The following is a 69,482-nucleotide window of genomic DNA, read 5'->3' on the forward strand; positions in this document are numbered from 1 at the left end:
TTATAGTAAAATTAAAACTATAAATAAGGAGGATGACATATGCTGGATTCAACTGTTTTAAGTAGTTTTTTAACGTTTAGTGTTTAATACACCTCTTGGCTACAGAAGGAATGGCCGCTTCCTAGCTTATTGGTTCATCCATCAGGTGAATACGTGTTGTCTCATTGGTTGGTTTTGCCACAGGTATCTAATAGGTTTTCTGATTGGACTATTGTTAGCTAAGGAGGACCTCTTATCTCAGGTATAAAAGGTGTCGGTTTTGTTAATCTCTCTCTTGCCTCTATCTCTCTCTTGCTTATCTTACTCCCTTGCTCTCTTCTGCTTCCCCCCCCTCCCAACCCACCACCCCTTCCCCCCACCCTCGGCCCTAACTCATCTTTAGTTCCTTTTGTCTCAGCTCATCTCCCAGTAGTAAAGCTAGTGCCATGTGCTCCATGACTGTTTCCTCGTTTTAAACTTTTCCAATAAAACTTTGTGAAGCACCAAGTTGTTTTCAACTCATTCTTGGACTCCTGAAAGAACCTGCGGATTCGAAAATAACCGGTTCCGATTATTTTATTCCGAAATTTAACTCAACCAACAATATGGATATTGTAGATACATGAGCAGATCAGAAGCCAGTTTTCAGCAATGTCTGACCACTTCCTAATTTCCCAAGGTCATTCCACCACCTATAAGACGCAAATCAGGAATGTGATCAATCCTTCTCCACCAACCTGGAGGGTTGCATCTCCAAGCAGCTAATAACCATCCAGAACATAACTGATCACTTGACTGACACACACTGCATCACCTTCACATCATGCCTGGAATGTGTTGCCTGAAGGGTGGCGGAGACAAATTCACTGGGGGCTTTCAAGAAGGTCTTGGATGGGCACATGAGAGGAAAATAGAGGGATATGGGCATTCTGTAGGCAGGAGGGAATAGTTATGTCGGCACAACATTGTGGGCCGAAGGGCCTGTTCTGTGCTGTATTGTTCTATCTACCGCTGGCATAATGTATCTGCTATGTGTACATCATTTAAAAGAAAATGCAAGGCATCAACACACCAATGCTTCTCTGACAGCATCTCCCAAACCTGTGATTTCTGTCATCTGGGACAATGGTGGTAGAGGCATTGGATGTTCTATCAACTCCAAGGACTTTTCCAAGTCACAGCCCATTTTCACTTTGGATGAGTCTTGTTTATTGTTACTGAATCAAAATCTTGCAACTCTCTAATCAAAGTACATTGCATCATTACATGGATTGTAGCAGCTCACCCTCAAGGGAATCTGGGGTGGGTTATTATTCGATGCTTTGTCAATGATGTCCACTTCCAGTGAATGCATTAGTTGTTTTCACAGAGATGCAATGCTGTACGTTTGGAGAGTGGATGTCACTACATAGCTGGGCTGAGTAGAGGTAATGTTGGTACTATGTCCGGCTACAATATCAAGTCTTTTCCATGTCTTCTCACGTGCCAGGAGGACAATCAGGCTTGGCGGTAATAGAGAATGTACCAAAGTTTGGCGGATATCACTGCATTTATGGTCGGTGTCCTGCTTGAACAACATAAGCAGCCACCTCTTCAATCTATCTGCAAACAACAAGTTTCACGTCGTATGTCAGTGATAATAAATCTGATTCAGAGATAAAAGAGATGAATGGGAATGGGGCTTTCCAGAAGCACTTAATCCTTCCACCACCAGATGCAGATAAATGGTAATTTCCTTATGTCAACCCAGATAATGCTGATGCAAATTTCTACAGATGTACAGTGGAGAGCATTCTGACTGGCTGCATCACTGCCTGGTGTGGAGGCTCCAATGAGCAAGATCGCAAGAGGCTGCAGAGGGTTGTAGACTCAGCCAGCTCCATCACGGGCACAACCCTAATCGCCACTGAGGACATCTTCAAGAGGCAGTGCCTCAAGGGGGCAGTATCTATCATTAAGGACCCTCACCATCGGGGACATGCCCTCTTCTTGTTACTACCAGCGGGGAGGAGGTACAGGAGCCTGAAGACCCACACTCAACGACTCAGGAACAGCTTCTTCCCCTCTGCCATCAGATTTCTGAACGGTCCATGAACCCATAAACACTACCTCGTTATTCCTTTTTTATGCACTATTTATTTATTTTTGTAATTTATAGATTTTTATGCCTTTGTACTGCCACTGCAGAACAAATTTCACGTCATATGTCAGTGATAATAAATCTGATTCTGATACCATGGCTCTTGGCTCAACCCCTGTTTTCAGTCTCTCCATGATTCCTCTGTTCCAACCCCCTATATCCTGCCCTCCCCTTGTCCATTTCGTCCTTTCCTGCAGTTATTGAAATAATCACAATATTAGCTCAATTGCCATAATTAACACAGAAGGTGTATTTAACCTCATAGGTCTAAATGATTGTGTCAGAATAATTAGTATCAATTCCTGGATCATTTAACATTAAATGCACAGCAAACTTGATTTCTGCTGTCAACAATAACATAGAACATAGAACATTACAGCACAGTAGAGGCCCTTCAGCCCACGATGTTGTGCTGACATTTTATCCTGCTCCAAGATCTATCTAACCCTTCCCTCCCACACAGCCCTCCATTTCTTTATCATTCATGTGTCTATCTAAGTCTCTTAAATGTCCCTAATGTATCTGCCCCCACAACCTCTGCAGGCAGTGCGTTCCACACACCCACCACTCTCTGTGTAAAAAAAACTTACCCCTGACATCCCCCTGATACCTTCCTCCAATCACCTTAAAATTATGTCCCCTCCTGTTAGCCATTTTCGCCCTGAGGGAAAATCTCTGACTGTCCACTCGATCTATGCCTCTTATCACCTTGTACACCTCCATCAAGTCACCTCTCATACTCCTTCTCTCCAAAGAGAAAAGCCCCAGCTCACCCAACCTACCCTTATACATTCCAACTATTCTTCCCTGGATACCACAAACAACTCACACATCGCTGTTACTTAAATTCTGAAATTACTGCAACATTACTCCTTCACAAGTGAAGCTAGTGAGATAGCAATACGACCTTACAAGCGGCAGCAAGGACAACTTGTGTTTGCCTTTCTCCTAAAAACCACTTGGCAGCAGGCTCAATGACTGAATTCTCAGACAACTGTTATTGTTTTTACCTGTACTACATCAATGCACTCTGTACTAACTAAATGTAACTGCACTGTATAATGAATTGACCTGTAGGATGGGTGTGCAAGACAAGTTTTTCACCGTACCTCGGTATAATAAACCAATACAACACATTTAATTGGAGTGACGCCTTGGGTGTGTTTTGCAACTCCCAAGAGGCGTGATTATTGCACTTTATTGCTGCCAATATAAAAAAGACATTATAGTACAACGAGGTAGTGGAGCGGCCGTCCCGGGGCTCCCCACAGGTTGTCCAGCAGGCGCGGCGCTCCCTCCCTCCCCCCCTGGGGAGTGGCAGCACCTGGCCGGGCCCGGGTCACGTGACGCCGCCAGGTCTCCCAGGGCTCTCACCTGCACCATGTCGGCGGCTCCCGCAGCCAACCCCAACACCGTGTCTTTCCCGGCTCCGCGGCTGACCCTACCCGTCGGGACGGCGGTTCTGCAAACCTACTCGGGTGCATTCATCTGCCTGGAGCTAGTGAGTGGGGCCGTAGAGTTGGTTGGGAGGGAGGGAGGGCGGTGGCGCCTGTTGACTGGCGGTGTAACAATCTCTCTCTCTCCCTCTCCCTTCTCTCTCCGCCACTAAAGTTGTTCGGAGGCTTGGTGTGGATCCTGGTCGCCTCGTCCAACGTGCCGGTGCCTCTGATGCAAGGCTGGGTGATGTTTGTGTCGGTCACCATGTTCGTGTGCTCTTGCCTCTACCTGTCGGTGTATCTGTGCGGGCTGGCTGACCGGCTGGACACAGACTGGAACATGGTGGTGAGTGAATGTTTGTCACTGGAGCCCCCACGGTATCCCCCGAGAGCCCCGTCCCCTGCCATGGACGCTTGCGAAATCTCAGCGTAGCCGCGCTACTGGAAGGGGTAGGGCGGAGTCAGTCTCTGGTTGTCTGGCTGCGAGCCCATCCCGCCCGCTTCTCCCTGCTCCCCGAACACCCGGAAGCTTGCAGACTAACCTGCCTCCCAGTCGCTTGTTTTAATAGTAGTTGGCAGCATATGGAGAGATCGTAGGAGACCAGAACCTCTCTTCCCACCCCAACACTTGGGTTTCCAGGACCTGGGATTTTTTTTCAAAGAAGTACAAATTGCTGAGAGAACTTGATAATTTTGGATATATTCTTTGCGGCACGACAGGAATGTCAGAGAGAAGAAATGGGGGGTGGTTTGGCTCCAAGTCTGCATTAGTATTTTCTCAGTCTAATGTTGGAGGAATCCTAACTAGTTAGGGACCTGATTCTATCCATGGATGCTGCAGATTAGATTATCTCCGAAATATTGTATTTGCATGGTGTATTTTAAAGTAGTAAAATTTCACAAGTGTATTTGTATAAAAGTTAATAGAGGAATTTTGGGAAACATCTTTATTCGTCATATGTACATCAAAACACATAGTGAAATGCATCTTTTGCATAGTGTTCTGGGAGCAGCCTGCAAGTGTCACCATGCTTCTGGTGCCAACATAGCATGCCTAGAACTTCCTAACCCATACGTCTTTGGAATGTGGGAGGAAACCAGAGCACTCTGAGGAAACCCACACAGACATGGGGAGAACATACAAACTCCTTACAGACAGCAGCTGGAATTGAACCTGGGTTGCTGGCACTGTAATAGCATTGTGCTAACTGCTACAGTACTGTGCCTGCCCTAATAACTAGGTTTGATAGTAAGACACTGATTGGAAATGAGCTGTTTGGCCCATTGAGTCTGTGTGGACCATCAACTGCCCATTTGCACTAATCCTACACTCTCATCTGTTTCTTCCCCCCCCCCCCCCCCCACCTGAGATTTCTACCACTCAGCAACAATATGAACTATATGGATTTTACTAAGGCGTTTGATAAGGTTCCTCATGATAGGCTTCTTCAGAAGGTCAGAGGCCAAGGGATCCAGGGAAGCTTGGCTGTGTGGATTAGGAATTGGCTTGCCTGTAGAAAGCAGAGGGTTGTGGTGGAAGGAGTGCCCTCGGATTGGAGGGCAGTGACTAGTGGTGTCCCGCAGGGATCGGTTCTGGGACCTCTATTTTTTGTGATATTTATAGATGACTTAGATGAGGGGGTGGAAGGTTGGGTTAGTAAGTTTGTGGACGACACTAAGATCGACAGTGTTGTGGATAGTGTGGAGGGCTGTCAGAGCTTACAGAGGGATATTGATAGGATGCAGAGCTGGGCTGACAAGTGGCAGATGGAGTTCAATCCGGAGAAGTGTGAGGTGGTACACTTTGGAAGGACAAACTCCAGGGCAGAGTACAGGGTAAATGGCAAGGTACTTGGCAGTGTAGAGGAGTGGAGGGATCTGGGGGTTCATATTCACAGGTCACTGAAAGTTGCCTCACAAATGGATAGAGCAGTTAAGAAGGCCTATGGGATGTTAGCTTTCATAAATCGTGGGATTGAGTTTAAGAGCCGCGAAGTGATGATGCAGCTTTACAAAACTCTAGTTAGACCATACTTAGAGTACTGTGTTCAGTTCTGGTCGCCACATTATAGGAAGGATGTGGAGGTGTTGGAGAGGGTGCGGAGGAGATTTACCAGGATGCTGCCTGGATTAGAGCGTATGGAATATGAGGAAAGGTTTAAGGTGCTAGGGCTTTATTCACTGGAAAGGAGGAGGATGAGAGGGGACATGATAGAGGTATATAAAATATTGAGAGGAATAGATAGAGTAGACAGCCAGTGCCTCCTTTCCAGGGCACCAATGCTTAAGACAACAGGGCATGGCTTTAAGGTTATGGGTGGAAGGTTCAGGGGAGATGTCAGAGGGAGGTTTTTCACCCAGAGAGTGGTTGGTGCATGGAATGCACTGCCTGGGGTGGTGGTGGAGGCAGATACATTGGACAGGTTCAAGAGTTTATTGGATAGGCACATGGAGGAATGTGAGAGAGGGATATGCAGGAGGAAAGGGTTAGATAGTGTGAGGGTGGTTTGATGGACGGCACAGCATGGTGGGCCGAAGGGTCTGTTTTGTGCTGTATGGTTCTATGGTTAATGCACTGAGGTTAGTTGACCACGATAAATTGTCCTATCAACCCACACATCCTGGGGATGCACACAGTCATGGGCAGAACGTACAAACTCCACGCAGACAGCACCCAAGGTCAGGATTGAAATCTGGCCTGTGGGGCAGCAGTTCTACTAGCTGAGCCACTGCTGCCTGTATCGGCAAAGGAAAGTTTGAGGGAAGGTATTCTAGACCTAGGGCTAATGCTCTACATGGCTACAGAGCAGAGTTAAATAGTGGGGAGGAATTTTCATAACTAATTGGTGGAAGGCAGAGTTCCTGGAGTGTTATTGGGTTGAAAGATTTGCAGAGCTGAAGAAATATTGTAGACCAGCAAACACTGGGTATTGATGAACAAGGCATGCATTAGGTTAGGATATGGTTAGCAAAGTTTAACATAGATTTGTGGTGATGCTAGCTGGAAATATTGGGTATTGAATAGTTGCCTGGAGGTAACAAGGCAGGGTGAACTGTGCTGCAGCAAATGAGCAGGGTAATAGTATTTGCAGTAGATTTTTCTGTTGGGGTGGATTTGGGTTCCATTGCCTGGAGTGGTGACAGAAAAGCCAAGATTTTCCGAACAGTTCTGTTTAGCCTGAGATGGTGTTCAGGAAAGGTAGAGTTGTAGTAGTAAGGGAATGGAGTCTGTGCCACTTTGAGATGCTGCCATTTGGTCTTCCAGTGTTTAACAGGAGGGACATGAAGCTAAAAAAAATGCTGGAAATTCTTGTAGGTCAGGCAGTATCTACAAGGAGAGAAACAGTTGATACTTCAGGTTGATGACCTTTCTCTCAGAAGATTCCAATGAAATACTTGCTATGTGGTCGCTGCCTGGCCTATGGCAAATTTCTACCACTTTCTATTTTTATTTTGAATTTTCAGCATTGCAGTTTTTTCCTCTTTCCTCGTGTGAGAAGTTTTGACTGTCATATTGTTATGAAGTGTCAATGTTACTTCAGGTAAAACGTAGTGGGCAGCATGATAACAGCTTTGTCCTTCAGCCCAACATGTCTATGCTGGCCCAGTTGCCTGAAGAGCTAGCCTCATTTGACCCATAATCCCTCTAAACTTTTCCTATCATATATTTATCCAAATGTCATAATTGTAGCTGACTCTAGTACTTCCTTTGGCAGCTCATTCAATATACACATCACCCTCAGTGAGTGGAGTGGGAGAGGAGAGCTACCCCGTGGGTCTCTTTTAAATCTTTCCCCTCTCACTTTAAACCTATGCCTTCTAGTTTTGGACTCCACCATCCTGGGGAAAAGACTGTAGCTATTAACCTTGTCTATGCCCCTCATGATTTTGTAAACGTCTAAGGTCGCCTTCCGCCCCTACACTCGAGGAAAGAAAGTTCTTGCCTTTCCAGTGTCTCAAACCCTTCCATTCTGGTAACATCCTCACTAGTCTTTTACATTCTTCCCAGTTTAATGGCATCCTTCCTATAGCAGGGTGACCAGAACTGTATGCAGTATTCCAAATGTTGCTTTAACAACATCTTGTACAACTGTAACGCGACTTCACAACTGCCGTACTCTTAACCTGACCAATAAAGGCAAGCGTGCCAAACACATTGTCTTCCTGTGTCCCCACTTTCAAGAAACTATGAACTTGCACGCCTGGGGGTCTGTATTCTACCACGCTCCCCAGAGACTACCATTTACTCTGTAAAGTTGACCCTACTCATTTTCCAGTAGAAAATCAGTTCTTCTCCCATCCCCAAACCTAGAAATTGAAAGCATTTTGCTGATGTTAATTTATGCCAAAGTACTTCCTTGATTTCATTAGAATGCTTTGAATTTAAATGGGCCACAAATCAGCTAAGTCTATCAGAGGCTTGGGGAATGACCAGCAAAAAAAATTAAGTTTTGAATAATTTAAACATTATCTTTCCATACCAACTACATTAAGATAGCTTTTCAGTTTTTGTCTTGTGTATGCCACAAAAATGCATTTTAAAAGCAAAAGTGGACATTGGGTCCCAAAAGGTTGAATTTTTTTCTTTTTAAAAATGCTTACATGCAGACTTAAAGAAAAGGCTGACTTGTTTTCTGGGCCTGACAATTTAACTTTAATTTTTTTTCTCTCCCACCCAACATAAAATGCAATCAAGAATGTACTCACTGAGCACTTAAAAATCTACCTACACACCTGATTTTTTTTTGGACCCGGGAATATAAAGGAAGTCCACAAAGATGAAAACATTTGAGCAAATTGCTGCACTGTGCATAATCATGTAAACCTCAAATTCCTCATTATTAAGCCAAAATTTCTTTCTGATCCATGAATAAATTGTTCATGTGCACTTTATTTTTTGCAAACTATTCTATTCCAATACATCCACACCTGCTCTGAATCCTATTAATGTCTGATGGCTCTTTGTGCTCACTTTACCATGGAGGTCAATAGAAAGTGGTCAGCAACACAGACCTGGCTGATTTTGTTCCTTGGGTAGAAGCAAACAGACTAATTGCCTCAATTCAATTGTAATTGAAGCACTGATCAGCATATGCCTTGTCCTCTTTAGTTTGGTGAATTGGTTTATTATTGTCACTTGTACCAAGGAACAGCAGAAAAACTTGTCTTGCATACCATTCATACAGAGCAATTCATTACAACAGTGCATTTAGGTAGTACAAGGTAAAATAATAACAGAATGAAGTGTTACAGTTAGAGAAAGTGCAGGTAGACAATAAGGAGCGAGGTCATAACGAGGCAGATTGTGGGGTCAAGAGTCCAGTATTGTGTTCAGTTCTGGTCACCTCGTTATAGGAAGAATGTGGAAGCTTCAGAGAGGGTGCAGAGGAGATTTACCAGGATGCTGCCTGGATTGGAGAGCATGTTTTATGAGGATAGGTTGAGTGAGCTAGGGCCTTTCTCTTTGGAGAGGAGGAGGATGAGAGGTGACTTGATAGAGGTGTACAAGATTGTAAGAGGCATAGATCGAGTGGACAGTCAGGGATTTTTTTCCCAGGGCGATAATCTCTAACATGAGGACATAATTTTAAGATGATTGGAGGAAGATATAAGGGGGATGTCAGGGGTAAGTTTCTTTTTACAGTGATGGGTGCATGGAACACACTGCCGGCAGAGGTTGTGGGGGAAGATACATTAGGGAAATTTAAGAGACTCTTTAGACAAATGAATGATAGAGAAATGGGGGGCTATGTGGGAGAGAAGGGTTTGGATAGATCTTGGAGTAGGATAAAATGTCAGCACAACATTGTGGGTCGAAGGGCCTGTACTATGTTGTTATGTTTATTGTACTAGGGAACTTTTCGATGGTCTTGTAACAGCAGGATAGAAGCTCTCCTTGAGCCTGGTGGTATGTGTTTTCAGGCTTTTGTATCTTCTGCCCGATGGGGGGGAGAGAAGAGAGAATGTCTGGGGTGGGTGGGGTCTTTGATCTTGCTGGCTCCTCTCCTGAGCCTGGAGGGAGACTGAATGTTTACTTCATCACTTTTACTTGGTTTTTCCTTAACCATTGCCCTTGTTGCTAGGATGTATAAATAATGGGAGTAGGATTTTTAAAAGTATCTTTTTGAGTACTTTCAAGCAGTGTTTAAATTTGTGGCTGATATTCAAGCTTGGCCTGAACATTCCATCTTTTGATTCCATTTGGTATAAATCTGGTCTCATTCTTGAGCATCCATGGACCCTGGAGTGGAAAATTCCAAAGATTCTCAGCTCTTGGTGAAGAAATATTTTTCTGTCCCTCAGTTGCTGACCCCTCTTCCCAATCCTGTGACTCCTAGTTCTAGAGATAGAGAAGACCTAGATTCAAGCAAGTAGGAATGCTAAGGCACTCTTTGTGGACTGTTGTACTGTAACTGGGGAAATCTTGTGATCAATGAACATCTGCACAAATTCATGCAGAGGGTCAACTGGGCAATGCTTGTACTGGCTCATTTTAAAATTCCATAAATTTTATCCCATTTTCCTTTTCCAGTAACTTGGTATTGATTATTGTGACTTGTACCAAGGTACAGTGGAAAAACTTGTCTTGCATACTGTTCATACAGATCAATTCATTACACAATGCATTGAGCTAGTACAAGGTAAAACAATAAAGTGTCACAGCTACAGAGGAAATGCAGTGCAGGTAGACAATACGGTGCAAGGTCGTAACTAGGTAGATTGAGGTCAAGAGTCCATCTCGTATAAGGGAGTTGTTCAATAGTCTTATTAGTAATACAGTGATTTAGAATTTAAATCTAAGAGTAGAACAATTATAGAAGTAATAAGTAGATTTGCAGAGCAGCTTGCAATGAGTCATCACGCTCTGTCACCATCTTGGACAATATGGGGTGGGGAGAAGAAACCCTGTAACTTTGAAATTGTGTATTTTAGAACAAATTAGAACTCTAGGAATTATGGCCAATATTTTGCAATTGTATATTGTGCATTTAATTTTATTCCTAATATGCTTTTGATCTTGGCTTCTGTATTGCTTTCAAGGCTCTAAAGCTTTAATTGATGTCATGCAGATTTTTTAAATCCAGAATAGTGTATTCTGGCCCATTTGGAAGCATTGGTTGTATACTGTGAGAAATTATTGCAATTTTAGTTGTAATCTCAATGTGTTGAATAACTTTTCTAGCACTCTTGGACCTTTGATTATACAGGAACTAGTTTGGTCTTGATTATGGGTGTGGGGGGGGGGGGGGGGTTTGTCCCTCTTAGTGAGGCACTGGTGGATTTGATCAAATGTTGGTGCTGTATGAGACAGCACAAAATGTACTATGGAGATTATTAGTTGCCCGATTTGGCATACATTTAAACACCTAGGCTTTTCAAGTTCGCAAGTAACGATGAGAAATGAAGTGAATGCTGCTGGTTGGCATAAAATTTTAAACTGGGTGTAAAATGTGCATTGTGCAATTCTGAGCAAGTTGTATATGGAACATTACAATTTGTTACACTTAATGTATTTTCCACAACTCTAGTCCAAATATTGGGACTGAAGCTATCATTCTTTTTTCAGATTTAACAACCTGTGTATTATTAACAGGATCAATTTAATGAAGTCCTGAAATTATTTACTAATTTTATTTTGGTTACTGTGATAAATAATCATACTTGATTAATTCACTCATTCCACCATGAAGAATTTAGGTGGGGTGTTTTCTTCTGGGGTTTTGGAAGGGCATCTTGAGTAAGAAATATGGTAAACTCCTGTTCCCTAAACTTTTATTTGAAGAGTGTTTATCTGTTGTCCTTTTTGATCCTAATTTTCACTCCTGTACACAACCTTGCATTGAATTAAATATTCTCCTCGTACTTGTATCAGAGAGGATTCTCCAGTTTGGTTGGCCAGAGCTTGGTTGTCAATGACATAAAAGGGAAGCACAAAATTCTTTTCCTGGTTTTATTTTTTACCTTTTATTTTTGTTGGTCACCCCCTTCCTTTCTCCTCCTGCCCCCCCATCCCAAACTATGTGATGTAATGTTGTTGAGTGGATGAGTCAGAACAAGTTCAGCCCAAGAAGCGGTTGTGGAAAAAGTCTGACAGCTGGTGAGCCATGCCCTCAGTTTGCCAGCTGTTGAACCAAGGACTTTGAATGTCAGGTAGTCAGGATTATTCCAACACATTAATGAAAACAATTAAATGTTGTTAAATATTTAACTTTAACTGTATTCAGTAGGCTTGTGAACAATTACTTGTCATTCTCCTTCAAGACTGTTGCCCCGCTGAGATGGAGTTGACAGTCCTGTGTCAGATTCCTGAATGCAACTGTTGCAGAACTGTAACAAATTCACTCTAAAACTCCCAAGAAGCGACTGACATCCCATTGAAGCAAGTAATTAAAAACAGAAAATGCTGGAAAAGTATCAGTGGAAAGACATCCACAACAATGAGTGTTGTGGATAGTTTGGAGGGCTGTCAGAGGGACATAGATAGGATGCAGAGTTGGGCTGAGAAGTGGCAGATGCAGTTCAACCCAGATAAGTGTGAAGTGGTTCATTTTGGTAGGTCAAATATGTTGGCGGAATATAGAATTAATGGTAGGACTCTTGGCAGTTTGGAGGATCAGAGGGATCTTGGGGTCCAAGTCCATAGGATGCTCAAAGTGTCTGCGCAGGTTGACTTTGTGGTTAAGAAGGCATATGGTGTATTGTCCTTCATCAATCGTGGAATTGAATTTAGGAGCCGTGAGGTATTGTTGCAGCTATATAGGTCCCTGGTCAGACCCTGCTTGAAGTATTGTGCTCAGTTCTGGTCACCTCACTACAGGAAAGATGTGGAAGCCATAGAGAGGGTGCAGAGGAAATTTACAAGGATGCTGCCTGGAATGCAGAGCATGCCTTGTGAAAGCAGGTTGAGGGAACTTCTCCTTTTCTCCTTGGAGAGATGGAGGATGAGGGGGGAACCTGATAGAGGTGTATAAGATGATGAGAGGTATTGCTAGGATAGATAGTCAGAGGCTTTTCCCCAGGGCTAATTGGTGGCCACAAGAGGACATAGGTTTAAGGTGCTGGGGAGTAGATATAGAGGAGATGTCAGGGGTAAGGTGTTTTTTTTACTCAGTGGTGAGTGCGTGGAATGGGCTGCCGGAAACAGTGGTGGAGGTGGATACAATAGGGTCTTTCAAGAGACTGTTAGATAGGTACATGGAGCTGAGTGAAATAGAGGGTTATGGGTAAGCCTAGTAACTTCTAGGGTAGGGACATGTTCGGCACAGCTTTGTGGGCTGAAGGGCCTGAATTGTGCTGTGGTTTTTCTACGTTCTAATGGTTAGCATTTCATGTTAGGGACCCCAGTTTGATGCAGGACCTGGAACAATAAGTTTCTTTCTCTGGATGCTACCTGACTTGCTAGGTGTTTCTTGCATCTTCTATTTTGTTTTGAATTTTTAGCATCTGCAAGTCTTGTTTTCATTCCCAGTGGCCAGCAAGTTCATGGTTTCATCTGAGAGTTCTAAACTCCCTGACACTTGTGGAGAATTACCAGCAATTCAGCATGGAATTTCTGATATTTTTCCAGCAAACTCCTATATCAACACTTGCATCACAGGAAGAAGTAGGGATGGAAGGAGACAGGGAAGAACCTTTATTAGTAATAAGTTGCTATTATGAACCATAAGAAGTATCTTTGGATAAGTGTAATAACATCAGGCACCATAATTTGCTGCTGATTGCAATATTTGGCGCTAGCTTTTCCACTGTAGAATGAATTCTAGAGTATTGTACCTGTTCCTAAACTGAAATTGATTCCTGCTGCCTCTTGCAGTTATCAGGAGGAGAAATTGGCTGTACTCCAAGTAAGATAGAATGTGCTGCATTGATAGCTATACCTATTAAAATATCTAGCCCAGGAAAGTTTGCTTTAAAAAGCAATATAAAAACAAATGGGGGGGAAAAATATGTAACCACAAAAATTGCACACTTATTGTTTTCTCTCTAAGCAATTTTCTGCATTTGCAATCTTCACCTTGCTTCCTGAAGAATAAATCTATAGAATTGAACACCCTCCTCGTGCTGCTCACTATTCATGTGTGAATTTTAATGGGACTGGTATTTGAATTGCAACCCACTCAAATGCGCTTTCCTAAATTGCATGTGCATGCACATGTCTACAATTGACTATGAATAGCTTTTAATTTCTCTTTGCTAATTCTCTGAGTCAGAAGGTTGAGCGGACATTTGGTGGAGGAATAGTCCTAACTGGTTTAGGTGTGATAACTGGAAAGAGACTGTTCCCACTAGCAGAGAGCAAAAGATTTGAGCATTAAGGAAAAGCTTTTTTAAAAGCACAGTAAGTAAGTGGGATCCAGAATGCACTGCCTGAAAGTGTGGACGTAGACTCTGTGGGTTTAAAAAGCAATCCAGCTGGGAGTTAATGTGCCAAATAACTACAAATCTCCATAGTAACAATTCTGATTCTAATCTGGGATATTGAAGGTAATTGAATTATGTTCAAAATGAAATTGGGCAATTGCACAGAGCTGGACAACACCTTGACTTTATTTGCCCAGTAATATTCAGTCACTTGTCTAATAAGCTTGTAGTCATCCAAGGGATGAACCTTGGTCACTTAGTCATTCCCAAGTATGGGAATTCAGTGCCAAGTGATTAGATAGAATTGGCCATGTTGATGGATGTAATTATAACTTCCAAGCAAGTATCAGTTGGTTTTGATGTGGATCTTGCTCACAAGCCACAATAATGGGACCAGATCATTTGAGTAGAAGATATTATGAAACTTGGTTTTGATTTGCCTTGTGTGAGAGACAGTGAGAAGATTAAATGAAATTCATCCCAGAGGAACTCTTGCATCAGACACTTGCATCAGTGCTAAGATGTTTCCCTACTATTCTTTGAGCAGTATGATCTGGGTCACTATCTAGTACAACTAAGTTGTACTTCCTGCTGGGTTCTGTTTATTGCTGCAGTTCAATGTGTTCTTTTTCCGATTCTTTCCTGCTACAATCTAATTTCATGGATACTGCTTGACTAGTGGCATCTTGCACAACTGGTTAGGCTAAGGACAAGTGAGACTCTTCTATTCCATTTTCCCTCCTGTCCATCAGCACTCATGTTGAAGCTAGTCACCCCATGATCTGAATCTGCAGCATTAAGCTCCATGCATATTTGCATTGGGGGATGAGTTTTCCCTTTTCGCGCCTCTTCCCACTGAGCTACCATGCCATTCCACCAAGATTGGGATTTCCCTCCCTGGTGGGGAGGGGGAGAGAGACAAAGCTTTAGAGCTATACAGCACATAAATGGGCCCTTCGGCCCAACTCATCCATGCTGACCAAGCTGCCTACCTGAGCTAGTACCATCTCCCGTCATTTGGCTCATATCCTACTAACCTTGTATTTGTTTAATACCTTTTTAAATGTCGTAATTGTACTTGCCTCTACAACTTTCTTTAGCAGTTAATTCCACATACCCACCACCCTCTGTTTGGGTGGGGGGGGGGAAGGTGTGGGGAGTTGTCCCCCTTTAAACTTTCCCCTATCACTTTAAACCTATAGCTTTAGACTCCCCTACCCTGGGAAAACAACTGACCATTCACCCTATCTATGCCCCTAATGATTTTATATATCTCCTAAGGTCACCTACCAGCCTGTTCATGCTCTAGGGAAGGGGGGGGAAAAAAAATCCCCTAGCCTATCCTGTCTCATAACTGAAGCCCTCAGTCATGGTAACATCGTTGAATCTTTTCTGCACATTTCCCAGCTTAACGACAACCATCCTATCACTTGGCAACCAGAACTGCACATAATACTCCAAATGTGGTCTCACCAATATCTTGTACAGCTGTAACATGTCCCAACCTGTGTACTCAGTGCCCTGACTAAAGGAAAGTGTGCTGTAGATAGGATGGTGAAGGTGGTGTACTTGTGTCTCCACTTTTGGGGAAGTATCTACCTGTACCCCCCAAGGTCTCTTCACAGGTTATACCTGTTATTTAAGCTTTTGAACTCCCTGCATTTCCAGCCGCAAGGTTCCTCTAGATGCTAACCACTTTAATTTGCATTCAGTAATGTTGGGTTCATAAATAGGTGCTCTGTTTGTGGCGGGGGGGGGGTGGCGGCAAAGAGAATGCCCCCGGCCTCAACTTGCTCATTGGCTCTGATGTTAACTGGGTGGTGGGAAGCACAAGTGTCGAATGCATCAAACCAGGAGCAATCTGGAAGGTTGAGATTCCAACCTCTGCATTGCAAAGGGGTTGAAATTTAAAAATGGGGAGGTACAGTGTGTTGGTGAGGCCTTGTCTGGAATACTGTGTACAGTTTGGTCCCCTTACCTATTAAAAGATGTAATAATATTGGAGGCAGTACATGGGAGATTCACGAGGCCAATTATTAGGATGAAAGGGTTGTCCTCCCAAGAAAGACTAATAATCTGGGACTGTTTCCTTAGAGTTTAGAAGAAATGAGGGGTGACCTGATTCAGACATGATCCTGAGGGTGCTTCCCAGTAGATGTTGGGATGCCTTCATTAGTTGAAGGGTCTTGGACATAATTTCAGTACTAGGGGCTGGTTATTTAAAACTGAGGCATGTAGAAATTTTCAGCAGAATGTGTTGAATCTCTGGAATTCTCTACCCTGGTGGGTGGTGGAAATGTTTAAAGTGGAGGTTGTATTGGTTGATTGTCACTTGTACCAAGGTACAGTGGAAAAACTTGTCTTGCATACCGATCGTACAGACCAGTTCATTACACAGTGCATTGAGGTAGTACAGGGTAAAACAGAATACAGAGTAAAGTGTCACCACTACAGAGGAGTGCATTACAGGTAGACAATAAGGTGCAAGGTCATAAGGTAGATTGTGAGGTCAGAGTCCATCTCATCATATAAGGGAACTGTTCAATAGTCTATCACCATGGGATGGAAATGGTCCTTGTGCCTGGTGGTATGTGCCCTCTGGATCTAGATTTGATCGATTGTGGAATGGGTATGGAGAAATGGCAGAGAATTGAGACCATGATCATATTAAATGATGGGACAGGCTTGAGGCCTGACAGCCTACTCCTGCTCCTATTCTCTTATGTTCTCAGAACAGATGGGAAACTGCCTATAACTACAATTGGGGAAGCTTGTGGACAGTTCCTGGCATTCTGGTAATAGAAGTAGAAGGCTAGAGACCGGGGCTTGGAAGGAGCAGGGAGAAGATGATGGCAGATTGTAGGCTGAACTTCCTGGAGGCAGCAGGTAGTACATCTGGCTGACAAGGAGCACTGTTTTAAAAAGCAGATTTCACCTTGTAGTAGTTCTTGCCTCTTCATTTTTAGGTTTCCCCAGGGGTCAGGAGCTTGTAAGAACTATAGAACTTGAACTAAGTTTCAGTGTGGCTACTTCATGAAACCTGCATTGTCCACACATTGTGTTGGGAGGCATTCAGTATTTAATTCTTTTAAACTCTTCCTCAATGAACCACATCCTGCTGATTAAAATTGGGCTGGATCTACTGATGACTGGCAAATTGCCTGAACTCGCTGGTCACACACCCTGCGGGCCAGTTATTTCTATCAGTGTGACCCAGGCACGTTCTTCTGTTTGCAAGCCCTTTTGTCAGTGTCTCTTCCAACTGCAAGAGACCCTCCCTACCCCCGAATCTTGATGTTTTTGCCAGAGAAGACTGAATAGATGTGTAAAATTTGCAAAAGAAGATGGGATTGAGGTTGCAGCAAGATTGAACCTCTTAAGGGGACTTTGCCAGAACATCTGAGCCATGGGTTTGGTATTGCATTAGTTTGTCCTGGAACTTGACCTACTGGCAATGACTTTGCCAAGATTAAATGCTGGAACCAGGTCTCAGTGATTAGTAACTTGGAGTTCCTGGACACCACTTCCTCAGTGAGTGCTGCCTGACATCTTATTGGACTTGAATGTGTTTGTGGCTCTTCCAAAGCAGGTGTGCTGATTTGGATTGCTACTGCTGTGATTAACTCTAGGACATCAGATGCAAAGTGCAGAAAATTATTTTGGTTATTGTGCTTTATGGAGAGCTTGAAGTCACAGCAGAGCCCCTTTGGTGGTAGGCAACTGACTGGAAAAGATTCTCAGACAGAATTTATGGGCATTTGGAGAAGCATAGGCTGATCAAGGATAGTCAGCATGGCTTTGAGGGGCAGGTTGTGCCTCATGAGCTTAATTGAATTCTTTGAGGATGTGACAAAGCACATTGAAGGTAGAGCAGTGGATGTGGAGCTTCAGAGAGGGTACCGAGGAGATTTACCAGGTTGCTGCCTGGATTGGAGCATGTCTTATGAGGATAGGTTAGGTGAGCTAGGGCTTTTCTCTTTGGAAAGCAAGATGAGAGGTGACTTGATAGAGGTGTACAAGATAAGAGGCATTGATCGAGTGGACAGCCAGAGACCTCTTCCCAGGGTGAAAATGGCTAACACGAGGGGGCATAATGTTAAGGTGATTGGAGGAAGATATAAGGGGGATGTCAGAGGTAAGTTTTTTTTTTAAAGAGTGGTGGGTGTGTGGAATGCACTGCTGGCAGAGGTTGTGGGGGCAGATGCATTGGTGGCATTTAAGAAACTCTTAGACACATGAATGATATAGAATTGGAGGGCTATGTGGGAGGGAAGGGTTAGATATTAGAGCAGGATAAAATGTTGGCACAACATTGTGGGCCAAAGGGCCTGTACTATGTTGTAATGTTCTATGTTCAGTCTCTTTCCAATCCATTTCCATCTAGAAACTTTATTTGTAATGTGATTGGAAACTAATTAAATGTGGAGTTTAATTTCATTTATGGCTTCATGGATGCAACTGCTTGGCCATGATATCATGCTTGTAAGAGAAGTAGATTAATTGATGACGTGGATGTACCTAGTGAACTTCTGTACGCTGAATTTTGCATTTGGACATATCAGTTGGATTTTCAATTGACGAAAAGCAAGTCCTTTTGAATCATTAGTAAATCCATTATTAATTGAAAACATGAAACAACTTCTTTGCTCAATTTTATTCAAAAACAACTATTTCTTAATGGAACACTTATTAACATTTGTCAGGGTCTGCCAACTGAACTTTGGAAAGTATACACAACTGTGACCTTTAGTTTCACATTTATCATTGCTGGAAGATGACACACATACAGCCACATGATTGGCCTTGACCCACTTGCTTCTGGGGAAATAAAACATTGGACAGATGTGCAAAATCTGGTGTTCAGATTTTCCTCTTTGCATCACGTCACAGAATTGATAAAGGCAGAGGAAGGTCCTGATTAATTCTGTATCTGCCACCCTGAAACATCGAGATCAGCCATTCTCTCCACTTATGTCTAAACAATTTTAGTAACACTTGAGCCTCAACATTGCTTGCCTTGTAATAAGCTTCCCCTACACCACTTTCCATAATGGCTTTGAACCTAGAACACAAGCTCTCATTTGTCAATCAAAAGACTTGCACCTTTTTGACCCTTTTTACATAACATTTCAAAGTTGCTTTAAATCTATTGAAGTACTTTGAAGTATACTTGAAATGTAATCTATGAAATATGGTCGACAATTGGCTCACAGGAAGTTTCCACAAATAGAAGCCAATAACGACCAGATGATCCACTTCTGTAATGTTGGTTGAGGAAGTATCTGCCAGGATATCAGCAATAATTGTCCACCTCTTGTCATGGCTATTTTGAATTCATTTGGATCAATGGACTCTATAACATCTGAAAGATGGTGTTCAAAAACTTGGCCATGAGAAGCACTCTCTTTGGAGTTGTTCTGGTCCTTGTTTTCCGCCCCACAAACCTCCATGTTCAACAAGTCATCTTTTACAATTTCTGTCTGCTCCAACAAGATTCCATCACCAAGCAAGTTTCCCCCCCCCCCCCCCACCCTCCCTATTCAGCATTTTGAAGAGATTATTCACTTTGTGACTCCCTGGTCCACCCTTCCATCCACGCCTACTTCCATTGTATGGCACTTCCCTAGGCAACCACAAAGGGTGCATTATCTATCCTTAATGCCTCTTCCCTTCCCCACCATCCAGGGACCCAATCACACTTTCCAAATAAGGTAGCGATTTACTTGCACTTCCAGTTTAGTGTACTGCATTCGATGTTCACCCTGTAGCCTCCTCTACATTGGAGAAACTGAACACTAGGTGATCGCTTGATGAAGGACCTGTGCTTGGGCTGCAGGAGTGACCCTGACCTTCCAGTTGCCTGGAACTTCAATTTGCCGTCCTACTCCCACTCTGACCTGTCATCCTGCACTTAGAAGTCCAACATAAGCTCAAGGAACATCTCATTTTTCATCTGGGCATGTTACAGCCTGCAGGACTCCATACTGAATTCTCCAACTTCAGATAACACTTGCTCTTTTGTTTGTATCAGAACTAGACTCTGCTTGCCATTCCTTTCTTTGTTCTTTCATTTGTATATTCTGGCCGGCTAGCATGTTCTCATATGCTAGAGAACACAACATCATCCACTCTTCAAACATCAGCAACACATTAATGGACAGTCGGGCTCCTTTGTCTATATAATGCTGACATCATTTCGCCCTATTGCACACTCCCTTTGTGCCACCCGTTGCCGTCTCCCATCTCTGGCCAATCAACTGAACGAATATCATTGAGAAACAAAGGACTGCAGATTCTGGAATCTAGATGGAAAGCACTATGATGCTGGAGGAACTCAGCAGGCCAGGTAAGCATCCGTGGAGAAAAACAGGCCATGGATCAAAGCTGTTTCTAATGTACAGTAACTCTTGTAATTAAACCATGAGAAGGGCCCAGAATGTTGTCATTTTCTGTTGAATGTTGGCATCCTAGCCACACATGGACTCTGGACTATCAAATAATATGCTGCGTATGTTTTGTTTTACTTTTGCAGAATCTTTTAATCAGCGCCTTAAGACTTTGGTAAAATTTGTAATTGCTGGATGTGATACAGAAGGATATCAATAGCAATGCCATTGTATTCCTAATGGACTTTTTTTTTCCCATGCAGGATTCTGTCTATCATTTCATTGCCTTTGTATTCTACTTTGGAGCATCACTGCTTGAAGCTGCAACAACAGCTGCAGCTGTAGAACCTGGAAGGTTCAATACAACTACAACTAAATTTGCAACTATTCTAACCTTTCGCCAATACAGTATCAATGTTGTTGCTACGGTAAGTTTTTTTTAATCTCTACAGTTCAAACCAAGCCAATACAAGTTTTAGAAGTTACTTCTGATTGGAAACTGCAGCCTTAATGACCAATGAACTTCAGTAGTGTGGGAGAAATTAGTTAACATGATGCAGTTGTTCTTGTACTGGAGCTGCCTTTTAAAAGCCCTTCCAAGTTTGGGTAGGTAATCAAATTACACAAGTAACTATTTGAAAGCTACTGAGATCTTTGCTGCTGGCCAAAAATCCCATTGTGTACAATTTCCATGAATTGAAGATATTTCAGATGGGTAAAAGTAACCTCAAATTACTTTAAAGTCATATTTCATGTTACTTTCTATTTCCTGTTTTGAAACAGGAGGTCATTCAGCTCAGAGTCTATGCCAGTTGGGAGCAATCCCATACTGTTATTTTCCTGTACCTTGTCACAGACATGGCATCAGCTACTTTCCTATTGGTGTACCATCCTGGCTTGCTTTTACCTCTTCTGTGGGGTGCCATTGCAAAATACTCACTAAAATCCATGCTCCTCCCCCACCTCTAAGTGCAAAGCTCTATCTTCAAGGTTATGAAATTGACCTTGCTTTCCTACCAAAAATGATCCATGGTGTTGCTCTGTGGACAGTTAACAAGTTAAGGAAGAAACAATAGCCAGAAGGGCATAACATTGAAATTTTGAGGGACTGTGGTGGGTGGTTGAAAAATGTCCAAGAAACCCAAGCTAAGCCTTCGTGTTCATTCCAGTTTTGGCTGTTAGCACACTTCATTGCTCCACCATTAGTGGCCATCAGCTGCCTGGGCACGAGTCATGAATTCCTACTCCCAAGACTCTCCTGTCAAGATGCCCCTTTTAATTAAACACCTACATCCTTGACCAAACACTTGGTCACAATGGCAATACTTCCTGGAAGCTGAACAGTGAGTTTGGGTGCGAGGAGTGAGAGATTGGCTAATTGGTCCATGATAGAGTTCACTAGCAGTGCAGCAGAGGCTTCCACTAAATGATTACAGCTTAATGCTCCTTAATGTGAACCACTTGACAGTTCTGTTACATCAACAATTCCTGCACGAAAGGTGAAATGAATTAAAACAAGAGAAATCGACTGTAGTCAGATTTGTCATGAAGATGATATCAGGGGTGTTTATAACCAAGGTGAAAATGGGTTACTATGATGGGTGAGAGTCTTCTTGTGAAGGAGGGGTGTGTGATGATGCAGAATCAGGTTTATTATCACTGACATATGTTGTGAAATTTGTTTTGTGGTAGCAGTACAGTGCAAGACAAAATTTACTATAAGATACAAAAAAAGTGCAAAAGAAAAATAATTCTGTAGTGTTCATGCATCTGAATGGGGGGATTGTAGAAGTGAATGGAAATGGGATATGGTGGTAATCATCTTAAAATGTTTGCCTGAAACTCTAATTGAACTATTAAATAGTTTTGTGACTACCTTTTGGGGGGGGGGGGGGAGAATAGTTTTCTCACTTTAATACTTTGATTAACCAAAGTGGTCAACTTGGTCTGATCTTTATCTAACTAAAGAAGCTACCATTTATTCTGCTTTGCTATTAAGTGGGCAATGGCCTACACATGTGTTCACTGCCAGTGTGGGTGTGGAACAGTCCAACTTGCCAAGACTTTCAGCTGTCCTGGCAGCCCATTTCCCGGTTTAATTCCTGTTTGGGTGGTTTGAGCAGCAGCTAAATTGTATCGTGGCTTCAAAATGTCTCCAGGCATTTAACAAAACAATCTACCAGGGGGCAACCTACCAAGTGAAAGCCAAAGTGGCCAGGTCTCTGGCACAGTCTGACTCTGGGACAGAAGGGAAGGGGAGAAAAGGGGGACTGTGGTAGTGACAGGATACACAGGTTAAGGGAACAGGAGATTCTGTGGACAAGAACAAGACTCCCAAATGGTATGTTGCCTCCCAGGTGCCAGGGTCAAAGATGTCTCTGATCAAGCCCACAGTATTATTAAGGGGGAGGGTGAGCAGCCAGAATTTGTGGTACACATTGGTACCAACGACATAGATAGGAAAAGGGGTGAGGTCCTGAAGAGGGAACGCAGGTAGTTAAGAAAAACTAAAAAGCAGGACCTCAAGGCCAGTAATCTCAGCATTGCTGCTTGTGCCACATGCCAGGGAGGGGAAGAATAGGAAGATATGGTAGATGAATGCATGGCTGAAGAGTTGAGGCAGGGTGTCAGATTTGTGGATCACTGGGATCTCTTCTGGGGAAGGTTTGACCTGTACAAAAGGGGTGGGTTACACTTGAACTCGAGAGGGACCAACATCCTTGCAGGTAGGTTTGCTAGAGCTGTTTGCAGGGGGTGGGGTGGTTTAAACTAGGTTGACAGGGGGATGGGAACCAGATGATGGAACAGTTGGTGTAAAGGTAGATACATTATGCCGAAAGACTGAGGAAGGATAGACAGTGGATTAAAAGCAGTCAGTTAGATGGGTTGAAATGTCTTTACTTTAATGCATGAAGTATTATGAATAAGGGTGGTGAACTCAGCATGGATCAATACTTGGAATTACGATGTTGTGGCCATTACAGAGATTTGGCTGTTGCAAGGGCTGGCTGGCTGCCTGATGTACTGCGGTTTAGATGTTTCAAAAGCAATCGGGAAGGAGGTAAGGGGGGGAGTGGCGTTGCTAATCAGGGACAGTATCACACCTGCTGAAAGGGAGGATGGCCTGGAGGGATCGTCTACTGAGTCAGTGTGGGTGGAAGTTAGAAATGGGAAGGGAGTGATCACCCTGTTGGGAGTATTCTATAGGCCCCCCAAAAGCCACCAGGACACTGAGGAGTAGATAAGTAGGTAGATGTTGGGAAGTGCAAAAATAACAGGGTTGTTGTCATGGGTGACTTCAGCTTCCCTAATGTTGATTGGCACTGCCTTCATGCAAAAGGTTTAGAAGGGGCAGAATTTGTTAGGTGTGTTCAGGAAGGATTCCTGACATAGTATGTGGACAGGCTGACTAGAGAAGAGGCCATACTGGATCTAGTACTAGCCGATGAACCTGGTTGAGTGACAGATCTCTCAGTGGGCAACCATTTTGGAGATAGTGACCACAACTCCTTGACCATTTGCATAGCCAGGGACAGGACCAGATAATACGGGAAAGTTTTTAATTGGAGGGTTAATTGCAACAGTGTTAAGCAGGATCTTGAGCATAAATTGGGAGCAGATGTTCCTGGGGGGAATGCACAGAAGAAATGTGGAGGCTGTTTGGGAACACTTGCATGGGGTTCTGGATAGGTTTGTTCCACTGAGACAGGGAAAGGATGAAGGAACTATAGTTGACAAGAGGAAATATTTAGTCAAGAGGAAGAAGAAAGCATAGTTAAGGTTTAGGAAGCAAAAATCAGGCAGGGTTCTTGAGAATTATAAGGTAGCCAGGAAGGTGTGTAAGAAGGGACTTGGAGCTAGAAGGGGACATGAGAAGGCCTTGGCGAGTAGAATTAAGGAAAACCCCATGGTGTTCTACATGTACGTGAGGAACAGGAGGATGACTAGAGTGAGGGTAGGACTACTTGGATAAGGGGGACATGCCTGGAGGAGGTAGGGGAGGTCCTTGAATACTTTGCTTCAGCATTCACTAGGGAGAGGGACTTTGACAAATGTGAGGTCAGTGTAGAACAGGCTAATGTGCTGGAGCATCTTAAGGTTAAGAAAGAGGTAGTGTTGGAGCTTCTGAAAAACATTAGGATGGATAACTCCCTGGGACCAGACAGGATATACCCCAGGTTACTATGGGAGGTGACGGAAGAGATTGTGGGGGTGTCTATATTTGCATCCTTCCTGGCCACAGGAGTGGTACCAGAGGATTGGAGGATAGTAAATGTTGTTCCCTTGTTCAAGAAAGGTAATGGGGATAATCCTGGGAATTATAGACCAGTGAGTCTTGTGTCGGTGGTAGGCAAGCTATTGGAGAAGATTCTTAGGGATAGGATTTGAGGAGGTGACAAAACAAATGAAGGTAGAGCAGTGGATGTGGTGTATATGGACTTTATTAAGGCATTTGACAAGGTTCCCCATGGTAGGTTCATCCAGAAAGCCATGAGGCATGGGATCCATGAAGACTTGGCTATGTGGATTTGGAATTGGCTTACCCACAAGGCAGGGTGGTAGCAGACGGAGAATATTCTGCCTGGAGGTCAGGGACTAGTGGTATTCTGCGGGGATCTGTTCTGGGACCCCTGCTCTGAGTTTTGTAAATGACTTTGAGTAAGTGGGGGGGGTGGAATGGTTTATTAAGTTTGTGGATGACCAAGGTTGGAGGGGTTGTAGATAGCATAGAAGGCTAGGTAGAAGGTTGTTGTAGGTTACAACAGGATGTAGAGTTGAGCAGAGAAGTGGCAGATGGCATTCAATCTGGAGAAGTGTGAAGTGATGCACTTTGGAAGAATGAACATGAAGGTAGAGTACACGGTTAATGGCAGGGTTCTGAGCAGTGTGCCAAAACAGTGGGATCTTGGGGTCCAGGTCTATAGATCCATCAAAGTTGCCATGCAAGTTGATAGGGTGGTTAGGAAGGTGTATGGTGTGTTGGCCTTCATTAGTTGGGAGATTGAATTCAAGCTATGAGGTAATGTTGCAGCTCTATAGAACTCTGGTTAGACCACTTGTTCAGTTCTGGTCACTTCATTATAGGAAGGATGTGGAAGCTTTAGAGGGTGCAGAGAAGATTTCCTAGGATGCTGCCTGGATTGGAGAATGTGTCTTATGAGGAAAGGTTGATTGAGCTAGAGCTTTTCTCTTTGGAGTGACGCAGGATGAGAGGCGACTTGATAGATGTATAAGATTATGGGAGCATAGATAATGGACAGCCAGTACCTCTTCCTCAGGGTGTTAATAGCAAATACCAGAGCACATCAGTTTAAGGTCCGAGGAGGAAAGTCCAGGGGAGATGTCAGAGGTAGGTTCTTTACATAGTGTGGTGGGTGTCTGGAATGCACTGCTAGGGTGGTTCCAGAAGCTGATTAAAATAGGGGCATTTAAAGGCTCTTAGACACATGGATGTAAGAAAAATGGAGGGATATAGGCTGTGCAGGAGGGAAGGGTTAGATTAATTATGGAGTAGGTATTCATATTTCAGCACAACATTGCCCATAGAAGGGCCTGTACTGTGCTGTTCTATGTTCTAAAACTTGATTCCAAGCCATGGAAGAAGATAATTAGGACTGTGACCAAAGGATTGTTCAAAGAAGCAGATTTTGGAGTATTTTGAAAGAGCATTAGGAAGGAAATTTCAGAGCTTGGGATTGGGTGACTGATCAATGGCAGACTATGGTGGAATAATTTTAAAATAAGTTTGAGGCCAGTATGAAAGGAACCCAGAGCAGAGTTGTGGGACTGAAGGTGGAGGGGTGAGAACTATGCATGATGCTTGTGAACAACCCATCTAACTAGTCTGGTTCTTAAATGTCTGTTTAAGTGATGTGATTTACTGCATTTTAAAAGTGCAACTGCAAACAAAGGTTATCAAATGAAGTGCAACACAAAAGCCAAACAAGAGCACCAGCAGTATTTTTTATTTAATTTCAATATTTTTGTCTTTGTTTCAGATATTTTCTTTTGTTGTTACCCTGTGTTATGCCTGCAGTTTGGTTCTTGCTTTGAGAAGATGGAAACTGTAAATTGCAACACATGACCCATATGGAATGATGTAGCTGGCTGGGTTTACTTCATTGCCACACCACTTGCATTGCTGAAAGACTTCACAAGACCAGGGTGATCCTTTCATGGGCCAATTCTGTTTTCTACTGAAATGTTTTTCCAGTAGTGGCTTTTGTTGATAACTTTTTTTGTGATAATTTTCAGTGTTAAGATCTAAAACTTGTGAAAGAATAAAAGTTTCCAATATATCTGAATGTTTGGTGTTCAGTGTGTTAGTCCAAACAGTTATAGATTTAACAAAATATTTAAATGCAGTATCAGTTAATGTACAGTAAAAAAAATTTTGGAAAATAATCCTAAGGACACAAATTGGCATTTTTCTACTTCTGTAAACACTCCCCTTCAGATCATTTTCATTTGTGCTTGTGAATTTTCATATTGCATAATCTGTTTATTTACATTTTTAACTGTTACACGTTAGTACATGGGTAAATACAAAGTATTGCAAAACGAATTCAAGTTTTGTCTTCATTAAGTCCTTGTTATTTTATAGTTTCCTCATGGTTGAAATGTAAAGAACTTTTTTGCTATTTAACTGTTTCAGAAATAGCCTTGTTGAATGTGTTAGTCAAAATGAAGATTATTCCGTGAGGTCAGTGATTTTTGGATAATTGTATACTCTATGATCAGTAATAATGCTTTAAGGGTTCATTGTTAATCTGTTGAATTGATTCAAGCTAATCAACTGAAGTCCTTTTACGGAATAAGTTAGTGTACAATTAACATTTGATAATAGCTTCTGTTTGCCACATAAGCTGCATTGTTTTGCATGTTAAACCTAAGTTTCCTTAAATTTTTAGAGCTCCTGCTGCAGATTGCAGGGATAACTTTTCAGTCCATTCCTAGTTTTAAAAAGCCACTCCCCATTGTCCATGGTTTTATGAAGTACCTGAAATTTTCAATTAAACCACTGTGGCATAAGCCTTCCTCTACACCTGAGATTTGAGTCTAACCAGTGGCAGAGCAGATTAATAACATTTCTTTCTGGACAAAAATGATTTCATAATTGTCAATTCTTTTGGGCTGCAGTCCATTTGTTCCACCAGAAAATTGGTTATTTGATATTGTTGAGGTTTGCTGATTGATTCAAGAGATGGCTGTGGCTATCAATGTTTACCAAGTAATTCATCTCACATCAACTTCAGTTTGTTCAGTTTCCCCAACTGAATTATGTGTAGCTGAATGGAAGTCATCTATGCAAGCCAAATATTCCCAAATATGTTGCCTTAATTTCCAATTGTATTCAATTGTTTTCTTATTTTTTCCTAATGTTTTCCTAGTCTTTTTTTAAAAAAATACTTGCACTGAATAAAGGTAGTAATCTGAAATTTTCTGTTATTTGGATTGTTTCTTGTTGTTCTTAACAAGAGGAATGTGTTTTGTAGACTTTCTTATAAACTACATTCTGGTTCCTAGTGAAATTTTGTTTGGGGTCAAAAGCTGGCTATGAACATTAGAACAATTGACATTTTTTTTAAACTAAAAATCAATCATTATATTTTAGCTGATGCTATAACCAAAATGTGCATCTCCAGAAGCTGCTGCTACATTGTAAATCAGCAAAGGAAATGTTTACTAATCCAAGCACAGTGAAGCAATAGGTTGGAAATGCAAGATGAGCACACTAGTTAATATTTCAATAAGTCTGAAGAGATCATTAGAGGACATGCCTTCCACTCCCCACTCTTGCATTCCTAGGTAAAACAAATTTGACAGCTGGAGTCTGGAGTGGGAAGTCTGCTAATGTGGCCACTCTTTAACCTCTGACCTAACCCCAGGTGTAGGGCTGGATCTGATGGAGACAGTGGGTTTATTTTTGCTTACAGGTAAACCAGAGGTTAATAGACCCTCCTGCCATTTGTTACATTAACTTTGGAGATAAGTTCAGGGTTTCCTTCAGTTTTTACTCAACCATACATAGGATATGGATGTAAGGTGAAGGCTTGGCATTTATTGTCCACATCTAACTGTACTTGCTGCTTCACCAGCATCAACTTGAACATTAGAACAGTAAAGCACTGGACAGGCCATTCAGCCCAAGATGTGCAAATCTGAATGACAATTTATACTAAATGTCATCATCATCCTGTGTATCACCCATATCCTTCCATTCCCTTCATATTCATGTCTATCTAAAACCCTCTTAAACTCCGCCAAGCTACCTGTTCCTACTACTACCCTGGTAACCTTTTTCATGCACCTACCACTCTCTGCGTAAAACAAACAACTTGACCTTCACGTCACCTTTAAATTTCGACAGAGAGAGAGAGACACAGATGTTTGACATTTCTACCCTGGGGAAGCTATTCTGACTGTCTACCCTGTCTATGCCTCCCATAATTTTAAAAACCCTCTATCAGGTATCCCCTCAGCCTCTACATTCCAGGGAGAACAACCCAAATTTGTCCAACCTTTCCTCATGACTCATACCCTCTCATTGGAGCAGCATCCTGGTAAACCTCTTCTGCACAGTCTCCACATCCTATAAATGGGACAACCAGAACTGCACACAATAATCCAAGTGCAGTCTGACTAAAGTTTTATATAGCTGCAACATGACTGTCTTACTCTTATACTCAAAATCCCTTCCAACAAAGGCAAGCACACCACACACCTTCTTTACCACCTTACCCACTTGCATAGCCACTTTCAGTGAACTATAGACCTGGACCTAAGATTCCTCTATACTTCAATGCTATTAAGGGGTCTACCAATAACTGTATACTTTCTCTTTTCATTTGACCTCCCAAAGTGCAACACCTCATACTTGCCCAGATTAAACTTCATCTGCCACTTCTCTGCCCATATCTGTAACTGATCTATATTCCGCTGTATTCTTTGATGATCCTTCACACTGTCCACAATCCCACCGATCTTGGTGTCATCTGCAAACTTGCTAATCCGTCCATGTACATTTTCATCCAAATCATTGATATACACCACGAACAACAAGAGGTCCCAGCACCGATCCTTGTGAAACACCACTGGTCACGGACCTCCAGCCAGAATAACAGCCTTCCACCCCTACCCACTACACTGTCTTCTATGGGCAAACCAGTTCTGAATCCAAACTTGCAATTCACCTTTGATCCCATGCATTTTTATCTTCTGAATCAATTTAGCATGAGGGACCACATCAAATGCCTTACTAAAGTCCAAGTAGATAATGTCCACTGCCTTGCCCTCATCAAGCACCCTTGTCACCTCCTCAAAAAACTCAATCAAGTTTGTAAGGCATGACCTGTCCCACACAAAGCCCTGCTGCCTGTACCTAAGCAGGCCATGCCTTTCCAAATGTGCATAAATCCTATCCCTCAGTGTCCTCTCCAAGAGGTTCCCTACCCCTGATGTGAGGCTCGCTGACCTATAATTACCTGGATTATCCCTATTTCCCTTCTGGAACAAGGGCACGACATTTGCTGCTCTCCAGTCCATCCTGGAGTCTTGATTGCGGCCACAGAAACGCCCGTTTTGCCCCTTACTATCGAGTCCCTTATCCCTATCGCTCTGCCTGACTTCAGCCTTTTTTGCCTCAGAGCCGGGCACGATGCCACTGACCCAGCTACTGCTGTTGGCTTCTGAAAGGTCATCCACCGCAACAGTATCCAAAGGGGTATAGCTGTTACTGAGGAGAATGGCCATAGGGGAATCCTACACTGTCTGCCTATTCCCCTTACTTCCCTTGGTGGCAACCCATCTATCTGTAGCCAGCACCTTAGGTGTGACCACCTCACTAACGCTCTCATCTATGATATCCTCAGCCTTCTGGATGATCCTGAGTACATCCAAATGGACCTCCAATTCCTTGATTATTGATTGGCACTTGAGTGATGAATGTTACCACTGTTCAAACCAAGCCTGATGTTGTCCTTGTTTTGCTGCACGCAGACTTAGAAACATAAAAAGAATGAACTGGAGTAGGCCATTTGGACTTCTGAACCTGTTCTGCCATTCATAATCTTGGTTAATCTTCCATCTCAATACCATATGCCTCCTCACCATCTACCCTTGGATGCCTTTGTCTAGAAATCTGTCTACCTCAACGTATTCAGTGACATGGCCTCCATTGCCCTCTGGTAGAGAATTCCACAGAGTTATCACCTACAGAGTGAAGAAAAGTCTCCATCTCAGCACTACTTGTCTTATCCTATCTCCCATTACCCTTTGTTCCAGACCATCCACCCACCCCAAGCCAGAGGAAAATCCTCTCTACATCCAGCCTGTTGAGCCCTGTCAACATTTTGTATGTTTCAATGAAATCCCCATTCATTCTTCGAAACTCTGAATCTAATGAATATAGACCAAGTTGACCCAAGCTCTCATATGACTGTCCTGCTGTGCCAGGAATCAGTGTGGTGAACCCTTGCTCCACTCTCTGTATGACAAGTATAAGAGACCAAAACTATGCACCGTACTCCAGTTGTGATCTCACCCTATGTAGGCTTCAATGTACATTTGTAACTGTTGGCTTTTAGTGATTGTATATAAAGACACCCAGATCCCTTTTTACATCAACATTTCATCTTTGAAATTCGGGTCTGAAGGCAAACAGTACTGGCAGATCACAAGCAGGGTATTGGTCGTTAAATTATCGGAAAATATTGCTATCTCTTCGTTTGAACAATTGTCTACCAAGTATAATTTACCAAAAACTCATTTTTTTCGATATTTACAAATTAGAGATTTCCTTCGATCTCAATTACATTCTTTTCCTATGAGTCCTGATAGAAATTTATTGGATGTAATTTTTAATTTGAAACCTTTTCATGATGGCTCAATATCTAATATTTATGACGGGTTATTAGGAATGAGTAAGGCGCCACTAGATAAAATTAAAAACGCTTGGGAACAAGATTTGCAGATGTCAATTTCTGAGGAAACTTGGAATGAAATTTTTAAATTGGTTAATACTTCGTCATTATGTGCTCGTCATTTTTTCCTTCAATTTAAAGTGGTCCATAGAGCTCACTTGTCTAAAGATAAACTATCCCGTTTTTATTCCAACATATCGCCTTACTGTGACAAATGCAATAATGGAGTGGCTTCTTTAATTCACATGTTTTGGAAGTGTCAGAGTCTTAAAAAATATTGGACAGAGGTCTTTCAAACTTTTTCGGTACTTTTTAAAATAAGTTTCAAACTTAATCCTTCGACTACATTATTTGGGATCGTTAGTGAAAAAGATATAACTTTGAAGGCTTCTGATTTACACATTCTGGCTTTTATTTCTCTTATAGCCAGGAGGGCTGTGTTGCTTAAATGGAAGGAAGTTACTCCTCCTACTCATGTTCAATGGTTACGGGATGTTATGTCATACCTGAATCTAGAGAAGATTCGCTGTTCAGTTTTTGAATTTAATGTAGACTTTCAAACCCTGTGGGGACCTGTTTTGAATTATTTTCAAAATCTTTGATTTGGTGACTGAAACACAGACTTTGGCTGAAATTGTTACTTTTCAAGGGTTTTTCCCTGTTTTTTTTATCCAACAGCTTTGGTTTTTGGTAGTGGGAGTAGATCTTTTTTATAGTAAAATATTCCAATTTTTCATTTATTAACTAACTATTACATGTGACTATTAATTGAGAGTATTGTGACCTTAAGTATGATTTAAGACAACGTATTCTGTAATATTTTTACTCTCTTTTTTGATGCATGTACTCTGTATTTTTTCTCATGGAATTAATAAAAATATTGTAAAAGAAAATATTGCGATCACAGCTCTGACTTTTTCTTCATTTTTATGTTGCTTAAGCTGAAAGCAGTGGTAGTTGTTCTGATTGTATTTGTGCTCTTTGTAGACAGGACATGTAGCTGGGCAACTTTCTGCTGCCAGCTGCCAATATTGGGCCCAGGACAAGTTATCTGAGATGTTAACACCCAGGAATTTGAAGTTATCTTCAAACATGAATGTCATGTCTGTGATTCACCCTGGCCTCTCCCTGGAGACTTCTACCATTAAGGAAGTCATTCATCAGACAATTCAGTTAACTTCATGTGATAAAGAAACTGCTGGCTACACTGGATGGAGCAGTACTGTGAAACACTGGCTACAACGCTGGGGGCTTCTTCCCCTGATCTAGCAGGAACTTTAGCCAAACCATTCCAGTATAACTAATATTGGCAGCTGACAGCAGAAAACTGCCCAGCTACATGTCCCGTCTACAAAGAGCACAAATACAATCAGATCAACTACCACCTGTGATGCTGCTGCAAGCAAGTTTTTCATTGTACCTGTACCTCACTGTACTTGTGCACATGACAATAGACTTGACCTGGCTACACCCTTTGTGGTATTTGCATGCTGAGCTCTGCCATCATTGTGGGAATGTCAGATTGTGACATGGAGCCTTTTTGTTGGCTATGGAACTTGCGTTGGAAAGGGTGCAGAGGAGATTTACCAGGATGCTGCCTGGTTTAGAGAGTATGCATTATGAGGAGAGACTAAGGGAGCTAGGGCTTTACTCTTTGGAGAGAAGGAGGATGAGAGGAGACATGATAGAGGTGTACAAAATATTGAGAGGAATAGATAGACAGCCAGCACCTCTTTCCCAGGGCACCAATGCTCAATACAAGAGGGCATGGCTTTAAAGTAATGGGTGGGAAGTTCAAGGGAGATATCAGAGGGAGGTTTTTCACCCAGAGAGTGGTTGGTGCATGGAATGTGCTGCCTGGGGTAGTGGTGGAGGCAGGTACGTTGGTCAAGTTCAAGAGATTGTTAGATAAGCATATGGAGGAATTTAAAATAGGGGGATACGTGGGAGGAAGGGGTTAGATAGTATTAGGTGAGGTTTAAAGGTCGGCACAACATGGTGGGCCGAAGGGCCTGTATTGTGCTGTATGGTTCAATGGTTCTATGGTAAGTACATTCTTGTTAGACTTTCTATTTTAATCACTAAATACCAGTGATATGCACTCTCAGTTAATTAAAAAGCATAACTTCTTTCATTTTGTCAAATGCTATAATTCACTTTGAATTCAAACCGCACTGTATCATTGTTCCTACATTTTCCATTGTCTGCTCTGGCTAAACCAATGACAACTTTATCCAGTGGTGTGTGCCTACTAGTGGCTGAACTGTGACAAGAATAACTTGCTTTACTTAAACTCCCGTCGGGGAGTGTTGAACCTGTTTGCTGGGGTTGAAATTGATCCAGTTTTGCGGGTGGTGAAAACAAACATCAAACCTCCTGTGTTAGTTAGTGCAGCCTGAACCTGCTGACAAAGCAATTAGCCAAAATGATAATGACTCACATTATCCTACCCAATTAACCAATACCTACTCAGGCACAGTAAAGGTGGTAAAAGAAAAATTATTTGCTGTGGTAGAGGTTGTGGTTTCCACACCCATTCCAGAGATTATGTATATGAAAAGGCAGGATTAAATCTGAAGTGCAGTACTCAAGGAGTATAGTAATAAAAATGTCCATGGTATTTACATGGGCTATTTTGTGCATTGAAAAAAAATGGTTCAAACTTCAAAAATAATTGGCTGAAAAGCACGAGGGATGTCAAGGTAATAAAAGGTGTAATACAAATGCAGCTCCTTCCTATATAAACATTTTCATAAACTGACTGTTCCAAGACACTTTGGAGTTCAACATCATTGTATTCAATGTAGTGACTGTTGTAGAAAGCCAGCACTTAAAGGTACAAGTAGGTGCGTGTGTGTTGCTAATTATCTCGTCGTCAAGGCCTCGTTTACTGTCTCAGGTGAGCAGAAATGATTCAAATGAAACTTTCCATATGCATGTGCATTGTGCAAATGACAGTAGAATATCTGATGAGTCTGATACCTTGTCTGTAGTTTTATTTAAGTTGCATTCACCCCAACAGTAACAACAAGACATCTTATTAACTAACTACTCTGGGTGAACGAAAATCAAATGGAACAAGGAAAAAATGGAAAAATAAACTTGTAAAACCAGTGGAACGAGTCCAATGTGTATATTTTTATGAACAATGTGATGTATAATTCAATAACACATTCTAATTGTTAATATTATATTCACACACTTATTTCAAATTACCAACATACTTTTCAAATAGAAATCAAGATAAGCATTGGATCAACAGCAACTGGGCACTAAGTTAGACCATGTTCACATTCTTCCTTTCCACAACTACATGCTGTCACCATTGTTCCCACACCATCAAAACCAAACCTTTTTTGATGCAGGAAAAACTCACATAAATATTGTGAACATTTGCTTTTTATTACAATGGTTCCCTGTGATCCATTAATGAGGCTTTGGGGTTGTTTTTACCTATTATAATTTAAACAGTTGATTAAATAACCATGGTTACATCAAGCATTTGTCTACTAAATTTACTGGGTAATGAAATGGGTTAAAAGAGTTTGTTCTTTTATTTGTTTCCCATTGAATCCCATGTTACATGTGGAGATAAGGGATGATCTTCTCTCAACACTAATGTCATCGCAGCAGCTGCTGGTTCAAGGCACGTGGGTGGGCAGCGGCGGGGTGCGCACCTAAGAGATTGCCTTGTCAGTTTCCGAAGCAAAGATCTGTGTCCAGCAACTGCGTTTGGAGATGCTGTACTCTACAGATACTGTACTCTACAGATACTGTACTCTGCAGATACTGTAGTCTGGAGCAAAAAACAAACTGAAGACTGGAAGGTGATGCTGATACAAGATAAGAAGAAAAGAGGAGAGGTTGGAGGTAGGTGGCATCTTCTCGTATCTCCACTTATCACTTACCAGCCTTCAGTCTGACTGGAGACATGCTTTTAAACACATATCAAGTAAGATAAGTTAATGAGATAACACAACAAATAACAGTGAATAATATGGAAAACTCTTGAAAAAAATGCTAGCGAGCAAAATGAACCTACCGTGCTAAATGCTGACACGTTAACTGCATTTGCATCAACAAATCCAAGTTGAAAAAATAAAAATAGACTAACTTCATTTTCTCTTTTACATTTTGTGCTTACTTTTTTTTCCCACATAAATTCCATAAAGGTGAAATTTATTCTGTATCTTGGACTTCTAGGTAGAGATTTGTGAATTCTGTAAGGGCAAATTTCTGTAACCGGAACAGCCATAGTGCTGGGGTCACCTATATTGCTCACCGGTAAACTGCTCACTGATGCCCAGATAAGGTTTCGGCAAGATCACCCAGACTTCATCACAGTCTGGTCCATGCGTAGACCAAATGGCCTAACCATGAAATGTTTTATAAAACTTCAGAATATCATGCTTTTGTACTCCGTGCTTCTGTTTATAAAGCCATTGATTTGGAATGACATTGCTGGCAGTGATGGCCTGCCATATCACCTTCAGGGACACCACCAATTCTCTCTGTTCCTGTGTCTGTTCCTCTGTATAATTTATTTTACACTGCCTCTCCATATTCTTCCCATCAAAAACTATCATTTCTCATTTCTTTGCTTAAAATTTCAACTGCCATAATTGCCCATTTCACTCAGCTCTCTTGTCCCTCCAAGGTTATCTTTCAAATAGGAAAATGATTGAGAAGCAGATATTGTTGACATAAATACATTTCTGAGATTGGTTTCTGGCAAGTCTTTGACGTGGGGTTAAACATTGACGAAAGCAGTACAAAACCTTGAGGTAAACCTTTCATTTTATTCCTCCATAAACTGACTTTACAATGAACTCGGAAACTGTGTTTTCTGAGAAGTTCTTTGCTAACAATTGGCTGTAGATGAACTATATAAAGACAACATGGGCAATTTAATACATTTTTCCGCAGTTATACGGCTTCAGCAATGAAACAGACTTAATTCCACACAAGCCGTTTCATTGAAACAGGCCTGTGGGTGATTCGTGAAGGGAGTGGTACAAATGCTAAACTTATGGAGCTGGAGAACTCATCCAAGGGTGAACAGCCTTAAGTTCCTGTGTGTCAACATCTCCGAGGATCTGTCCTGGGCCCAACACATTGATGCGATCACGAAGAAGGCTCACCAGTGGTTCTACTTCATTAGGAGTTTGAGGAGATTTGGTATGTCACCAAAGAATTATGCAAATTTCTATAGATGTGCAGTGGAGAGCTTTCTGAGTGGTTGCATCACTGCCTGGTGTGGAGCCTCCAATGCACAGGATCGCAAGAGGCTGCAGAGGGTTGTAGACAGCCAGCTCCATCACGGGCACAACCCTCCCCACCATCGAAGACATCTTCAGGAGGCAGTGCCTGAAGAAGGCAGCATCCATCATTAAGGACCCTCACCATCCGGGACGTGCCCTCTTCACGTTACTACCATAGGGGAGGAGGTACAGGAGCCTGAAGACCCACACTCAATGATTCAGAAACAGCTTTTTCCCCTCCACCATTAGATCTCTGAATGGTTCAGGAACCCATGAACACTACCTCATTATTCCTTCTTTTGCACTATTTATTTATTTTGTAATTTATAGATTTTTTATGTCTTTGCACTGTACAGCTGTGGCAAAACAATAAATTTCATGTCATATAAGTCAGTGATAATAAATCTGATTCTAATTCTGATTCTGATTCTCAGAAACAGCAACAGGTTAGCAGAGAAGGATTTATTGTCTTGTTTTATTGTCATTTTAAATGGTACAACAACTGACAGAGGGGAGAGCCAGGTTCTGGCACAGGTCGAAAGGTCTAGAAGCTTCCATTTTACAGCACTAGCTGAACAAAGACCCTCCAAAGCTGTGCATGTGTTCATTCACATTCACAGTGCTTGAATTGTGCACTCAGTGCTTCAACCAGCAGAGGGAGGTCACAATCCATTAGCTGAGCTCAGGCGTGGTTTAGTTGTTTTGTTCTCCTGTGACGTTGGAAGGTTGCCTTATTATCTATCATGTGTCAAATTCAACGCCTGTGTAACTGCAAACACAGTGGAATCTCTGCAGATAAACGTTGGCAAAGTCGGGAAATTCAGATTACATGACACTTAATTCTAACATGGTCTTTGCTTTTTAACTTTTGCTATTGGTACTACTATTGGTTTATTATCGTCACTTGTACTGAGCTACAATGAAACACTTGTCTTGCATACCAGTCATACAGATCAATTCATTACACAGTGCATTGAGGTAGTACAGGGTAAAAACAATAACAGAATACAGAGTAAAGTGTCACAGCTACAGAGGAAGTGCAGTGCAGGTAGACAATAAGGTGCAAGGTCATAACGAGGTAGATTGTGAGGTCAGGAGTCCATCTCATCATATAAGGGAACCGTTCAATAGTCTTATCACCGTGGGATAGAAGGTGTCCTTGAGCCTGGTGGTATGTGCCCTCAGGCTCCTGTATCTTCTGCCTGATGGGAGAGGTGAGAAGAGAGAATGACCCGGGTGGGTGGGGTCTTTGATTATGCTGGCTGCTTCACCACGACAGTGAGAAGTATAGACAGAATCCATGGAGGGGAGGCTGGTTTCTGTGATGCCCTGAGCTGAGTCCACAACTCTCTGCAGTTTCTTGCGGTCCCGGGCAGAGCAGTTGCAGTACCAAGCCGTGATGCACCCAGACAGGATGCTTTCTATGGTGCATCGATAAAAGTTGGTGAGTGTCAAATGGGACATGCCAAATTTCTTTAGCCTCCTGAGGAAGTAGAGGTATTGGTGAGCTTTCTTGGCCGTGGCGTCTACGCGATTGGACGATGAACAGACTATTGGGGATGTCCACTATTGCAGGGTGTACTTTGCAATAAATTTAAGTACAGTGTTTATTTTGTCCTCTAAAACATAGCAATCTTTTTGAATTTTTTTGTCTCCCTATTCATGTTTGGTATAGAAGTGAAACATAATGGTTTTTAAATAAGCTACTTCATGAACAGGATTTCTTATATCGGAATAAGCTTATTGTTGATTCAGTGAAGGGTGCGGACAGACACGCTGGCAACAGCATCAGGTATACTTCAGGCTGAGGTGCCGATGTGATGTAGCTGAAATAGGCACAAGCTCAGTGATCTCAGAGCCAACAGACCTGATGGAAGCTCTGCAGTTCAATCGCACCTAGTCGTGAAAGATAAGGACAATTAAAGTGCTAAAGGGGGAGGAGGACCCAAGAACCAAGGGGGTGAGGAGCGAGTTTCCTCAACACCCCTCCCCCTCCCGCACCTGAATCCATCTGGCCATCATCCTCTTCCTCACCTGGTTCTACCTATCACCCAGCAGCCCTTGCCTGTCCTCTCCCTCCCACCTCTTTGTACCGGCTACCTCCCCTCGACACTCACAGTCCTGATGCAGGGTCGTGATCCGAAATGTCAACCATCCCCCTGCCTCCACACATACTGCCTGACCCCTGGCAGTTTGTTTTATTTTACAGATTACAGCAACTGCCAAATGGAGGTACAGAAGCCCGTAGTCCCACACCACCAGGTTCAAGAGCAGCTACTTCCCTTCAACCATTCGGTTCTTGAACCAACCGGCACAACCCTAATCGCTACAGTTCAGCAACATTATGACCACTCTGATCACTTTGCAGTAAAATGGACTTTTTTTGTTCTAATTGTGTTTTTCGCTTGTAAAAATTGTGTATAATTTATGCTTAATTTACGTTTTTCTTGTGAATGCTGCTTATCTGATGCTATGTGCCTGTGATGCTGCTGCAAGTAAGTTTTTCATTGCACCTGTGCACACATGGACTTGTGCAGATGACAAATAAGCTCGACATTGACTTTGACCTTGACCTTGGATGATCCATTGCACCTTCCAGCAGCGATGTCCACCATCATAGAAGACAGTCTCCAGCCAATTCAACTCAGTCCATGTGATAAAAGAAGCAGCTGAGAGCACGAGATACAGCAAAGGCTGTAGGACCAGACAGGTGTTGTACTGAAGATCTGTTCTCCAGAGCTAGCCAGGCCTCCAGCCACTTTATCATCTACTCGACAATGTGGAAAATTACCTAGGTATGTCCTGGATCCAAATGCTGCCAAGAAGGACAAATCCAATCCAACTAATTACCAGCACAATATTCTTAATCATCAACACAATAATGGTATAGATGTTGTGTACTTGCTCATAGATGCCCAGTTTGTGTTATGCCAGAATCACCCAGCTCCTTGGTCCCAAATAGGGACCAATAAGCTGAAACCCAGAGGTGAGGTGAGAATGATTGCTCTTGACTCCAAGGCAGCATTATGGAGTCCTGGTTAAACTGGGGTCAGTGGACTTCAAAAGGAATACAGACCAATGGCTGGATCTTGCATAAAGGAAGATGGTCCTGTTCGTCAGGGATCAATCACCCCAGCTGCAGGATGTCACTGCAGGATTCTAGACCCAACCATCTTCAGCTGCTTCATCATTGACCTTCCATCCAACATAAGGTTCGAGGTGGGGATGTTCGCTGATAATTCCATAATGTTCAATTCTATTCAAAGCTCATCAGCAAATAAATCAGTCCACGCATGCAACAAAACCTAGATAACATGAAGTGGCTGATAAGTAGCAAGATGTTCAGTGCTATTCCTGTGGCCAAGTCCCTCTCCATCAGCATCCTGCTGTTCGTCATTAACCAGAATTCAACCACATAAATAACATAAATACCGAGCAGCTCAGAGGCTAGGAATGCTGTGGCGAGTGGCTCTCCTCCTGGCACCCCAAAGTCTTTTCACCATTTCCGAGGTGCAAGTCAGGAGTGTGTTGGAATATTCCCCACTTGCTTGGATATGCGCAGTGCCAACAACACTCGAGAACCTCGACACCATCCAGGACACAGGAGCCTGCTTCATTGATAACCTCTCCATGACACTAAATATTCATTCCCCCCCCCCCCCTACCATTGACATAGGTTGACTGCAGTTACTCACGGTTACTCCAACAGCATTTCCCAACATGTGACCTCTCTCCAAGAACAATAAAGACTTCAGGTGCATTAGAAGAACACTATTTATAGGTTCCCCTCTAAATCACAGTCTGACTTGGAACTACATTGGCATTCTTTCAGTGTTCAGTGGGATCTTGAAGAGGTCACCTGGGACTATACTCACTGAAATTCAGAAGAATGAGAAGGGATCCTATAGAAACATAAAATTATGAAAGAGATAGATAAGAAAGAGGCAGGGAGGTTGTTTCCACTGGTAGGTGAGATGAGAAATAAGGGACATAACTTCAAGATTTGGGGGAATAGATTTAAGATGGAGATGAGGAGAAACTGTTTTTCCCAGAGATGAGTGAATCTGTGGAATTCTCTGCCCAGGGAAGCAGTAGAGGCTACCTCATTAAATATATTTAAGACACAGTTAGATAGATTTTTGCATAGTGGGGGAATTAAGGGTTATGGGGGAAAGGCAGGCAGGTGGATCTGAGTCCACGGCCAGATCAGCCATGTTCTTATTGAATGGCAGAGCAGGCTCGACGGGCCTCCTGCTCCTTATGTTCTTATGTTCTATCAGATTCCATCATCTTCGGCCCTTTGTCACTTCCACCGATCACCTTCTGACATCATTCCCCCTCCCCCTTCCCCCACCTACCTATCTTCCCCCTCTCACCTGGTTCCACCTATCACCTGCCAGCTCTTGGTTCACCCCTTCCCCCTCACCTTCTTATACTGACTATTTCCCCGCTTTCTTTCCAGTCCTAATGAAGGGTCTCAGCCCAAAGCGTCAACTGTCCATTTCCCTCCATAGATGCTGCCTGACCCGTTGAGTTCCTCCAGCATTTTGTGTGTATTGGTATTGGTATTGGTTTATTATTTTCACTTGTACTCTGGTACAGTGAAAAACATATCCAGATTGTTGCTCCAAATTTCCGGTATCTGCAGTCTCTCTTCTGTCTCCATTTATTACAACTCTCTTCTTACGAGTGATTTAATCTTTCACTGCTGGATCCTTAAAACTTTCCCGTTTTCTGGCCTGCAAACAGCCCTTGCCACTTCGAATGCCCTATTTTTCAATATGTAATCCAGTTGCTAAAATTTTCCCAATCTTCTGGCCTACCACAAATTATATAACTTTTCTTTCAGTTTGATACTATCCTTAACTTCCTTAATTAACCATGGATGGTTAATTAACCATCTCTCAGAGTCATAATTAACCATCTCTCAGAGTCTTCAGTTGTTGTGGACTTGTTGTGAACGGAGCTTGTTGTGATTGTGCCTTATGGATGGACCTTAATGTGTGTCTCTGTGAAAGACTTCTCAGTCATTCCTGGAAGTCCGCGCTGGGAGGATTAATGTGAGGCACGTTTCAGTTTGTTTTTGAGGTCAGTGACTTCGTTCCCTGCCTGAAATTTGAATAAGAATCAGATTTATTGTCACTGACATAAGACACGACATGCGACGGTGCAGAGCAGGGCTTGACCACTTGGCCGCTTGAGCCTGTTCTACCATTCAAGACATCAAACCTCATTTTCCTACCCTATCCCCATACCTTGGATTCCTTTAATGTCCAGAAATCCCCCAATCTTTGTTTTGAATACAATTATTGACTGAACCTCAACATCACTCCAAGGTAGAGATTTCCAAAGATTCACCACCCTGTCAGTGGGATTTCATATAATTTCAATTCTAAGTAAAGACCACTTATTTTGAAACTGTGACCCTACCCCTGGATTCCTTAGCCAGGTGAAACATCCTCCCTATATCTACCCTACTGATCTTCCAAGGATTTAATATGGTTCAATGAGGTCATCTCTCATTCTTCTAAACTCTAGAGAAACAGGATTAAGCTACTCAATCTTCCCTCATATCACAAACCCACCATCCCAAGAATCGGTTTGGTGTGTTGTCTCAGCATTGTCTTGATAGCAAGTATAGTATTTTATTTTTAGGTAAGGAGACCAGGATTGTACAACTGGCCCAGGTGTGGTCTCACCTGGAGCCTACACAATGGTAGCAAAGCATCTTTATTCCTGTACTCAATTCCATTAGCAATAAAGGCTAACATACTATTTTCCTTCCAAATTACCTGCTGCATTTACATGTTAGATATCCAAGATGCTTTGAACTTTAACATTTCCCAATCTTTCACCATTCAGAAAATACTCAGTACTTCTGTTTTCTTCGACTGAAATGGATAACCTCACATTTTCCAACAATGTGCCTCATCTGCAATGTTCTAGCCAACACATTTAGTTCATGTCTATCCCCAGACAACCTGCTTACAACCTCATCATTACACACATTTCCAATTATTGGTATTGTTATTGGTCTATTATTGTCATGTACCAGGGTACAGTGAAAAACTTGTCTTGCATACCAATCGTACAGGTCAATACATTACACGGTGCTTTGAGGTAGTACAGGGTAAAGACAATAACAGAATACAGAGTACAGTGTCACAGCTACAGGGAAGTGCATTGCAGGTAGACAATAAGGTGCAGGTCATAAGTAGATTGTGAGATCAAGAGTCCATCTCATCGAATAAGGGAACCGTTCAATAGTCTTATCACAGTGGGATAGAAGCTGTCCTTGAGCCTGGTGGTACGTGCTCTCAGGATCCTGTATCTTCTACCTGATGGGAGAGGAGAGAAGAGAGAATGTCCCAGGTGGGTGGGGTCTTTGATTATGCTGGCTGCTTCACCAAGGCAGCGAGAGGTATAGACAAAGTCCATGGAGGGGAGGCTGGTTTCTGTAATGTCCTGAGCTGTGTCCACAATTCTCCGCAGTTCCTTGCAGTCACAGGCAGAGCAGTTGTCATACCAAGCCGTGATGCATCCAGATAGAATGCTTTCTATGGTGCATCGATAAAAGTTGGTGAGTGTCAAATGAGACATGCCAAATTCCTTTAGCCTCCTGTGGAAGTAGAGGCGCTGTTGAGTTTTCTTGGCCATGGCGTTTACATGGTTAGACCAGGACAGGCTGTTGGTGATGTTCACTCCTAGGAACTTGAATCTCTTAACCCTCTCGACCTCAGCACCATTGATGTAGACTGGTCCATGTACACCGCCCCCTTTCGTGAAGTCAATGACCAGCTCTTTTGTTTTGTTGACATTGAGGGAAAAGTTGTTGTCATGACACCATGTTACTAAGCTCTCTATCTCCTTCCTGTACTCCGACTCATCATTATTTAAGATACGACCTACTACGGCGGTATGATCTGCAAACTTGTAGATGGAGTTATAGCAGAATCTGGCCACGCAGTCATGAGCATATAGGGAGTAGAGTAGGGGGCTGAGGACACAGCTTTGTGGGGCACCAGTGCTGAGAATAATCATGCTGGAAGTTGCTACCTATCCTCACTGATTATGGTCTGTTGGTCAGAAATTCAAGGATCCAGCTGCAGAGGGAGTTGTTGAGTCCCAGGTCTCGGTGTTTGGTGATGAGTTTGCTTGGAATTATAGTATTGAAGGCGGAGCTGTAGTCAATAAACAATCGTCTAACGTAGTTGTCTTTACTGTCCAGATGCCCCAGCGGTGAGTGTAGCGCCAGGGAGATGAACTTGGAAACATTACATTTGATCCCCTGAGCCAAATCATCAATAAAGGTTGTGACTAGTTGAGGCCCAAGCACTTATCCCTGCAGCACACCAGCAGGCACAGCCTGCCAGCTCAAGAAGGAACTGGTTATTCCTGTTCTTTAGTCTCCATCTGTTCACTAATTCTCAATTCCACGTTCTCTAACCTTGTTCACCAAACTCCTTTGTGGGGCCTTTTCAAAAGCCTTCCGAAAATACAACATATTTATTCTACTACAGACATCATCATAGAACTCCAAAAGTTTAGTCTAACATGATTTCCCTTTCATTAATCCATGTTGACTTTGCTTAGTCACATCACATTCTTATTACTAATTTCAACACTTTTCCTGCCATCAATATCATACCAGCAGGTTGCTAGTTCCCTGTTTTCTCACATCTTCTCCTCATAAGTACTAGATGGACTGGCTCCTAGAAAGGTTGTAGTCTACAAGAATCTTTCTCACAATCTATAGCCTTTAGGAAGATGATAAGCAGACCATGCACTGTCTCTATAGCAACCTCTTCCAAAAATGTCGGATGTAGTTCATCTGGTCCTTGGAATTTATTAATTTTCAGGCTCATTAACTCGTCAAATAATTTTTGCTTATGAATACTTCTTTATTTTATTTCCTCATTTGTACTGGGCCCATGGTTCTCCAGCATTCCTGGGAGGTTTTATATGTTTTCCATAAAGGTAGCCGCAAAGTATTTGTTTAATTATTCCGTCATTTCTTTATTTCCCTTTATAAGTTCTCATATCATTGCCTGTACATTGCTTTGTTTGTCTTTTCCTTTATACATACTTATACATCATTAGTTTAACTCATGTTCTCTTTTTCTTTTCCTTGTTAGTCTTCCCTTTCTACTTCTTCTTAGGCAGTCCCTTGAGATGGAAGGTGACCAGCTGCTGACCTGATTCTATGGGTCCTCAGCTGACTGATGTGGCCGTAGGTAGAGGGGCTGGTAGTTTGGGATGTGATGTGGCCCTTCCACTCTTTACACTGGGTTCCGGTGCACTCCCAACAAATGGGCTCGAGGTTCTCAATGTCATCCCGAATGCTACTTCTCCATTCTGAGTGGTTGTGAGTCAGGAGCCTGAGGGATGTTACACTTTTTGTAAGGAATCTTTGAGAACATCCTTGAATCTTTTCTCCTGTCCTCCTTGTAATCTCTTGTGTTGATGGAGTTCAGAATAGAATGCCTGGTTTGGGAGTCAAGTGAAGCATTGTAACTGTGTGACCTGCCCAACAGAGCCAACTGCTAACTGGGATCTCAATATGGAGGACATTGGCCTGGGAGAAGACATCGATGTTGATTCATTTATCCCACCAATGGAATTGGAAGATTTTGCAGAGGCAAGGCTCTCCTGTCCTCTGAGGCACCTGCTATAAGTAGTCCACATTCCAGAGGTGTATGGATCCATGCTGCCCAATAGGTCATAACCTTTGTGACCAGGTCCTGATCTTCAAACACTTTTCCTCCAATTGCCAAAGTCTGTACAGGTGCACTGAGGCAACAGAGAAAGATATATAAATAACAATGAGTAGATGACTCTCCATCCCAACAAGCAGCTGACCTTCCGAGAGGCCGTTAATGCCTGCAAGCTCCTTTAATATGCAGACCAGTCCTAGGTTCAGGGAGGACACTGCATTTTACCCATGGTGTAAAGTTATATGAGGGGGCATAAAGAAGGAAGAGGCTGTTTAAGGGAGGGTGGATTTAACTCCTTTGGGGCACCTGAAGTTGCAGGGCCCCATGACAAAGATTAAGCCTCCTTCCTTGCTGTAATAACTCCTTCCCCAGTCCCCACACTCGCTCATCTTGGCAGCTGTCAAGGGGTAGTCGGAATTTCTGCAGACCTGCAGCTGTTTCCTCCATTTTCCCACTTGGAGCAGACAGGAATCCACCATCAGATTTCGATTAACGTGCACTGCATCGGCTCAGCTACAGTTCCTCTGCTGCGAGGGACAGGGGTGCTTCACTCCTGGACTGTGTTCAAAGGCAGGGACTCCTTAATCTTCTAATCCTTTGAGAATGTGTGGAGCAACTGCAGGGACTGCTGGATAACATTGAAAGGAACAGGTTCAATATCAGTACAGCAGTGAAAGATGGTTTGGAGAACAAAACAGCTACACAGAGTTCCTTAAGGACCTTAGCCATTTGGAGGGGAACAGCAATCCTATACTTAGAGGCACGACACCTCATGAATCTTCCAGTGAGATGACTGAAACCTGGGCTCTAATCCAAAGTAAATCCATCAGTTTGAAATTCCGAGGAAATGGATTGAGGGGAAAACTTTAATTGTTCCAAAGCCTCCCTTTCAGTGCAAAACCTTGCACTGTTAGTGGGCAGGCTCTCCTCAAGGTAATGCCTTAGGCGTCACGCCCACCTGAATCATACTACAGCAGGAAAATAAACCATTCACAGCCCATTGAGCTTGTGCCAATCATGAAGCACCCATTCACACTATTCTCCTTTTGACTCCCACGTCCCCATTCATTCCTCCCCACCCCAATCCTCCTGCCACCTCCCACACTAAGAGCACTGTACAGCTAGCCGACCAGCTGAGCTGACTGACATCCGGCGGTTCCACAGGGAGCTGCCAGCCGTCCATGGCTCGGATTTCACACATGCTCAGAAGGGTGAAACTACCTGCTACACCTGGCCTCCCACTCTGCTGCTAAGAACATAAGAAATAGGAGCAGGAGGAGGCCATCTGGCCTGTCGAGCCTGCTCCGCCATTCAATAAGAACATGGCTGGTCTGGCCGTGGACTCAGATCCACCTACCTGCCTTTTCCCCACAACCCTTAACTCCCCTACTATGCAAAAATCTACCTGTGTCTTAAATATATTTAACAAGGTAGCCTCTACTGCTTCCCTGGGCAGAGAATTCCACATATTCACTACTCTCTGGGAAAAGCAGTTTCTCCTCATCTCCGTCCTAAATCTATTCCCCCGAATCTTGAGGCTATGTCCCCTAGTTCTAGTCTCACCTACCAGTGGAAACAACTTTCCTGCCTCTATCTCATCTATTCCTTTCATAATTTTATATGTTTCTATAAGATCCCCTCTCATTCTTTTGAACTCCAGCGAGTATAGTCCCAGGCGACTCAATTTCTCCTCACAGGCTAACCCCTTCATCTCCGGAATCAACCTGGTGAACCTCCTCTGCACCACCTCCAAAGCCAGTATATCCTTCCTCAAGTTAGGACAGCAGAACTGCAGGCAGTACTCCAGGTGCGGCCTCGCCAGTACCCTGTACAGCTGCAGCACAACCTCCCTGCTCTTAAATTCAATCCCTCTAGCAATGAAGGCCAACGTTCCATTTGCCTTCTTGATAACCTGTTGCACCTACAAACCAACCTTTTGCGATGCATGCACCAGCGCTCCCAAGTCCCTCCACAACAACATGCTGCAATCTTTCACCATTTAAATAATCTGATCTTCTATTTTTCCTACCAAAGTGGATGACCCTGCATTTACCAACATCTGCCAGACCCTTGCCCACTCACGTAACCTATCTATATCTCTCTACAGACTCTCCACATCCTCAGCACAATTTGCTTTTCCACTCTATTTAGTGTCATCAGCAAACTTAGATACTCTACACTCAGTCCCCTCTTCCAAATCGTTGCTGGACTCACCATCGAGCCCAGAGTTGGAGCAATGACGTGCCAAGGACAGGCTGTAGACGCACTTCACTTCTTGCCCCTCAGCTTTATGCCAGAGAGGGATGAGGTATGAATGGCAACTCTGATCGGGGTCCTGTCCCTGTGGGAAAGGGAAGTGCAGGTAAGTGTTTGAATTCATTAGACTTAATTTTTAATGTTTTTAATTATTTGTTACTCTGTTTTGAATATTTTTTGCATTATCTAAATGCTTTCAGATTGTCTCTGACCATAAGTGATATTTATAAACAACTGAAAACTACATTGAGTTGTCAAAGACCACTAGGGCTATCTAGAGACAAGGCTCACTCACCACTGACAGGCAGGCTTGCAGGTCTGGATAACTGTGTCATTTGACTTTCTGCATTGTAGCGGTTAGCGTAACGCTATTACAGCACCAGCGACCGGGGTTCAATTCCGGCCGCTGTCTGTAAGGAGTTTGTACGTTCTCCCCATGACTGCATGGGATTCCTCTGGGTGCTCCAGTTTCCTCCCACATTCCAAAGACGTATGGGTTAGGAAGTTGTGGGCATGCTATGTTGGCACTGGAAGCGTGGCGACACTTGCAGGCTGCCCCCAGAACACTCTACGCAAAAGATGCATTTCACTGTGTGTTTTGATGTACACGTGACTAATAAAGAAATCTTATCTTATTTAGAAAAGATGAGTGCAGAGGGTTAGGGACCAGATCAGGTTCAGCATGATCAAGTTTGTGAATTCCTGGCTGTTGAGCAACTGGCTTCTTTATCTGAGTTCAGCACATCTAAAGGAGACATGCAGAGGAGTTCTTGGGAATGGGGCCTCCTCATTTCTCTCAGCTGGAGAGTTGTAATGCTTCCAACGGGATGATTTACTGGCAGTGAATGCAGGCTACAATGGAAAGAGAAGGAAGGTTTGGGGAGTCACCACCTCTCTTTGGCTCTTATAAGTTGCATGCTCCTGGCAAAAGAAAGTAAAAATCGAGAGGCTCTATTTGTTCCAAGGACATGCCACTAAACCCAAGCGTCAGCATACAGCCTATGAGATAAATTAGGTGAGGTGTGAAACCAAAATTCTAATCAGCTGTAATAAATCCTATGACACTATTTAAAGAACATGAGAAATCTTCTAATGGCCTCAACTCACATCACCAAAGCACAGATTTTTAAAAAAATTTCATTCTTGCTGAAAAACATTGCTGCATATATACTGGCTGCCATATTTTCCCACTTAATAAGACTGACCACTGTGCAGAAGTAATAAATTATTATGTCTTGAGGACATAAAGTGTAACAGAAAAGTTGCACATTGTTCTTTCTTTAGCAAGGGCAACAAGTAAATACATTCCATGTGAAAGTTTTGTAAGGTGAATGCATGTAAAGTCATGAATGAAGATAAGATAAGATTTCTTTATTAGTCACATGTACATCGAAACACACAGTGAAATGCATCTTTTGCATAGAATGTTCTGGGGGCAGCCCGCAAGTGTCGCCACGCTTCCGGCGCCAACATGGCATGCCCACAACTTCCTAACCCGTCCGTCTTTGGAATGTGGGAGGAAACCGGAGCACCCGGAGGAAACCCACGCAGACACAGGGGGGAACGTACCAAGTCCTTACAGACAGCAGCCAGAAATGAACCTGGGTTGCTGGCGCTGTAATAGCGTTACACTACTGTGCCTGCCATATGGTATAGTTGAATGCTGGGACTCAGAAGGCATCCTGGTATCTCATGGGCAGATTAACACCATTGTGATGTTCTCTCTAACTTCTCCCAACAATAGGTGAGTTTTTAAACAGATTAATCCTCTAATAAAATGGCACCAAATTAGGAAAGTCTAATTTTGAGCTCTTCCTCAGAAGTGTATAACTTTTGTGTACTGTGATGCTTTCCATTTCTCACCCCTAACAATAGTTATAACCTATCACTTAATAGAACAGCCAACACCCATTCTTGCAGCTAGTAGAAATGGATGCTCTTTGTTCCATCACTCCTTTATGCCTCAGAAGATCAAACCAAGCAGCAGTGAAACACTTACTATTAGAAACTGATTATTCATTATGTTCTTCTTTCTTTTAGTATAGAAAATAAATTTTCAAACATGTAACATACATTTAACAGTTACATCATTTCAATTCCAAGTTAACAGGGGTGATTTTATTTTACTCTGTGCTTTGGACTGGCGTTTTCATTCACAGCCAACTGAGAAGAGAAAGTGCGTCAGCTGCACAGATACTGCAGATGAACAGTTGGCACCTCTCCTGTCTCTCACACTAATAAATATCATTCCTTCTTGACAGGAATTGCTTCTCATGTCCTAAAGAGAATTCTCAGTTACAGGCGAAACCCCTGAGAGATGCTATGATTAACAGAACTGAGACGGGATGTTGACTATTTGCCGGGGCCGGTTGGATTGATGGAATGGTTGAAATGGCAGGTTGCAGCAGTAAATGGTTTGCAAGCTCAATCTTTCCACAACCTTGTAATAATTTTCCTTCCAATAAAGTTTGTGATTAACACGTGGAAGTTTGCTTTTCAAACTGTTGAAGGAGAATTGAAAGGAAGTGATGATATATGTGTACCAGCTGAAATCTTGATGACACCTTCTCTCTTTCCTCAGCATTTGCATCCTGGGATATAGTTCCACAGATTCTGGGTTTCCCCACTCAAGATGCACCATCCTTTAGCACTGAATGTCAACAAAGTATTTAACTCAAGGGGCAGAATGACTGAGTCCCGGTGTTCGCACCCAGAACTCTGTGGAAGGTGAATAGAAACAGGGACCCTAATTACACTTAATCTCCCAATCTGAGAAACTGTAAAGACATTGTGTAATGAATTGACCTGTACGATCGGTTTGTAAGACAAGCTTTTCACTGTACCTCGGTACAAGTGACAATAATAAACCAATACCAATACGTGCCACCATCCATGCTGAAATAAACAGGGTACAGTCAGCGATTGTTGTGCCGACCCACATACATAACTTTAATAACAGTGCAAGGGGCAAAGTAAAAATTGTACGAGAAAACTTACATGCAAAAAATGGAAATGAAAAATTTTGACATCTTTCAACGAGTCTTCTAATTAAAGCAGGATTTGGAGCCAAGGTTATGTAAGAGATTCACACACCATTCTCACAACTCTGTCACCTCTGGAACATAGAACAGAACAGGAGCTATCTGTCTTTGAATTAATCCGAGATTTTAGTGATAGAGACACAAGAAATTCTGTAGATGCTGGAATCTGGACCATTACACAAAAAGTGCTGGAGGAACTCAGCAGGTCAGGCAGCATTCACTGAGGGAAATAAACAGTCAACGTTTCGGGCCGAGACCCTTTATCAGGACTGGAAAGGAAGAGGGCAGAAGCCAGAATAAGAAGGTGGGGAGAGGGGGGAGGAGCACACGCAGGCAGGGGATAGGTGAGTCCAGGTGAGGGGGGGATGGTAGGTGGGTGGGGGAGGGGGAGAAGATGTAATAAGTTGAGAGATGATAAGTCGAGGAGGCAGAGGGCTGAAGAAGAAGGAATCCGGTCGGAGAGGGCAGTGGACCATGGAATAAAGGATGGGGGAGGGGAGGAGAGGAGGTGGGCAGGTCATCAAGGCTGGGGAAGGGAGCCACAGGAATGAGGCCATTAGGTTGGAAATTCCCAAGGTGGAATATGAGGTGTTGTTCCTCCAACCTGCGTCTGGCCTCAGCGTGGCAGTAGAGGAGGCCGTGGACAGACATGTCAGTGTGGGAGTGGGACGTGGAGTTGAAGTGGGTGGGCAGTGGGAAGTCCTGGCTGTTGCGAATTTTCTTTTCTGCCCGCCATCTTAGTTGTTCACAGTTCAAGTTCTACACCATCTAGTTGTACTTTAAATGTGATTGCAACAATCTGCAATGGGTGAATATCCACCACAAACCTGGTCTGCAGTTGTAGATGTTAGTAAGCTGCTGGTCTCACCAGGAGAACCTGTAACTGTAGTTGCAGTTTGAATATAAAATCACATTGACATATGAGGGAATGGTATTCATGCTTGTCGACAAGACAATGAATAATATAAAGTGGCCTTTATTCACATGCAACTCTGACTATTTGTGACTGTGAAATGGGATGTTTCACTACACTGATACTTCTCACCTTGATGCCTCAAAGAGTCATAAAACTAAATGGAATCTGAGCATGAAGTCTCTTAAAAAAAACTAAAATTTCCTCAATGTCATATTTAATGTGATTGTCCTCAGATCAGCAAAAATGAGGTTATATTCATGTTTTTCACGGATTCCAGCATCTGCAGTCCTTTGTTTCTCTTTTATATTCATTAAGTTTAGCTCAGTCTTCACTGATTAATAAAATACAGAAAGCTAAATTTTCTATTCAATAAATATTGGTTAAATATGGTGGAAACAGTCTTTATTTTCACTATGTAATATTTTCACTATGCACATGAAGGATGTTTGCACACCTTTTCCATCAGTGATAAGGAACATCACTGTGGATGCATTTGTACTCCAGTGTCTTCAAACGTTTACAAACTGAAACTACATATAAAATAAGGATATTTGTAAAAATGAAATTTTGTTCAGGATTTTTTAAGGACATTTGTGATGATATAAGATAAGATATCTTTATTAGACACATGTACATCAAAACACACAGTGAAATGCATCTTTTACGTAGAGTGTTCTGGGGGACAGCCCGCAAGTGTCGCCACTCTTCTGGCGCCAACATAGCACACCCACAACTTCCTAACCCATACGTCTTTGGAATGTGGGAGGAAACCGGAGCACCCGGAGGAAACCCACGCAGACACGGGGAGAACGTACAAACTCCTTACAGACAGCAGCCAGAATTGAAGCCGGGTCACTGGCGCTGTATTAGCATTGCGCTAACCACTACACTACCGTGCCTGCCCTACATTAATTAGTAGAAAGAAATACATCACATAAATTGCCTGAGTTTCCAACTATTTTTATCACCGCAATATTTTCTAGCCTTGGGTTTCTTTTCAATAATACTGCTTTTAATAGGACTTTCAAATAATCATGGTTAACAGGCCCGACAAATGTGGAAGTTATTTAATGCTTTAATCAAATCTGTTGACATAAAAAAATAAAACTTTTTAAAATTAAGCATTAAAAAGAATCACACTACCCACTTTTGGAACCTCAGGAGCCATGTGCTGGGAGACCTAAACAGTACTGTTGAAACAATCATTTTAACTGAGTGTTGCCTTTGATCCTAATCTCCGTGTTAAACATTTTAATTTATTTAACCTGCTCTAATAAGAATAAACCTAGCTCTTAGGTAATCAACCACTACAACCTCCATCCTACAATCCCACCACTCCCCCCCCCCACCAGTCCCACCCCCTCCTCCTTCCCCCACCTCCTCCTTCCCCCACCTCCTCCTCCCCTCCTCCTCCCCCCTCCCACACATACACACACACACACACACACACACACACACACACACACACACACACACACACACACACACACACACACACACAGTGACATTTCTACTCCACATTGCCAAGACTCGGCTGCTTGGTCTCCTGGAATGGAAGCTAGTCCTACAAAGGAAATCAGAATATAGCCAATGAGATTCAATTAGATATTTTAGTGATCGTAACTGAAACAAATTATTGGACTTAATAAACCATCAGGCTTCACTTTATAAAAACCAAGTTGCTGTGGAATGGAATGAGCAAGTGAGTTTTAAGAGAAAGGGGAAGAGAGAGGAACGAAGAGGAAAGCAAGACGGAAGGAGGGAGAGAGAGGGAGAGAGAGATGGAGAAAATATTGGGAGGAGCTAGGAAGGCATTTTTATTGTTTAACAGGAGGGAGATTATACTCTATGCTGTAACAGTGTAAATAAAACACTGAGTAACTCACGGTTAATTTTTCTGACCATGCAATTAATTGTAATCAATTTGTTAATTTACTTAATATCCATAATTAAGATAACATATCTTTATTAATCACATGTACATCGAAACACACAGTGAAATGCATCTTTTGCGTAGAGTGTTCTGGGGGCAGCCCCGCAAGTGTCGCCACGTTTCTGGCACCAACATAGCATAGAACAAAGAACATAGAACAATTACAGCACAATTCAGGCCCTTTGGCCCACAAAGCTGTGCCGACCATGTCCCTACCCTAGAAATTACTAGGCTTACCCATAGCCCTCTATTTTACTCAGCTCCATATACCGATCTAACAGTCTCTTGAAAGACCCTATCGTATCAGCCTCCACCACAATTTCCGGCAGCCCATTCCATGCACTCACCACAACTTCCTAACCCGTACGTCTTTGGAATGTGGGAGGAAACCGGAGCATCCGGAGGAAACCCACGCAGACACGGGGAGAATGTACAAACTCCTTACAGACAGCAGCCGGAATTGAACCCAGGTCGCTGGCGCTGTAATAGCGTTACGCTAACCGCTACACTACCACGCCTGCCATTAAACATTGAAATCTTATAAAAAAGGAGATAAAACACATTAACACACACAAAATGCTGGAGGAGCTCAGCAGGTCAGGCAGCATCTCTGGAAGGAAATAAACAGTCGACGTTTCAGGTCGAGACACATTAAGGTGGTTTTATCAATCACCAGTAGGTGGTGCACATGTAACAATAGTTCGTTGCCAGCAATTCAGTCAGTCACACATCCCAGAGTGCATGTCTGTAAACTCAGCACTGAAGTTAGCGTCAATTGGCCAAACTTCATTGCTAGCATAGAAATACAGATAGTCGCTAGCAATGCAGCAATACAATAGGGAATTATAGCCTGGATGTGTTATAATGGTAGTATGCCTCTAACTATATGTAACTTCATACAGAATGATGATTTAATAAGATATTTCCTTGAGGATATGAAACTATGACAGGAATTCTTCCACACTGTAAAAAAAAGTGTCAAGAAATTCTTCAATGCCAGAAAATGTACATTAATCCACCACTGCAAAATTAATTTACAAGCAAATCCTGAGGAACTGTGCACAATAGGACAGGTCCTGCAGGTTTAATATTGTTGTGAAGAAAGTGAGTAAGTCAGACAGGTCGTGGGTCACAGAGTTTGGATGTTGGTTGAGGTAGGATAGGGTGAGCTCAGTGGAGAGAAGGCAGAGGAGGGGCATCATGGGGATTGGTGGAGAATAGACCATCAAGGGCTCGGTCGAACATCACATGGAGGGGTCACAATCAGCTGCTGGAGGGGTCAGGTTCATATGTGGGTGGAGTGAAGACTGAAATGTGGGTGGTGTTCAGGCCGCAGTCAGGGGATGGGGTATGATAGTAGGGGGCTCTTTCATCTGAAAATACAATTTCTTCACAAAATGTTTGTCAAAATCCATTGTACCAGCACATTAGCATACAGGGGAGACACAGGAGAGTGCAGATGCTGTAATCTGGAGCTAAAAACAAGCTGCAGGTCAAGCAGCTTCTGTGGAGGCAAAAGGATAGTCGATGTTTTGGGTCTAGGCCCTGTCCTGATACAGGGTCTCGACCCAAAATATCGACCATCCCTTTGCCTCCATAGATGCTGCCTGACCCGCTGAGTTCCTCCAGCAGTTTGCTTTTTGCTATCAGCATACAGGATTTACACTATGTCAATGTGGCACCAATTTTCATTTCACAAACTGCCCATGAGCAATAAGTTTGACACCTTTTTTTATGCAGGTTACGGCACCTCAGTGTGTAATGATGGGAGAACTATAACCTTCCCCGCAGAGACTTTACAGCGGCTGCCCCAAGTTCAGTAATCCCTCAACACGTAACCTTGCACATTGGAGTCCATTTATTCAATATTTTCACATGATATAGATCCCTTTTCAATAACTTTCCAATTTAGAGGAACGGAGTTGATGACGTAATATTGCTCTGTTTCTATTGAGAAATTTCAATCCAGTCTTTTTTTTTCTTTTTTTTGTCTTTTTTGATACATTGTTTATAAATTTTCTTATTGATTTGGGTTTTTTTTTCCCTTTCTTTTATATACACAATAAATCTTTTTTTTTCTTTTCTTTTATATTATATTCATTTACTAAGAGATTGTGGGACCTACAGATTTTTTAAATATATTTTGCTATTCTTTTTGATTATCTATGCCATGATTGTTCTCCTGATTTCTTTGTATTACATGTACAAACATCGATGTTATATATTAATCTGTATTAATTTGGAAACTAAAAAGATTGAAAAAGAAAGAAAGGAGTGTGCCATTCTGTGGCATCTGACAGTGAACACCTCCTTGCACAAGTGCCAGGTATTCCAAAGGGTGTCTTTTATCAAGCTGATGATCTTTCAGCGGAAATCAATATTTGTCTCAGTGTGTCCCTGGGAGCAGACAATAAGATAGACTCCTATGTTAAGCTACTGTTCAGGGTGAATTTTAGCAGAGACCACTGCATCGCTTTCCAGATCTTCTCAGCAAATGAGCATTCTGGAATGAGGTGCCGGACAGACTGCGGACACCTTGAGGGCAGAGTGTGGTGGGGGTGCTGAGTCTCTGGCTGTCTGACAGGGAGGGACTTCTCACCTCTATTTCAGCAAGATCTTGGTGCTGGGTGATGATGAGGAATTCAGACAAATGGCTTTGCCAATTTGCTCGGGAACCATCCAACAGAACCCACCATCTCCTTTTCCCACAGTGCCTCAAGCACATGATGCGCAGAACTCTACCTGATTGACTTGAGGTCAAAAGTGTGGAAGAACAAGTGAGGAACAGGTGGCATGGTATGGTCCACCTGAATCCAACGTTCTCCAGCAACATGACCAGATACATCCTTCACAACAGGTAGAACGTCAGCAGATAATGACGTTTGGTGTTCGCTTGCTGCAGCCACAGGCAAAGGTAACAGCTACCCTCCCTGGTCCTCTGCTGTCAGATCAGATTACAAATACCTAACGGTGTTGGCAACATGGTCTGGAGGAGTCAGGGCATGCATTAACAACTGGGTGAAGCACATTCCTGAGGTAAAGCCAAGAAACAGGAATTACAATATCAGCATTCCTCTTGAGAACCTGCTAGGGTGGGTTCCCTTTCCGTAGACCTCATTCTCGTTGTGAAGCCAACTTCTTCAGAACTGGCCCACAGGTCATGCATGCATGATTGAATTTTCCATAAATGGCATGCAAATATGCATGCAAATATGCATGCCATTGGACACCACTCATGCCTGGGTACCTCCATGTTTCAACATCAGATACATGGAGGATTTGCAAGTTCTCAAACTTCAGTCAGGACGGGGGAACGACCTGTTGAAATTTTATTGAGTTGCACACTTAAATGTTGCACCATGTGAAAGAATTACTGTGGTTTCATAGTTTGTTTATGAGGGTAACAGAAGAAATTGCTTTTAGTTTGCAACCTTTGCAACCTCCCATGGGGAAGCTTAAGTACACAAGACGGCATTTCTTTTCATATGTAAATGGTTGCCTAAAAATTAGATCCACTTGCACACGTCTTTCATTTGCGTTTTGTGCGTATAATACATTATGTGCACTTTAGATTAGGCTAATGATCACTGCCGGGTTGGTCAGTGACCGGCTGGAAATTAGTCATGGCACTTTTGGGCACACTTCACTTGACCATGTCTGACATCTTCCCCACGTCAGACATGCACCTAACGGGCAGTGGAAATTTCCACCTTTAACCCATGCTCTGCATTTATAACTCATGGTAAACCAAGGAGCAAAGCCTGCTGCAAATAAAAATTCTGGAAACACTCTACAGGCAGTATCTGTGGAAAGAGAAATAGAGATAATGTTTCTGGTTGAAGACTCTTCGTCTGATTGCAGTGTTGTTACTGTGTGCCTTCTTTATATTCAAGAGGAACAGGACCTTTGGCCCATGATGTTGTGCCAAACTAATTAAGCTAATGACACCCAATAAACTAATCCCTTCTGCCTGCACATGGTCCGTATTCCTCCATTCTCTGCATATTCACATGCCCATCTAAGAGCCTCTCGAACGCCCCTATCGTATTTGACTCCACCACATTCCAGCACATTCCAGGCACCCACCACTCTCTGTGTAAAAACTTGCCCCGTACATCTCCTTTGAACTTTCCCCCTCTCACCTTAAATGCCTGCCCTCTAGCACTAGATACCAGCTATGTCTAAGCCTCTCATAATTTTATAAACTTCTATCAGGTCTCCTCTCAGCCTCTGCCACTCCAAAGAAAACAATCCAAGTTTGTCCAACCTCTCCTTATAGCACATGGCCTCTAATCCAGGCAGCATCCTGATAAACCTCTTCTGCACCCTCTCCAAAGCCTCCAAATCCTTCCTATAATGGGGCGACCAGAATTGAATGCAATACTCCAGATGTGGCCTAACCAGAGTTTTATAAAGCTGCAATATAATTTCCTGACTCTTGAACCCAACTAAACCCGACTAATAAAGGGAAGCATGCCATATGCCTTCTTTACCACCCTATCAACTTGTGCAGCCACCAGAGGCTAGAGAGGACACAAAGAACTTGGTCAAGGCCCCAGCAATCTCATTTCTTTCCTCTCTCAATAAGCTGGGGTATATCCCATCAGGCCCTGGGGACTTACTCAGCTTAAAATTCTTCAAGTGACCCAACACCACCTCTTTCTTTACCTCAAAATGCCCCAGCATATTAGTATGCTCCACACTGATCTCACTATCCTCCACGCCCTTCTCTTTGGTTAATACCGACGCAAAGTACTCATTTAGGACCTCACCCACATCGTCTGCCTCCAAGTACATGTTCCATCCTTTATCCTTGAGTGGTCCTACCCTCTCCCTAGTTATCTTCTTGCTCTTGATGTATGTATAGAATGCCATGGGATTCTATTTAATCGTACTTGCCAAGGAATTTTCATGGCCCTTCCTGGCTCTCCTAATTCCCTTCCTGAGTTCAAATACCATTATCTAAGTCAGAAATCAAGGTCATAGCTCCTACTATTGCTGCATGGATATTCTGCAGGCTGTCTACAAATTTTCCCTGAGAATTGTGTTCAATTTTATGCCTGGGATCTGATTAGACACTTTGCATAGCATGTGGGAGCTTGCCACATCCATTGGGAAAGTGGTAATATCATGACTGGTTCTAAAGTTTACCAAAGTTTTTCTTCCAAGTATAACACCAAGGAGATCAATATAAGATTTCAATGATTATCAGAAATGGCCTTCTAGATTTCTGGCAGCAGGTTGGTGATGCGTGAGACCTGGAGACCTAATAATTGCAGTGTAGGCGTAAGGGTAGGTAGAGGGAGCCAAGGTGTGCAAATGCAGACGGCCAAGGTGTTGATGTTAATAAACGGGTATCATTAAACTTTCTCCTACTAGAGTGCATCTAGTTATTGACAGGTTTAACATGTGGACTTCCTTTGCTCTGATGAAGAGCAATAATCTGCTGTCAAGTATACTAAAGAGGGTTTTACCACATGGAAAGTTTGCACACCTACTCTGCACGTGATCCGATGAATTTCTTGAAGACTACTTCAGTTTTGTCCCAAGGTTCTATAAATATTGTCTATACAGCAAGGTGTGATTCTGGAAGTCTTAGATTGGAAGGCGTTTTGACATGGCTTACATGGACATGGTCTTTCAAATCTTAGTTTCCTCATGGAAATGGAGGAGGAACATTGGTGATGGCTGTTTCCGAGTTTAGCTGGTCACTATCAGCAGTGGGCTCCAATCGCTGAAAACGTCTTCAGCTATGGACAGATTCTCATTTTGCACATCCAAGGTACCAGCTTATAAAAGCTGGTAAGACTCAATTTCAGGCAGATCACTGGTGACTAACAAAGGTGCCAAGACAGAATGGAGTGGCAGTCCTTTGTTCAGTGTTCTGTATCTGCACTTCTGAATGCCAGTGCACACACAGAATCATGAGTTGCCCAGTGTGATTCCGAGAGGGCGAATCATTGTTCTGCAAAGTAAACTACAATGGAATTTGAGAAGTGGTTCATGCTTCCATACCACACCATACACTGCTGAGATTACACAAGGGCCAATCCAGTCTCAAGCCTCTGCAGCAAGTACGTCTCAGTGTATGTTGATAATGCTGCTATATGACTGCTCCGAAAGGTAACTTTCTCCTTACGGATGCCTGGCTTAGGATGGAGGCTTGCCGATGGATCAGTAGCCCTTCCAGCTGCTTTTAGCAAATGAAAAGTAGGGAAAACAGGCAGTGGATGGGATTCTACCAGCTGTCAGTACCTCAAAGAGGGATGCCAATCATTTCTTCACTCTACTCCCACGTGACTTAAAGAATTTGGTGTAAACATTGTCTGGACTAGAATATGTTCTGAGCTTAATTGTCAACAGAGTTGCATTTAATTTGCCCATGAATATTGATGTCAATCAGGTTTTTGAAAGCTACCACATCACCTGCCCTTTGAAGTCCTTTATCAATCAGGATGTTTGAGCGTTTGTACCTGATAATTGAACCTGCCAAAGAAGAACTACACAGCTTCTGAAATCCCTGCCATTTGTGATGCTGAAGGGATGAGTAGGTGGCAGGTTTCCACCAGGAATGGGTGCCAAAAGACTTCAGGAAGATTCAAGATTTTGAAAGTCTGTGGTGCTGTAATGGCAAGAATTTCATTGTTTCACTGTTAAACAACCTGTACTGACCTGGGGTGTCATCAAGAACAATTCTAGAGCTGATGACTGGGTTTCCTTGGCTGGCTTTGTAGAGGAAACATTGATCTAGGCTAAATTCTCTTCCTCATCTTGGTTGAATGCAATATACCTCAATCTTTGGAATTAACAGGGAGAAAACTTATTTTCTGGAGAAGCCCACTATTTTTCCATTATTTCGATATCTTCATGGTGGCACCTAAAGTCTCCACAATTGATGGATGGGTGTGGATTTAGAAGAAGCGATGAGTCAGAGCATTGCACAAATGGTGGTTTGTAGATATTTGAGCCTGTTAACACTTCCACCCAGGCTTATGCCTGGAGCAAACTCTCCTGGTAGGAGCTGGTACCCTCAACTGTGGTGCAGTTTTCAATCACGTGCTAGACTGTGTTTGGAGTGGTTGTTGCAAGGCATTATAAGATTTAAGATAAGATTTCTTTATGAGTCACATGTACATTGAAACACACAGTGAAATGCATCTTTTGCATAGAGTGTTCTGGGGGCAGCCCGCAAGTGTCGCCACGCTTCCAGCGCCAACATAGCATGCCCACAACTTCCTAACCCGTACGTCTTTGGAATGTGGGAGGAAACTGGAGCACCCGGAGGAAACCCACACAGACACGGGGAGAACGTACAAACTCCTTACAGACAACAGCGGGAATTGAACCCAGGTCGCTGGCGCTGTAAAGTGTTATGCTAACCGCTACACTACTATGGCTTATTTATTGGTTTATTATTGTCACATATACCGAGGCATAGAGTGAAAAACTGTCCACACAGATCATTTCATTACAACAGTGCATTGAGGTAGTTCAAGGTAAAAGCAATAACAGAATGCAGAATAAAGTGCTTCTTTTATCGAGCTAGTGGATGTGCTCTGTGTGTGTTTCTTTAAGAATCTGGCCACTAAAGCTGTGTCTCTTTAGGAACTTTGCATTTAAAATGAGAAATGCCTCTGAGATTCAAATGGCAGGGCCTGAGAAGTGTCTCTTGTTTTGTTGGCTTGCTGCACTCACCAAGATGTGAATTTAATGACAGTGAAGTGTCCAATCCACAACCTTGCTGACTTAGAAAATAAGATGAGATATAAATTAAGATATTTATTTATTAGTCACATGCACATCGAAACACACAGTGAAATGCATCTTTTTGCATTACTGAGAATGTGCTGGGGGGCAGCTGTGCTGCTGTTGGGTTGTAGGAAATAAATTCAACTAATCCCAGTTCAAACTGGCGAATCGGTAACCAGGCCCTTTTTGCAATTCTTCACGCACTGATCACTATTTCATGCATGCATGCATTCCGTTTGAAACACCCCAACTACACCTGGCAGATTCTTTGTCTCTTGGGAGTTTGGTCCCTCAGGCACTGTTCCTTCTAATGGCCCAAGCTGAATGCCATTCTTCTCATGTGAGTCTGGGCAATGAGTGACTGAAGGGGTTGGAACTGTGAGGCACACAGATCCAACCCCCACTTCTCTCATTCCTTGGATGCACGGATAGTGATCATGAATGCAAGCTTCTTTACTCCAAAGATTTTAAGATCAGATAAGATAAGATATTTATTTATTGGTCACATGTACATCGAAACACACTTTGTCTTTTTGTGTTACTGAGAGTGTGCTGGGGGCAGCCCGCAAGTGAAGCCACGCTTCCGGCGCCAACAAAGCATGCCCACAGCTCCTAACCCGTACGTCTGTGGAATGTGGGAGGAAACCAGAGCTCCCGGAGGAAACCCACGCAGTCATGGGGAGAACGTACAAACTACTTACAGACAGCAGCCGGAATTGAACCCGGGTTGCTGGCGCTGTAATAGCGTTACGCTAACCGCTACACTACCATGCCACCCCATTTTGAAACTGATTGTAATACTCTGTTGCCTCTATTGTTATTCACAATTCGATCAAATATTTGGATGAGGGAACTAAAGGTACTATTTCTAAGTTTGCCAGTGATATGAAACTAGGTGGGATTATGAGTTGAGAGCAGAATGCAAAGAGGCTTCAAGATGATTTAGACAATTTGATTAAGTGGATAAATGCATGGCAGGTGCTTTATAACATGGATAAATGTGTTGTCATTAGGTATGGTAGGGTAAAGAGAAAGGCAGATTATTATTCAAATGTAGGAGATCAGCAGATGTTGTTGTACAAAGGGATCGAGATTTCTTTGTACATCAGTCACTGAAAACTAAAGTTAAAGTGCAGCAAGCAGTGAAGAAGGCAAACAGTAAACTGGTGTTCACTGCAAGAAGTTTTGAGTTCAGAAGCAAGGATATCTCACTGCAACTGTTATGTGCCGTTTTGGCTGCCTTACCTAAGGAAGGATAAGCTTGCCAAAGGGGGAGGGTTACAGTTTGCGTAAAGCTATTACAGCGCCAACAATTGGGGTTCAATTCCCGCCACTGTCTGTAAGTTGTTTGTACATTCTCCTGGTGACTGCGCAGGTTTCCTCCAGGTGCTCCGGTTTCCTCCCACATTCCAAAGACGGATGAGTTAGGAAGTTGTGGGCATGCTAAGTTGGCGCTGGAAGCGTGGCAACACTCGCGGGCTGCCCCCAGCACATTTTCAGTCAAGCAAAAAGATGCATTTCACTGTGTGTTTCGATGAACATTTGACTAATAAATAAATATCTTATCTTATTTTGTATGATTATTCTTCTGTAAATGAGGTTTTGCCATGTTTAGGATGCAATCTAAATAAAAATTGTTGCTCCCAATTAACTCTGCACAAACTAGGACTAAAGACTTCTTTGGTTCAAAGGATTTGTACAATGAACTTACCTACTGAGGCCAAGGTTTTAACCTTGGTCTAAAGCCATATTTAACAACACAAATAAATACATGCTTCATATGATTTAAACTCAAACAGCTACACAGGGACTACAAGTGAAGTAGGTAAGAATTTGTAATGTTTGGCATCAAAACTCTTAAAATAAAGTTTTTCAGAAAACCTCTATGACAACAATCCCCATGACACATAATTAACGGGCATTTACCAAAATGTTTTGAACCCAGAAATGTAATTCCTTTTCCTCCCTGAATTTACTTTGGCTGACTTTCAAGTTTGACCTCATTTTCTTGTTGATTTAATAGATCAGCTAATGGAATTGTGCACAAGAGATTTGTAAATATAAAGCATAACACGAGACAGACCCTGGAGAAAATGGCAGGAGCACAACAGTATTATCTTTATGGCAAGCAGAGGGGCACCCAGATCTCACAATGAAACTCAATACGATTGAAAGTCAGTATAGAGTAGAGATTGCTGCTGGGAAGCAATTATTTCCATCACACATCATAATTGCAGTTAAGAGGGAAAACATGACGAGTTAATCATTACTAGAATGAGATTGCAATTTAAATATTTCCTTTTATTTTGAAATATTGTCACTAATGCAGATGGGGGAGGAAACTTCAATGACTTTGGGCCAAGGTGAGCTTAATTCAATCCATTTTAACTCTCCTGATTGCTATTGATCACCACCAGCAAAGTAAGGGTGTATCCGCTTTAAGCCAGGATATGGTAAGTCTTGGCAATGACAGCTCCATGGACAACAAACCTTACTTAGTTCACAGCAAGCACCTGGGTATCAGTAACCTGGGTCATTTACTTAGCAAGGGGAAAACAGTGAGGAAAAAAGTGAAATTAGTTGTGAGAAGATCCTAATTGTGTGGTTTTATCAACTTTAGGTCAAAAATAAAATGCAAATACTTTAGAGAGTGAAAGACAAGTCAAGAGAGTTTTGGAATGGACAAATCTCAATGTATTAGGTGCACACAAGATGGATTCAGAAGTAATGTAGCTGTGATAGGACTTTATTTGGCAATTTGGAGGTGAAATTAAATTTAATTCTTATAATGAACACAGCAACATCAGGCAGTAAACATTGGAAAATGTAAGCTTTTGTCACCAATCCTCAATGTTTATACAACTCCAACGATAGCATGTTAGATTTTCTGGTTTCAATGTTCATTTTATGGGAGCACTGATATATTTAAAGAATAGCTGATCCCATAAACTCCTGGCCAAGTTGTCAGGAGAGGGTTGGACAGATGGTGAGGTGCTGAGTGGAGATAGAATTCTTAAAGGCATTTCAAATGCAAATTAGAGGTGAGCTAAAGAACTATGCAGTATCCAAAATAAATCCTCCATTCTCTGAAGTGTCTATAGTTCCTACAGAAGAAAGGAGGATTCAGTATTCAATAATATTGCACGGACGATGTTGTGAAGCTGTTTCAAGAAGAAATGGGCTCAGATTAGAAAAAGATTTGCTAATCCTGGAAACTCTACCACTGTGTGACTACTTAAGGTAAGATAAAATATCTTTATTAGTCACATGTACATTGAAACACACAGTGAAATGCATCTTTTGCATAGAGTGTTCTGGGGGCAGCCTGCAATTGTCGCCACGCTTCCGGTGCCAACATATCATGCCCACAACTTCCTAACCCACACATCTTTATTCCAAGCAATTTATTGAACTTTGCAAGTCACAAAAGCATGCATTTTCCACTGTTTATTGCCTGATTTTGCTGTGTTTATTATGAGATGTGTTAGGAATTGGGACACTGGTCCATTTTCTTTGGTTATTTTTGACAATAGGGAAAAGCACTTTCTTTTAGGTTCATATATGCTAATCAGATGATGATATCATACAGTCTATCACCTTTCAGCTTCATTTGCCGTGAATCATATTCCATCTCATTTTGCATGGACTGGAAAATTGGTGTACACATGGGAGAAGGCAGAGCAAAATTGAGGGGCCAAAACTCATGGACCAAGGCAGAGGGCTGACAGGTTCTTAGGTGGAGGAAGTACAGTGAATGAGATATGTCTGGAACCTGCAGGGGAACTGGGACCACAGAGGCAACTAATATGAGACAAACATGCCAAAGACTTCACAACCAAGGTACTGCCCAGGACCACAAGAAACTGCAGAGAGTTGTGGACACAGCTCAGCACATCACGGACACCAGCCTCCCCTCCTTGGACTCTGTCTTTACCTCTCGCTGTCTTGGTGAAGCAGCCAGCATAATCAAAGACCCCACCCACCCAGGTCATTCTCTCTTCTCTCCTCTTCCATCAGGTAGAAGATACAAGAGCCTGAGGGCACGTACCACCAGACTTAAGGACAGCTTCTACCCCACTGTGATAAGACTATTGAATGGTTCCCTTATATGGTGAGATGGACTATGACCTCACGATCTACCTTGTTGTGACCTTGCACCTTATTACACTGCACTTTCTCTGTAGCTGCGACACTTTACTCCATACTGTTATTGTTTTCACCTGTACTACATCAATGCACTCTGTACTAACCCAATGTAACTGCACTGTGTAATGAATTGACCCGTACGATCGGTAAGCAAAACAAGTTTTTCACTGTACCTCAGTACAAGTGACAATCATAAACCAATACCAATACCACCACCACATGACTCCAGCACTACAGAAAATATAACAGTAAGATCTCACTTCATAAAAACTATTGCAACATTACCACTTTCAAGCAACCAAATCTAAATATCCACTAATATTTACATGGAATGCCAAACCATTTCCATTGTGCTTCATGCATCCTTCCCCATTATTGCAAAGGTTGTGGAGGTGAGTTCCGGTTTGCATTGCTGACAGAACTGAGAGAGGAGTCCCAGAGGCAGTGGCAGGAAGGAGAGGTCCTGGAAGAAGCAGCACTAGGCTGGAGGAAACAGTTCCAATAGACTCACACATTTTTTTGTGAGAAAGAGTGAAGGAAAATAGAATTAGAACAGGTTGGACATTGAAAAGTGCAGGGAGTGAGAGGGAAGCAGAATTACACACAAAACGCTGGAGGAGCTCAGTGGGTCAGGCAGCATCTATGGAGGGAAATGGACAGTTGACATTTCGGGTCGAGACCCTTCTTCAGGACTGGGAAAGTGGAATTAAACTGGCGGGGGGGGGGGGCCGTACTGATATTAAAGGGTGTGCAGAAAGAGAGGAGAATGCAATTAGTGTACAAGGGATATGAAATGTGAGTGCAGTGTGAGGTTAGACTGGATGGGACATTGAAGGGTATGGAAAGGAGAGGAAGACTGACATTAGATTGGTGGGAGATTAATGTGTACCGGAAGTAAGGAGTGGGATAACAAACACTGTGGCAAATGAGGGGAGAGTGAGATTACGATGGAGTAGCATTTCCATAGATGGAATGGGGCTCTGGAGCCCACAAAGAGCTGGGAAAAGTAAGAGAGCTGGAGGCAGCAGCAGGAAAAGAGGCCATAGAATCTACCCTGGGCTACAACCCTGGATCATTACTCGGTTTCACCAGTAACTTCCCAGCTAGTGACCTGCAGTGGCCCCTTCACCACCAGTATCAGTGACTTGGCAGTGCAGCAATGCAAGTACCCACAACAGTTTTAAATATTATTGCCTGCAGAACTCGAGAGAGAAAACTCTCACTTCGTACTTACCCGAACCTGCACAGACTGAGTCAACCTCTCCCGACAAGGCCACTGCACATCAACAGGGCAATGTGCAGCTTATAGCTGCCATTTGAGTAGGGTCAGAATACACCCCACCCATCAAATTGGATAAACCACATCCTCTGCCTTTAAATACCAAGTGATCCACTTTATTATTTGAAAAGTCCTCATCCTGGTCTCTGGACAAGTTTCATAGTCTCCAAATACTTTCTCATCAGCCACTCTCCAACAGCATGCGAGCTGAGCCTTGGTTTAAAGAATGCTCACATTTCTCACTAGTGACTTACATATACTGCTCAGCTGGAATGTCTCACTGGTGAGAGTTAGATGCCAATATAATCATCCTCAGGACAGCCCCCTTCTGCTACTACAGCTTGTCCTTTTCCCAAAGCCTACTCCAGCTGCTGAACAATAACGCTGTGGATAGGACTGAGACTGGATCTTTGTTGGTTAGTGCAGTCCCCACCTAATACGGAAAGGTATTCAACCTGCTCTCTTCCGTTAACCCCATAGCTTGTTCTTAAAGGTCTCAGAGCAGATAATAAGAATGTAACCTCTATAATATTTTAGAACATAGAACATAGAAAACCTACAGCACAATTCAGGCCCTTCAGCCCACAAAGCTGTGCCGAACAGATCCCTACCTCAGAAATTACTAGGCTTACCCATAGCCCTCTATTTTTCTAAGCTCCATGTACCTATCCAAAAGTTTCTTAAAAGACCCTATCGTATCCGCCTCCACCATCATTGCCAGCAGCACTCACCACTCTCTGAGTAAAAAACTTACCCCTGACATCTCCTCTGTACTTACTGCCCAGCACCTTAAACCTATGTCCTCTTGTGGCAACCATTTCAGCCCTGGGAAAAAGCCTCTGACTATCCACACGATCAATGCCTCTCATCATCTTATATACCTCTATCAGGTCCCCCCTCATTTGGTTCCTCATTTCCCTCAGATAGATGTTTTCTCTGTTTATTTGCAATTGTACCCAGGCTAAGTCCACTCTCCCTCCCATTACCCTTCCATATCCCACCTCGTCTGATTCCATGCTCTCCCCTCCTCCCCCGCACCTGCCTATCACTACCTCTTACCTACATCTACCTATCACCACCTTGTGCCCACACCACCTCCCCTCTTTTGTCCACCTATCACTGCTCTTCTTTTCCCTCCTATATATTGGGCTTCCCCTTTTCCTATCTTCAGTCCTGAAGAAGTGTCCTGACCTGAAACGTTGACCGCCTGCTTTTCTCCACGGATGCTGCCTGGCCTGCTGAGTTCCTCCGGCATCAGCGTGTTTTTCAACTAGATTCCAGCATCCGCAGTCCTTTGTCCCTCTGATTCCATAATCCCTTGACTTCCTGCAAACTTCATGTGGTTCAAACTCATTTACCAAGATGGTGACTTCCACTGCAGGAAGCTAACCAACAACTGCAGTTCAAGAACCATCTGGACCACATTAGGGACTCTTTTGTGCCTAAACTACTCGCACAATAGCAAGGAAAATAGCCCCTGAACATTTGGCTGGAATTGTTACTTTCCAAAATAAGCTGTAACTCATCAATATTGTTGGCAACAAGATGACTTTTATCTCACATCCTTAGGCACTGTTTTGACAGTGGTTGTTAAGGTTACAAGCTTTTCTTAAATTCTATGACATAAAGGGTGCAAATTCTGGTCCCATGGTGTGTGTTTCAGGTACCAGGGGTGCCATTTCGAAACTAACTGATGCCACATACATACATGATGCAGATTTGTCACTAGTCTCTCTAGGTGCCATGTTGTGTGAGGGGTGGGCTTACAGTTAATTAATACCCACCAGAATTAAGCAGAGAAGGCAGATCATGATCATCAATCAATGTGCAATGTTGATTTAATGCCAGTGCTGCAATTCTGAAACTCAATGCTCCAGCTAACACCCACTTTAACCTCACACAGCTGACAAGCAGACAGCAGCTGGAAGAAACCCACCAGTGTTAGTTAAAGGGACAATTATCTACTTCCAACTATGTTGCTGATTTATTTCTATTGGCTGTTGATATGATTGTTAAAGCTTTCTGGTGTCTTTTTAATATTTCTAAAGTTTCTGGGGAGCGGCAAAGTCTAAAGACTTTTCCTGGACTTTAAGATTTTTACACAAAGCAGTTGCACGCAGATATGGAATATTAATAGGAATTTAGAGAAACAAAGGACTTCAGATGCTGGAATCCAGATGTAAAACACGATGATGCTGGAGGAACTCAGCAGGCCAGGCAGTATCCGTGGAGAAAAGCAGGTGGTCAACGTTTCGGTTCAGGACCCTTCTTCATTGGGCGGTACAGAGTTGGTTGTCCATTTGTCCCTATTTTTACTTCTTTAAGTTCACCCATGTTACACACTAGCACAAAACCAAGTGTTACACCTTAGATTTGATTGGATATTATCACACGCATTATCATGAGGCTTTCTTACACACAGGATGCAATGTTTTGCAGAATAGAAAGAGACTACATTGGATCAGAGAATGAGAGATTGTGAGTAACCAGTAATGGTAAAGCTCTCTGTTACTAATCACTTCATGTAAATCTGGCAAAAATTTGCTTTATCTCAGCGATGGTTTCACATCGCCATGTTAAAGGGAAGTGTGCCTCTGTCGTTTGCACACATTGAATAAAATGGTGACCACCTCAATGTGTCCAAATACATTCAATAGCCTGAAATTTTCTGGTCAAAAAAAGCCAGCCGTTCATTGCAAAATTGCCAGGATTCACCTCTGTAAATGTTAAGAAGAAAAGACGAAAACCAATGCAATCACTATCCATAGATGTCTCGTTCAAAATCTCGGTGGCGCAGGTCAAAAGAATGTGGGAGTTGTGAAAAGCAGAGCAGGAGAACGTGAGACATGAGGAGGACATCAAATGCTCTGCATTTTACAATTCCTATGTTCTTTTGTCTGTGTTCTCACTCTCTAACTGCTTCCACTCACTCATTGACCAGATAACCTTGTTTACAGCATAT

At 42.7% G+C, this 69,482-nt stretch overlaps 1 protein-coding gene across 1 annotated transcript; it reads left to right on the forward strand.

The window, feature by feature from the left end:
* Positions 1 to 3,308: 3,308 nt before the first annotated feature.
* Positions 3,309 to 27,745, forward strand: mal2 (mal, T cell differentiation protein 2). The gene is made up of 4 exons (XM_052023193.1): positions 3,309 to 3,620; positions 3,731 to 3,901; positions 20,567 to 20,731; positions 26,303 to 27,745. The coding sequence occupies exons 1-4, from the start codon at positions 3,501 to 3,503 to the stop codon at positions 26,372 to 26,374; spliced, it is 528 nt and encodes a 175-aa protein (XP_051879153.1). The 5' UTR covers positions 3,309 to 3,500; the 3' UTR covers positions 26,375 to 27,745.
* The last annotated feature ends 41,737 nt before the right edge of the window (positions 27,746 to 69,482 follow it).

This window comes from Pristis pectinata, chromosome 9 (genome assembly GCF_009764475.1).
Source record: "Pristis pectinata isolate sPriPec2 chromosome 9, sPriPec2.1.pri, whole genome shotgun sequence".
Classification (NCBI taxonomy): Eukaryota; Metazoa; Chordata; class Chondrichthyes; order Rhinopristiformes; family Pristidae; genus Pristis; species Pristis pectinata.

What these genes read in the sequence shown, in the direction of transcription:
- mal2 (XM_052023193.1), top strand. Translation starts at nt 3,501, where the DNA reads ATGTCGGCGGCTCCCGCAGCCAACCCCAACACCGTGTCTTTCCCGGCT. An exon ending in CATTCATCTGCCTGGAGCTA is followed by an intron (nt 3,621 to 3,730) that starts GTGAGTGGGGCC and finishes CCGCCACTAAAG; the next exon opens with TTGTTCGGAGGCTTGGTGTG. An exon ending in GTATCAATGTTGTTGCTACG is followed by an intron (nt 20,732 to 26,302) that starts GTAAGTTTTTTT and finishes TCTTTGTTTCAG; the next exon opens with ATATTTTCTTTTGTTGTTAC.